The sequence below is a fragment of the Budorcas taxicolor genome, chromosome 13 (genome assembly GCF_023091745.1).
Source record: "Budorcas taxicolor isolate Tak-1 chromosome 13, Takin1.1, whole genome shotgun sequence".
In the NCBI taxonomy this organism is placed as follows: Eukaryota; Metazoa; Chordata; class Mammalia; order Artiodactyla; family Bovidae; genus Budorcas; species Budorcas taxicolor.
The window spans coordinates 59,733,735-59,805,823 of record NC_068922.1 but is presented as its reverse complement, the minus strand read 5'-3'; the positions used below and the strand labels follow the sequence as shown (position 1 = coordinate 59,805,823).

General features: G+C 43.9%; 1 protein-coding gene across 1 annotated transcript; it reads left to right on the top strand.

Moving 5' to 3' along the window:
- Nucleotides 1-21,633: 21,633 nt before the first annotated feature.
- PSMF1 (proteasome inhibitor subunit 1) lies at nucleotides 21,634-61,253 on the top strand. The gene is made up of 7 exons (XM_052650542.1): nucleotides 21,634-21,916; nucleotides 26,974-27,126; nucleotides 28,659-28,741; nucleotides 31,322-31,504; nucleotides 58,860-58,913; nucleotides 60,135-60,293; nucleotides 60,822-61,253. The coding sequence occupies exons 1-7, from the start codon at nucleotides 21,788-21,790 to the stop codon at nucleotides 60,871-60,873; spliced, it is 813 nt and encodes a 270-aa protein (XP_052506502.1). The 5' UTR covers nucleotides 21,634-21,787; the 3' UTR covers nucleotides 60,874-61,253.
- Nucleotides 61,254-72,089: the final 10,836 nt, after the last annotated feature.

The following is a 72,089-nucleotide window of genomic DNA, read 5'->3' as shown; positions in this document are numbered from 1 at the left end:
AGTTACTAGTCTATGGCAAAATCAGAAAAACAGAGACAACAACAAGATGTTCATTAAACTTTTTTTGTGTGTGTAACATTATCTCCGTTCTACTTCTTTGGCTTAATGATGAGAAGGGATATTAACTTTTTTCTTTCTAAGCTGCACATAACAAAAAAATCCAATTAACGGAGGCGTAAACATGTAGGGGCGTTTTTTTTCAATGTGAAAAAAAAATCTAAAAGTAGCAACCACTGGGGAAGTGCTTACCAACGCTGGGCAAGTAGGGATCTCTGATTTTCTTACCCTTTCCCTCATGATTCCAAGAAGGCTGCCACTACTCTTGGCAAGGTATTCATGTTCAAAGGTAGGAAGAGTTGGGTATGAGACGGTGTCGTGACATTTTCCCTTCTACACGAAAGCAAAAATTTCCTAGAAGTCTCCAGCATTCGTATGTGTTCTAAGTTGCTTTAGTCATGTCCAGTTCTTTGAGACCCTATGGACTATAGCCCACAAGGCTCCTCTGTCCATGGGATTCTCCAGGCAAGAATACTGGAGTGGGTTGCCATGCCCTCCTCCAAGGGAATCTTCCCAACCCAGGGATTGAACCCATATCTCCTAGATCTTCTGCATTGGCAGGTGGGTTCTTTACCACTAGCACCACCTGGGAAGCCCCAGCAGACTTCCTCTTATGTTTCATTGGCTAAATTAGGTCCCAGGGTCACCCTTAGGTGCCAGAGGGTCTAGGAAATCAAGAATCTGGCAAAAGGAAATGGAATTCCATGTTGGATTTACTAATGATGATTAACTGCCAGGACAGGATACACAGCTTCCTTAAAGAAAACCAAGAAACAAGGCGGGGTGGGTGGTAGGAAATGACTGCTGAGAGCTAGCCATGCCTGCTGCACTTGATGGAAAGAAAGTTGGCAACCTGAGATCAGGCTTCCCTAATTTTTCAAAGGTGAGATTTCCTAGTTCACTAAATACTGAAGACTAGGAACCACGGGAATAGTTTTCAAATCATATTCCGGTGTTGCCCGGAATTATTTAGGGGCTTCTGTTAGGGTGAGAAGGTGGGGAGAAGGGTGGAATTGCTAGTCCTTCAGCCCAATCATTTCCACTTTTGTCTGAATATTACCGTGAGTATCCACATGAAATTCTACTAGATGTACGTGGAGGTATGTGTGTTTCTTGTGCATAGGGGTGTATGTGTATATATTGTATATCTTCATATATCTACATATTTATTCATAAGAGGAGGTGAGCCCCACATCCTAAAACTCTGCCACCTTGACCCTTTCCTCCTATCTACATATTTATATATACATACATACATATATATATATATATATATATATATATATATTTGAGAGAGAGGAAGGTCTAGAAAGATACACAGCAGGAGTTTTAAACTGGTGACTCCTGAAGCCTCAGTCAGTATTTAAAAATTTCTTTGACTTTTGAATGTCCTCAGACTGGCCGCATACTCTCAACTACTCCATAGATTCAAACATTGCTGATATTCTTAACATCACAATTCACATATTGATGTGAATTTTCTGTTTTGTTTTTAGGCCACCAGTGCAGTATGTGGGATCTTAGTTCCCTGACCAGGGATTGAACCCGTGTGCACTGCATTGGGAGCATAGAATCTTAACCACTGGACCACCAGGGAAATCCTTATATTAATTCCCATATAAATTGATTTCACCCTCATATCTTTATACTGATTTCAATACCACTTGATTCAAACATCTCTATTCATTTTAATACCATATGATTCACATTTACATTAACTGCCTGGCCCCCTGTGCATTTATTTTGTGACCCCTGAATACACCAGGGCATGAACAATGGCTTTCTCTAGGTCATAGGTTGTTTTTCATTTTTTTTCTCCTTTCCTGGTCTGGCCTGTCTAATTTTGCTAAAGTAAACAAACACGGCTTTTGTAATAAGGGGGAAAGACGCCATTTTAATTAAAAAGTAATAACAATGTGGCCTGTGATCCTGTGGGCTGTTGGGCCATGCTCCATCAGCCCCTGCGGAGCCTGGCTCCTCTCTGCTGCCCCTGCCTCCCAGCCTGCTTCAAATGTGCTGCCAAGTGAGTGACTGGGGTCCCAGCCTTGCCCTCTGAGTGAGGCTCTCCTCAGAGGTGTGATGGGAGATGGGGGCTGGACAGCCTCTGAAGAACAGGCTCTTCCTGGAACAGTTCAGACAACCCATTTGGGGTCTGAGGTTCTTCCAAACACGGAACTCAAGTGCGGGGGACACGGTCCTTGCAAATGCCAATGGCTTTGCTCTGACTGGGGCTGTTGATAGATATGTGGCTTCAAGCTAATGTGGTATTATCACAGCACAGCTCCATTCTCGGCTACTGCGAGTCACCAGGACAACATCTGGTTTGAATCTTTGCTCGTTATGACCTAAAAAAATAAAAGCTGAAATCTAAGCCACCCCTTTAACACTCTGTATCTCGTCCTCTTTCATTCCTCTGTTTTTCTCCCCCATCCCTTCTCTTTTTTTTGCACTCCAGAAACTTCAAGCCAGGTGTCAGAATTTTGAAATTATCCAATCTGAGTGCCTTTCTCTCCTTTCTTTAGAGATGGAGACATTGAGGCCCAGGAAGGAGCAGTGACAACATCGCAAACATTTTCACTGACCTGCTAAGTAGCCTGTGACAAACCATTTGAGTCCCTCAGTTTCCTTTTCTTCAAGGCAGGACAGTAGTGACACCTCCCAACCCATCCTTTCCAAAGAAGCCCCTGCAAGGAGCAGACAGGATAGCAGGCAGGAAACGCTGGGCTATCAGCAATATAGTTGTCCCTTCACTCAAGGGCTTATAGTTAGCTAGTGGTTGAATTTTGCTTTTCTAGACCTCAAGTCTCCTGATTTCTAATTGCAGCAGCCTCTGTAATTCACTTGGGAAGAAGGACTGGGAAGATAGTAACAATACCTTTTAACATATTAGTTATTGCCTTCAGTGCTGTAGGAATAGCGCAGCATCACAGCAAAGAACAACATTCTGCAGTCAGGTTATGGCCTTGAGCAAGCACATCACTTTTTCTATCTCAGTTTCCACATGTGATCAATGGGGTGATAATAGTGCCTACCTAATCAGTTTGATTGGAGAAGGCAATGGCACCCCAATCCAGTACTCTTGCCTGGAAAATCCCATGGACAGAGGAGCCTGGTAGGCTGCAGTCCATGGGGTCGCTAAGAGTCGGATACGACTGAGCGACTTCACTTTCACTTTTCACTTTCATGCATTGGAGAAGGAAATGGCAACCCACTCCAGCGTTCTTGCCTGGAGAATCCCAGGGATGGCGGAGCCTGGTGGGCTGCCGTCTATGGGGTCGCACAGAGTCGGACACAACTGAAGCAACTTAGCAGCAGCAGCAGCAGCAGCAGCAATCAGTTTGATATGAGGATGAAACAAGAGCATGTGTGCAGGTTGTTAGACTACCACAGGGAGCATATACACACAAACAATGGAGTCTTTGCTTTCTCTAACTGATTTCTTTGCCACTCTGGACATTTGACAGCAGCCCACCTTGCAGCAGCCCATCGTGTGTGTGTGTGTGTGTTGTGTGTGCGTGCGTGTGTGTGTGTTTGTGTGTGTGTGGTGTGAATAAAAGAAGCTCCCAGGAATCTTGCTTCCTCTCTCTACTTCTTTCTCCCTGACTTCTCTCTCTTCCCTGATCTTCCCTCTTAGGCAGAAGGGTCATCCCTAAACAACTTATCTAAGATGGTCAAGATCCATCTTCCTACCCATCAGGTCAAGGTTAGGCTTTTCACATACTGATGAAACCTAGGAATTGAGAACAACTTGTTTCTCCTTAAATAACTCGGGCTTTCAAGACTCCCCTTTCTTAAGAGGGAATCTATTCCTGTTTTGAGGGAGAGAATTCCTGTTTTGAGAGTCCAAGGCTGAACATCAACTTTTCCCCTTGAGCTTCTGCCGTTACAATTCTGACCCCTGAAGGCAAATGAATGCCTCTGGCTGCCTGTGGGGAAGTTTAGGTACAACAAAAGGGAAAGGGGAAAAGTACTTGGAAATGTTTCAACATTTTAATCCTTAAGACACTTTGGCCAGGCATTTCCTCAGTGCCTGGCTGAAATAGAGTTCAATAGTGTTGGCCAGTTTATTGTTATTGTTATAATTTATTCCCCATAATATCAGGTACTATCATTTACCCACTTTTGAAAATAAGCCCTTTTATTCAAGTATAACTTACATACAGTATGACACATACAAAGTGAATGTAACGTGTAATCAACTGTCATCCCCATGGTCCCTCCCAGTCATTCTCCCTTCCCTGCTCCAAACAGTATCCTTCATCATAACTTCAAACAACATGGATTTGCTTTGCCTGGTTTATATTTATACACAGGATCATGCAGTATGTATCTATTGTGTCTGTCTTCTTTCACTAAAAATTATGTTGTGAGACTCATCCATCTTGTCACATAAAGTAAAAACTATTCATTTTTATAGCCCTTTAGCTTTCTACTTAAAAACATACCACAAGTTATATATTCATTCCACTGGCAACGGACGTTGAATTGTTCCCAGTTTGGGGCTATTACAGGTAATTATACAAACCCTTTTTGTATATTTTCTGGTGCTCATTTGGACTAATTTCTATAGAGTATAAACTTGAGAGTGAAATTGCTGGCCATAAGGTGGGCATATATCTGGCTTACTAGACACTGTCAGTTTTCAAAAGCGGATGTACTGATTTTAAACCAATATGTGTAAAAGATTCAGTCGTTCCACACCCTTGTCTGTACTTGGCAGTGTCAGATCTTTCCTTTTTAACCATCTTGGTGAGCGTGTAGAGGTATCTCATTGAGGCTGAAAATTTTGCTTCCCTGATGACCAGTGAGCTTGAACATCTTTTCATGTGCCGTATTTACCACTTGAATATTCTCTTGTGAAATGTTCGTTTGTGTGTGTTGTCCTTTTTAAAGCTGATTTTTTTCCTGTGCATTTGCACAGCTCTGGGCATACACACAGTCTACACATTCACATGACCGTCTAGATTCCCTGGAATATATCAGAGCTTTTCATAGCCCCTATGGACATTTCATTCTCCAGCTTTTCCTTTAAGGGCTTTTGGTTAGCTGATTGTTTTCCCCAAATGCTATCCATAACCTCAGGCAGCCCCAGAGTTAAACAATTGACTCTAAATATTTTTGAGAAATGCCTCCAAGGAAAAGACTTTTTGTGTTGGGTGAGCTCCTAGTCAATTCAAATAAAAACAGTCTTGCAAGTGCAGTCTTCCAGGGAAACACCAGACAGGCCAACTAATGAAACAGCCTGGAATGAGGCTTTGAAAAGAAGTTCCCTCTACTCTCTTCCCTCTGGTGGCTGCTAGGCTGCTGGATTTCAAGTCAACCACAGAGTTGGGGGTGGAAAAATGGGAATAGGGCAGGTTAAAATGCCACAAATATCAGTGTTTTTGATAAGATTTTGCCCTATTTTGAATCAATTATTTCTTGATTGCTGCAGGTATTTAGTTTCAAGAATTCTGGAAAACATTGATTTTGACAATTTTTTCGCCTTCTTTTATAGAAGAATTTTTGGAAGCCCTACTCCATCATTTTCACTTCTCTAAACCTTTGGCGGATACCGCCTTATCTTTTGCCCCAAATCCTAAGAGGCAGGTATTGTTATTATCATTACCTCCATTTTACAAATGAGAAATCTGAGGCACAGAGAGGTAAAGCCACTAGCCCCAGGCCACACAGACAACTGGCGGAGCCAGGATCCGAATGCAGAGGTTAACTCTAGGGCTGGCAAGCCCACAAAGCTATTTCGTACCCCCCAGGATTGTACCCCCCAGGATTGAGACGTTAGGAGTTAGAATTGAGATATGGAGTTAGGAAGGCTGATTTCAAGTCCCAGTTTTGCTTCTGTTCCATTGTGTGACCCTGGGTGCACCAGTTGCTTTCTGTGTGTCTCAGTTTCCCCGTATATAAAATGAAGTGGTTGGCTGATTGTCTTCTATATTCTCTCTCAAGATTTGAGGTTTTCCCCAAGCCTGGGGTGCCCGCTAGACACTCAGCTGAAGCTATGAGCCCTAGTTGGGAGGCAGGACTGGGTGCTCCTGCTATAGACAGTGTGCGCAGCTGTCACAAGACTTCTCTGGCCCAGCCTAGTTGCCAAGGGGCTTTAGGTGACTGCAGAAAAAGCTTTCTCTGCCAGGGAAGACTTCTGTTAGGCCATGGAATAAAGAACTCTCTTTTTAATAAATTTTCGAAGTCTCTTCCTAATATTTGGCTTTAGGCAATGCCTCTGACCTCACCTCCCATCTCTCCCTTCTGTCCCTGGGCTCTGAACACACATGTTAGGCACATTCCTACCTCAGGGCCTTTGCACTTGCTGTTCCATCTGTCTGATCTATCCCCCTGGCCTACTCTCTCACCTCCTTCAGGTCTGTGCTCAAATATCCCTTGTCAGTGAGACCTCTCCCTGTCCTCTGTAGTCAAAATAAGCCAGCCTCACTCTTATCCAAATTTCCCCCTCCCCATTTCATTCCCTCCCCCCCGCCCCCCGGGACAGATGATTTTGTTACATAAGCCAAGAAATTGTTTTGTTTGGGTTTTTTTTTGTCTCAACTAATTTGAGTTTTCCTTCCTTTGCAAATTAAGCATTCCTAAGCATTACAGCCTTTGATGAAGACGTGACAGCTGAACTCTTCAAAGGTAAGGGCCCCTCCCTTAGCCCCACGGAAGCACTTGCTATAGAGTCCAATGAACTGGAGCCATGACCCAAAGCAGGACAACCTGCCTTGTGGCTGCAGTTGACACAAAGATGCTCTAAGATCTTTGCACACACAAAGATGCTCTAAGATCTTTGCACACACAAAGATGCTGTGGGCAGGATGGCCGCGGGGCCATGGATAAGGCAGAGGGAACACCCTCATTCAGAAGGAAATGGCCTATGCCCCATCTTTCCCATCCTTGCCATCTGGGGTTTAACCCAGCCATTGGGAAATATCTTTTCTTTTTTCCTTGTTAAGCTGGGCCAGCCCTTTCCAGCAGGCCTTGAGAGCAAGGTGGAAACTATGGTGCTTCCGGACAGGCTGAGGTTTGTGGCTGGAAGCTGGACCTCATCCGTGCCATGTTCCTGATAGCCAGTCTCTCTGACCTGCCACACCCATGCCACCTGCCCACCAGGCCATTCCCAGATTTGCTCTGGCCTGGCCAGCTCAGCAGCTGTGGAGTGCTCCAGACAGTAGAGGGAATGTGAGATGTCATTCAGAGGTCAGCTGATGCAACTGTCCTGGAAAGATGGGCAGACTGAGGCCAGCAAGGGGAGGAGACCCACCCAGAGTCACATAGACATTCAACAAAACCCCAGGGCTTGCAAGACCAGAGTAACTGGGTTTTAACCCAGGCTTCACTTAATTTCAGGGTGATTTTGGCCAAGTACCAACACCTTTGTGGTTCCTTAATCAAAGGTTAGAATGGTTTCTCTTGTACTGGGTCGTCAGTAGGATGAAATGAGGAGCACAACAAATAGCAGGCGCTTGACCCAAACAGTCCCTGGGCAGGTGGTAACTCCCCCAAAGAACAGCTCTGGAGCCCTTGTTGTTCAGTCGCTGAGTCGTGTCTGACTCTTTGCAACCCCATGAACTGCAACACGCCAGGCTTCCCTGTCCTTCACTATCTCCCCAAGTTTGCTCAAACTCATGCCCATTGAGTCAGTGATGCCATCCTACCATCTCATCCTCTGTTGCCCCATTCTCCTCCTGCCTTCAGTCTTTCCCAGCATCAGTCTTTTCCAGTGAGTTGGTTCTTCACACCAGGTGGACAAAGTATTGGAGCTTCAGCTTTAGCACTAGTCCTTCCAATGAATATTCAGGGTTGATTTCTGTTATGATTGACTGGTTTGATCTCCTTGCTGTCCAAGGAACTCTCAAGAGTCTTCTCCAACACCACAGTTCAAGTGTATTTTCAAGATAATCAAGTGTATTTTCTAGATAATCGTCATACAGGATGCTACTTGTCACTCTGCAGTTTATGAATGAGGAAATTAGGGCTCAGACAGGCAAAGCAGCTTAGCCAAGGTTACACAGTCAGGGGCTTCCCTGGTGGCTGAGAGGGTAGAGAATTTACCTGTAATGCAGGAGACCCAGGTTTGATCCCTGGGTTGGAAAAATCCCCTGGAGAAGGGAATGGCAATCCACTCCAGTATTCTTGCCTGGAGAATCTTATGCACAGAGGAGCCTGGCAGGCTATAGTCCATGGGGTCACAAAGAGTCGGACACGCCTGAGCGACTAACACTTTCACTTTTCACTTCACATGGCTAAGGCCAACAATTTCTCCTTCTAGAGCTGTTTGTGTGTCCTGCCTCCTTGACTTGACTGTGAATCCAGCTCCAGGTAGAGTTCAAGAGATATATTTGGAAATGTTCTGGCGCACGTGACAGGGGCCAGGCGGTGCTGTGGAAACAGGGCAGCTCTCAGAGCCTGCGGCAGGTCACTCTAGGGAATGAGGCTGCAGCACTACAGCTGGCTGTGCCTTTGGCCCCTCCAGATCCTGAAGAACAGTCCAGGCCTATGTGGTGGCCCACTCTGTCCCTTCCTAATCTCCCCTGAGAAGACCACCCATGGTCAAACAGTTTGCAAGTGCTTGAGCCTGGACTGGAACCCAGGAAGTCCAACTTTGCATGCTGCAGGCTTCATACTAGGTCTCCAAGACCTAGACTCAAGCCCAAGGTTTTCTTCTCAACCAGTGTGTGACCTGGGCAAGTTATTTAACCTCTCTCTCAGCTAGTTAACCTCTCATGAAGTAGTTAAGATAATTAGAGAATGTAAGCCAAGTGCCAGACACATGGTAAGTCCTCAATAAACAGTGCTATTTCCCAAGGCCTCATTATCTCAAATAATGAGCCATCACTTAGGAGCCCCTGCCACGTGCCACTGTGGGAGGCACTTTGCTGACATCATCTCCAGGAATCCTCCCAACAACCCTTGGGGAGAGACCACTGTAGCCACTATCTGACAATTTGAGAAGTCATTTGCCCAAAATTGCAGAGTGAGCAGTGAGGTTGAGATATAAACCAAGTTGCCTGACTCCAAGACCTGGACACTTTCCCCTACTCTATGCATTCATTAATTCATTCAATTCAACAAGTAGGACATCTACTATGTATGCAAGGTAATGTTCTAAGAGGTAGAGATACAGCAGTGAATCAAACAGATACAAATCCCTGTGCTCCAAAAACTGATGTTCTAGCTACAGAAATATCAAGAAAAGCTTTGGCCTTTCAGGGTGAGGCTGGTCACCCATTCCCACCTGCCTGACCAAGGTGGGGCAAGTACCTGATGGGACTTTGGGGATGGAGCTGGACACGGTTGGGTAGTGAGTAGGGGGAAGGATCAGGACCAAATCTATGAAAAGATGAATGTGAAGATGTCTGCTAAGAGAAGTGGGGAATGGCTTCAGAAACAGCAGAGCAGACTCTCTGTGCCCCCGGGACTTGGGTCCCTGAGGACTATGTCTCTCTGAGGTCAGCAATGCCTACAGCTAAAAGCAGGTATTTCCATACAAGAAAACTCTGACTACACTGTAGACAAAGCCTGCTTTGGTGTCTCCGATCTAGGGCTCCTCTGAACCTCCAAGTACAAAGAATCAGGATGAAGATGTATACCTTACTCTGCATGGCTGTCTTTGGTGGACTTTTGGGTAGGCCCAGGCGCCCCCTTGTGGCTTCCCTTGTCTGTGCATGGACCCTCCATTTGTCCCTTGGTTGGAGGGCCTAGGCCATTTCTCTGCTCCCAGTTTGAACCCCTTTCCCCTATTCTCAGCCTTTCCTGCCTTCAGCTGAGGCCTGAAAAACTTACTCACAGTTTTCTCACACTTTACTGTGCAGACTTTGGAACACAAACTTGCTTGCAAGCCCTTGTGATGCTATCCGCAGGCACAGCCATGTGCTGGTGTACCATGCAGACATACCTTTGGTGCAAATCCTGACTGTGTCCACACTTAGAAGCAACTGTACAAACTTGCTGTGCCTTGTGCGTGTGTGTTCAATTGCTTCAGTCGTGTCTGACTCTTTGCAACTCTATGGACTGCAGCCCACCAGGCTCCTCTGTCCATGGGATTCTCCAGGCAAGAATACTGGAGTGGGTTGCCATGCCCTCCTCCAGGGGATCTTCCCAACCTGGGGATAGAATGTGTGTGCCTCCTGCATCTACTGCATTGCAGGTGGATTCTTTACCCACTGAACCACCAGAGAAGCGCTGCTTAGCCTTATTTTTCTTTTAAAAAATGAAGATCATAATAGTTTCTACCTTAAAGAGCTATGAGAATTAAATGAGATAATACTCATTGGACAATTTATCTGTTAAAGCCTCAGTACCATTCCTGTTCTACACACACTCACACACACACACATGCATACACAAAAATTCTGTGCTGACTTGCCATCAGAGTTCTAGGTTAGCTTCAGACAATGAGAGGCAGCAAAGGCACGTTACTGCTTCTCCAACAGCAGCAGCAGAATCAAGAGTTTTAGGATTCGATTTTGCAGACACCTCTGCAGGCTTTTCTCTGAACACAGCCTCAGGACAGGAGGCAGCTGCCACTTCCAGACTCTTCGAAAGCTACCTCCAGCCTGATCTTTACATTTCAACTCACCCAATGGCTTTGTAAGCCCCCAATTTTTCATATCAGATCCATTCCAGCTGGATGTGGTGTAACTAGGGCTCTCATTCATGGTCCTTGGAGTCAACTATAGCACAGCTACCTTGGCAGTTTCTTATAACATACACTACTACCATATGACCCAGCAATCCCACTCTAGCAATGTACCCAAGACAAATGAAAACATATGTCCAACCAAGACCTGCATTGTTATTGCTGTTCAGTCACTAAGTTGTGTCTGACTCTTTCTGACCCCATGGACTGCAGGGCACCAGGCCTCCCTGTCCCTTACTGTCTCCCGGAGTTGCCCCAAGTACATGAACGTTAATAGCAGCGTTATTCACAATTACCCCGAACTGGAAATAACCCAAATGTCCATCAGTAAGATAAACTTTGATACAGCCATAGATCAGAATATTATTCAGAAATAAAAAGGAAGGAACTGACACACACAGATGAACCTTAGACACTAGGATGACAGATTAAAAACCAGGCAAAAAAGAGTGTATGTTTTATGCGTCAGCCATGGAAGGGTGCCAGTCTCTCTTCAAGAAAGAAATTGCCAATCACCTGTGAAGTTCTCCGACAGCCCATAGCTGTAGCTCCCTTGGGATAATGCTGAGGCCACGCTCTTCATGGCAGTTCTCCCAGTGACAGGTCGCTGAGGGAGTGCAAAGGGGTGCTTGACTGCTTCTGCCCCATGTGGGACTCTACGGGAATCTGTGTTCTGAGCCGGCTGAGATTTACTCAGAACTGCACCAAAACCTGAGGCTCCTCCTGCACAATTTTCATTTCTTCCCCCTCTTCTTTTACAGGTGTCAGACCTGCATCATGGAATGAAAATCCTTCTCAGCTACTCCTGCTTTTGCTCCCCTTTCTCTTTCATAAGCCTTCTCCGCAATAAATCTCTAGCACTGCTAACTCCATCCTGAGAGCTGCTTCCCAGGATCCCTAACTGACATTCTTTTTGATGAAATTTTAAGAGGGGCCAAATTAATCTGTAGAGATAGAAAACAGATCAGTAGTCAAATGAGCAAGAGGTTGGAGACATCAATTGCAGAGGGGCATGAGCAAACTTTTTGGAGTAACACGAATGCGCTATATCCTGACTATCATGGTGGTTACACTGGTTTATACATTTTTCAAAACCTATTGAAGTGTACAATTGAATCGGTAATTTTATTGTATGCAAATTATACTTCCATAAAGATTTTTTTTTAATCTCTGCTTTCTGGAAATATCTAGACCATGTGGTGGTTACAGGATTGTATACATTTGTCAAAACATAGAACTATACACTAAAAAGAAGGATTTGTACTATGGTAAGTTTTGTTGTTGTTGTTTAGTTGCTAAGTTGTGTCCCACTGTTTTGCAACCCCGTTGACTGTAGCCACAAGGTTCCTCTGTCCATGGCATTTTCCAGGCAAGAATACTGGAGTGGGAGGCCATTTCCTTCTCCAGGGGATCTTCCCAACCCAGGGATTAAACCCACATGTCTTGCATTGCAGGTAGATTCTTTCCCACTGAGCTATCAGAGAAGACCTGTTAGATACAAGTTATACTTTCATGAAAAAAAGAACGAATCAGGAAAGTAATTTTTACTGGTCATCTCAAGTGATTATTACTTTAATGCTTCACTGCAGAACTCACACTTCTGTTTCGAAAATTACTACAAAGCTACCACAGTAATCAAAAGAGTGTAGTACTGGTATAAAGGACAGACACATAGACCAATGGAACAGAAATAAGAGCCCAGAAATTAACCCTTGCATATATAGTTAAATGATTTTTGACAAGGGTGCCAAGACCATTCACAGGGAAAGGACACTCTTTACAACAAATGATGGTGCCAAGAAAATTGGATACCCATATGCAGAAGAATGAAGATGAATCCCTATCTCACACCAAACACCAAACTTAACTCAAAATGGACCAAAGCCCTAAATGTGAGATCTAAAACTATAAAACTCTTAGAATAAAACAGGGTAAAAGCTATATGATATTAAATTTGGCAGTGATTTCCTGGATCTGATACCAAAAGCACAGGCAATGACAAAAAATAAATAAACAAATTGGGCTTGATGAAAATTTAAAACTTTTGTACATCCTAAAACTCGATCAACAGAGTAAAAAGCAACCCACAGAATGAGAGAAAAATATTTGCAAATTATATATCTGATAAGGGATTAATACCCAGAATACATAAAGAACTTTTAAAACACTATTAGACACACACACACACACACACACACACACACCACAGACACAAAATCTCAATTCAAGATCTATGTGAGGGAAACTAGAAACAACTCTGATGAAAGAAATCAAAGAACTAAATAGCGAGATATTCCATATTCACAGATTAGGAAGACTCAATAGTATTAAGATGTCAGGTCTTTCAAACTTGATCTATGGATTCAGTGCAGTCCCAATCAAAACCACAACAAGTTATTTTATGGATATCAACTTATTCCAAAGTTTATGTAGAGAGGCAAAAAATCCAGAATAGTGAACATGATATTGATGGAGATCAATTACCTGACTTCAAGACTTACTATAAAGCTATAGTAATCAGGACAGTGTGGTACTGGTGAAAGAACTGACAAAGAGACCAATGGAACATAGCAGAGAGCCTAGAAATGAATCCAAATAGATACAGTCAGCTGATCTTTCACAAAGAAGTAAAGGTGATATAATGGAAGAATGATAGTCTTTTTAACAAACAGTGCTGGAACACTTAGATACGCACATGCAAACAAACAAAAGGATCTGGACGCAGGCCTTACATCTTTCACAAAAATTAACTCAAAAGGAATCACAGACCTAAACATAAAACGCAAAACTATAAAACTTCTAGAAGACAATGTAGGAGATGTTATGTAGACAACGTGGGGTCTGGTGATGACTTTTTAGATACAACACCAAAGGCACAATTCATGAAAGAAAGAACCAATAAGCTGAACTTCATTAAAATTTTAGAAGTCTGCTCTGCTAAACACAGTCAAGAGAATAAAATGACAAGCCATAAACTGGGAAAAAATTTGCAAAAGTCCTATCTGATAAAGGACTTTAATCCAAAATAAACAGAATTCTTAACAATGAGTTGTTCAACAATAAGGAAACAACCAACATAATTAAAAATTGGGCCAAAGACCTGAACAGATACCTCATCATAGAAGATATACAAATGGCAAATTAGCATATGGAAAGACACTACACATCATACGTGATCAGAGAAATGCAAATGAAAACAATGAGCTATTACTACACACCTATTAGAATGGCCAAAAGTCCAAACACTGACAACATAAATGCTGGTGAGAATATGAAGCAACATGAACTCATTGCTGGTGGGGATGCAAAATGGTACAGTTATTTTGGAAGACAGTTTGGCAGCTTCTTACAAAACTGAACATACTCTTATCATGCAAATCCAGGAATTATGGTCCATGGTATTTACCCAAAGAAGTTGAAAACTTACGGTCACACAAATGCCTGCACATGTATGTTGATAGCAGCTTTACTTACATTTGCTTAAACTCGGAAACAACCAAGATGTCCTTCAGTAAGTGAATGGGTAAACAGGCGCATCCGGATAGTGGAATGTTATGTGTGTGCTCAGTTGCTCAGTCACATCTGACTCTTTGCAACCCTACAGACTTTGCCCACCAGGCTCCTCTGTCCATAGGATTTTCCTGGCAAGAATACTGGAGTGGGTTGCCATTTAACCCTCTAGGAGTAGGATGTAATGCAATGCTAAGAACAAAAACAGACAAACAAAAAAATGAACCAAAAAAAAAAAAAAAAACCACCAAGCTCTCACCCATGAAAATACATGGAAGAACTGTAAATGTGTATTACTAAGTGAAAGAAGCCAGTCTGAAAAGACTACATACTGTATGTGTAACAGTTTGGAAAAGGCAAACTATGAAGAAGTAAAAAGAATGGTGGTTACCAAGGATTAAGAAGGAGGGAGGGATAAATAGGTGGAGGGAAAAGGATTTTTAAGGCAGTGAAATTACTCTGTATGAATCCATGATGGCAGAAACATGTCATTATTCGTTTGTTCAAACCTACAGAATGTACAACACCAAGAACGAACCCTGGTGTAAACTAAGAACTGTGGTGATAATGATGTGTCAATGTAAGTTCACCAACTGTAAAAAATGTACCATTCTTTGGGGGATATTGATAAAGGGAGGGGCTGTGCATGTGTTGAGGGAGAGAGTATATAGGAAATTTCTATAACATCCTTTCAATTTCTGATGTGAATCTGAAACTGCTCTAAACAATAAAGTCTATCCCAAAACAATCTAATCCAAAAATGGGCAAAGGACTTGCACAGACAGTTCTTCAAAGGAGATATACAAATGGCCTATAAGCACATGAATTGATGCTCAACATCGCTAATCATTCAGTTCAGTTCAGTTGCTCAGTCGTGTCCAACTCTTTGTGACCCCATGAATCGCAGCACGCCAGGCCTCCCTGTCCATCACCAACTCCCGGAGTTCACTCAGACTCACGTCCATTGAGTCAGTGATGCCATCCAGCCATCTCATCCTCTGTTGTCCCCTTCTCCTCCTGCCCCCAATCCCTCCCAGCATCAGAGTCTTTTTCAATGAGTCAACTCTTCGCATGAGATGGCCAAAGTACTGGAGTTTCAGCCCTAGCATCATTCCTTCCAAAGAAATCCCAGGGCTGATCTCCTTCAGAATGGACTGGTTGGATCTCCTTGCAGTCCAAGGGACTCCCAAGAGTCTTCTCCAACATCACAGTTCAAAATCATCAATTCCTCGGCGCTCAGCCTTCTTCACAGTCCAACTCTCACATCCAGGGAAAGGCAAATCAAAACCATAAAGGGATATCAGTTCATACCCATTAGCATGGCCACTATCAACAACAAAACAGAAAATAACAAATGTTGGCGAAAATGTGGAGAAATGTAAACCGTTGTGTACTGTTGGTGGGCATGTGAAATGTTACAACCCTGATGGAAAACAGTATGGTGATTCTTCATAAAATGAGAAATAAAATTACCATTGGTTCAAGAATTCTACTTCTGGGTATATATTCAAAACAACTGAAATCAAGGTCTTGAAGAAATAATTGTACACACATATTCATAGAAACATGGTTCATAATAGCCAAAAGGTGGAAGCAACCCAATTGTCCACCAACAGAGGAGTAGATAAGCAACATGTAATATAGACATTCCATTGTATAGCTAGAGAGATATGTAAATAGATATATAGATATATATCTGTCATTTGTTGTTGTTTAGTTGCTAAGCTGTGTCTGACTCTTTGCAAACTCACAGACTGTAGGCTGCCAGGCTCCTCTGTACACGGGATTTTCCAGGCAAGAATACTAGAGCAGGTTGCCATTTATTTCTCCAGGGGATTTTCCCAATCCAGTGATTAAATTAGCATCTCCTACTTGGCAGGCAGATTCTTTACCACTAAGTAACCTGGAATCCCATATATGTGACATATTAATAGATATATACATATATATATATATATATATATACATATGGAATTTTATTCAGCCTTTAAAAGGAAGGAAATTCTGACACATGCTATAATATGGATCAGTCTTGAAGATATTTAGCTGTGAAATAAGCCAGTTACAAAAAGACAATACTATATGATTCCACTTAAATGAGGTATCTAGAGTAGTCAAATCCTTTGAGACAGAAAGTAGAATGGTGATTGCCAGGGACTGGCAAGAGGGGAAGATAGGGAGTTCATGTTTAATGGGTGCAAAGTTTTAAGTTTTGCAAAATGAAATGAGTTCTGAAGATGAATGTTGGTGATTGCACAACCGTATGTATATATTTAATACCACTGAACCATATAGTTCTAAATCATTAAGATAACTAAATTTTGTTATATGTATTTTACCACAATAAAAAACTTTCAAAAAACTAACAGAGTTATATTAAAATTATATAATACATATATTCTTAAAAAATTATCGCCTCTGGGTGTCAAATATGCTGGGCACCCCGTTGACAAGGCAAATGGGAAGTTCAGATACTACTGAATAGTATCAATCATGGAGGGCTTCCTGGAGGAGGGGTAGTGGTTGGACTGATGTTAGGCTAAAGGGGCAGGATTCCAGTGGTGAATGATTCCACCTCACTGTTCATCTGGATGCTGCTTCTCAGCTCACTTTTTCACAGTTTCCAGGGAGATAGTTTCCAAGGAACTTGGAATGTGCACATTGCTGTCACTTGGCAACTAAGAACTGGTGGGTGCATCAACTTGCCATGTTCTTCCATCATCCTGGGTCCTGATCTCTGGCATGGACTCTGAACAGCCCAGGCAGCGGGGGGCCAGCCAGGGAGGCACCTTCTACCAGCCTTCCTCCTCAGCCACTCACAAGCCTCACAGAGACAACTGAGACTCTTGTTGATGGTGGTAAGTCCACAGAACGCTAGATGGACTGGGGGCATGGCACAGACAACCTTCAGCCCCAGAGGATTCCCCCATTTGCTCCCATTCATGGAGGACCCTGGAGGACCCCAGGATCTAGTGTGAATGGAAGACAATTCTGGTCTCAAGGGATTCCGAGCCTAGTGCAAGAGACAGAGCTCACTTCATTCTTTCGATATCCAGTGCCTACTCCATGCTGGCTGCTGGCCCACAGACCTTGAACTGTGGCAGACCGGAGTGAGTGAACAAAACACCTCGGTTGCCTCGCCTTCAACTGAAACAACTCTGAGACATGTCCTACACTGCTTCCCAGAGGTGCCTGGCAGGACTGAGCTTCAGGTGCCCACAGGTAGCATTCTGGCATGAGCACATAACATACATTGGCTCCCTTCCATTCCCTGTCTCACTTCTCTACTCCCTAACTGCTATTTCCTGGAATCAGCTCCCCAATAAACCACTCAAATCCTCATCTCAGGCTGGCTTCTGCGGGAACCCAAGCTAACAGGGATGATGTATCACAAGGAAACAAACTTCTGTGAGCTGTAACCAATTGTATGCAAAGCAATGGCCAAACCAAGGGGAGCCACCTGCCCAGGTTCAGGCAATGGTGGAGGTGGTGGGGACTTTGCCTTTAAAACACTTGAAAGCAGTAATATAATGGACCAACAAGCAGTCTACTTTTCTTATCACCATGAACCAGTCACTCTAACCAACTTCAGTGATAAAATTCTCTTCCCCACTGAACATAATAGACCTCACTGTCCATGCCCACCCTTTGGCACCCCACTGAGGCTACCTGCACTAACTGACTGTGAGCAGAGGAGATGGGGGAAGGTCTTACTCATGCAACAGTGACCCGCCAATCACACAGTACCAGCTCCCTGGTACAGTCCTCCAAGTGTCCCTCTCATGGTAGTTTTCACACTGGGTTATCTCTGTCATTTTTTTAACCACTAGCCAGTGAGCTCCATAAAGGCAGGAATTAAAGCTTGGTTATCTGGGCCTGACTCATAGTAGACACTTAGGAATGGGGCTGCTACTTTTGTGCAGTGCACAGCTTGCATCACTATTCATGGTGATCCGGCCTATGGAGGTTTTGTGAATCAGTGAATGAATGAATAGGTGAGAATTTTCAATAATGGGGAAAGACACTGCAGAAGGGATACAGTAAGCAAAAGTAGGAAGCTTGCAAGTGCAAAATTTCTGAGTGCAGAGGGCAAGTAGCTTACGTCACTGGCAGCACCGCCAATACACGTCAGGAGTTCCGTGGTCATCAGCTTTCAGTTCAGCTCAGCTCAGTCACTCAGTCATGTCCGACTCTTCACGACCCCATGAACTGCAGCGCGCCAGGCCTCCCTGTCCATCACCAACTCCCAGAGTTCACTCAGACTCACATCCATCGAGTCGGTGATGCCATCCAGCCGTCTCATCCTCTGTTGTCCCCTTCTCCTCCTGCCCCCAATCCCTCCCAGCATCAGTCTTTTCCAATGAGTCAACTCTTTGAATGAAGTGGCCAAAGTACTGAAGTTTCAGCTTTAGCATCATTCCTTCCAAAGAAATCCCAGGGCTGATCTCCTTTAGAATGGACTGGTTGGATCTCCTTGCAGTCCAAGGGACTCTCAAGAGTCATCTCCAACACCACAGTTCAAAAGCATCAATTCCTCAGTGCTCAGCTTTCTTCACAGTCCAACTCTCACATCCATACATGACTACTGGAAAAACCATACCCTTGACTAGATGGACCTTTGTTGGCAAAGTAATGTCTCTGCTTTTCAACATGCAATCTAGGTTGGTCATAACTTTCCTTCCAAGGAGTAAGCGTCTTTTAATTTCATGGCTGCAATCACCATCTGCAGTGATTTTAGCACCACCCAATGTGTGTGTGACCTACCTGCCCTCTGCCTCAGACATGCTCAACCAGAGTCTCTGCAAATGGGATTCAAGAACCTGGGCATCCCAGGGGAACCCCAAGAACACAAAATTTGGAGAAGTACTGGGCCAGCTAACAAAATGGGTAGTGGATTTCAAAAGGGTGAAATTGGCCCCACTGGGCTGAGCCCAGGCCAATATTTCATTCATTCACCATTCATTCATTCATTCATTAAAATAAGTATATATTGAACCAGGGAAGCATTAAAGTACACCTGTGCACTAGACAGACGTGGTCCCTTCTCCCTTGTCACAGTTTAGTGGTAAGCCAGTAGTCAAATTATTAAGGAAATAAATATTTAGCATAGTGTCAGGTTATGATTAATGCTTTGCAGAAAAGACAGCAAGGTAAGGGATTAAGATAAAGCTATGACAAAACTAGACAGCATATTAAAAAGCAGAGACATTACTTTGCTGACAAAGGTCTGTATAGTCTAAGCTATGGTTTTTCCAGTAGTCATGAATGGATGTGAGAGCTGGACCATAAAGATGGCTGAATGCCAAACAATCGATGCTTTCCAACTGTGGTATTGAAGAAGACTTAAGTGTCCCTTGGACTGTAAGGAGATCAAACCAGTCAATCCTAAAGGAAATCAACCCTGAATATTCATTGGAAGAACTGATGCTGAAGCTAAAGCTCCAGTATTTTGGCCACCTGATATGAAGAGCTGACTCATTGGAAAAGACTTTGATGCTGGAAAAGATAGAAGGCAGGAGGAGAAGGGGACAACAGAGGACGAGATGGTTGGGTGGCATCACCAACTTAATGGACATGAGTTTCAGCAAGCTCCAAGAGATGGTGATGGACAGGGAAGCCTGGCATGTTGCAGTCCATGGGGTGGCAAAGAGTCAGATATGACTGAGTGACTGAACAATAAAGGGGTTAAGATAGGATGTTATTTAGCTGGGATATCAGGGAAGCCCTCTGCTGAGGCTGAGAGGAGGTGAGGGAGGGAGTCACCTAAAATGCAGGCATAAACCATGTAGCTGTTTGGGGAAAGAGCAGTCCAGGGGGAGGCAGTGGAGGTGGGAGGAAGGGATTAGATTCAGAATACATTCTGAGGGTAAAGTCGGACCAGATGTGGGTGTGAAAGGTGAGGGAAGTCAAGGTTACTACAGTCAGGAGTGCAGAGGATGAGAGGGGAGTTGAAGGAGTTAATGCCTGAGAGAGAGGTGAGGGTGGGGAACGCAGACCAGATGATGGTTCCTGCAGACCAAGGGGAAGCATTTACTTTTCTTTTGAGTGTGATGGGAATCCCAGGAGGTTTCAAGCAGAGGAGAGATGTGATCTGGTGTGTATTCTAACAGGATCTCTAGTTGCAGAGTGCAGAACAGACTTTCAGGAGTCAGAGATGGAGTAAGGCAATTTAGTGGTTGGTGCAGACGTTCAAGTGGGGGATGATGGTCTCTTGCAGGAGGGTGGTGACTGGGACCAGAAAACTAAATTTATCTGAGTAAAAACAGTAAGTGGTACAAATCAGGAAGAAGACAGTCAAATAAATGACTGACATTTGGAAGTAGATCAGCTCTGCAGTCAGCTGTTGCGTCTTCTTGGGGGAAGCAGCTTCCATTCTCCGAGTGAAAAGTGAAAGTGTTAGTCTCTCAGTTGTGTCCAACTCTTTGAGACCCCCCTGGACTGTGGCTCACCAGGCTCCTCTGTCCATGGGATTTTTCAGGCAGGAACACTGGAGTGGGTTGCCATTCCTTTCTCCAGGGGACATTCCCAACCCAGGGATGGAACCCAGGCCTCCCGCATTGCAGGCAGATTCTTTTCCATCTGAGCTAAATTTGCAAAATGGGAATGATAATGGAACATATTTCATAAAACATTTGATAGAGTGATATGAAGTTTTTCACCCAGGATCCAGCACACAATAAATAATTAATATCCAACGAGCCAGACTGCTAGATTGCAGTACCATCTCTACTGTTCACTCATCTTGGTCAAAACACTCTTCTGTGTGTGTTTGTTGCTGTTGTGTAGTCCCTAAATCGTGTTCTACTCTTTTGCAAACCCATGGACTGTAGCCTACCAGACACCTGTGTCCATGGGATTTCCCAGGCAAGAATACTGGAGTGGGTTACCATTTCCTTCTCCAGGGAATATTCCGGACCGAGGGATAGAACCTGCCTCTCCTGCTTGGTAGGCAGATTCTTCACCACTGAGCCACCTGAGAAGCCCCATGTGTCTGTTTACCCATTTGCCAAATGGAGCTATCAAATACCAACTTTATAGGGTTGAGTCTTGAGGATTAAATAAATTAATACAAGTAAAACATTTACAATAACGTTCCATGGAGCAAGCACTGCATTAAGTGCCGACTATTTCTACGAATATGTTTTAATCTTATTTCGTAATCTCTTCTCCTACCAGCATACGCCCACCCTATTTTGCAGAAGTCTGTGACTCAAAACAAAGGTAGCCTCTCTTCAACGATGCCACAACCTACGTACAGCACACCTACCACCTACAGAGAAGATGGAGATCCCAGCTTTGAAAGACCTCGCTCCCAGGGGTCCTGCCCTGCCCATGTTCTGCCTGGCGGAACCTTTAAGAGTCTTCCTTCTGTTTCCAGCCGGGCGCTCTCGTAAGGGAGCGCGGGAGTTGGAAGTTACTTCCGGTGGCCACACCTCCGCCCCTGGGTGTCTCCATTTTGGTCGCGCAGGTTGACATTAGACCACAACCTGCGGAGTAGCGGAGAAGAGTCAGGAGTATTGTGAGGGCCCTGTCGGCTCACCGCACTTTCTTCCTCCCTTCCTCCGCCCGCAGAAGCCAGGGTCGCCCATGGCTGGCTTGGAGGTACTGTTCGCGTCGGCTGCGCCGGCCATCACCTGCGCGCAGGACGCGCTTGTCTGCTTCCTGCACTGGGAGGTGGTCACGCACGGCTACTACGGCTTGGGTGCCGGCGACCAGGTACGCCACGGAGCCAGGGTGGCATGGGACCATTGTGGAGGCGGGAGGCGTCTTCTGCCCGAATCCGGAGACCAGAGGCCTGGTACAGAGTGCCCGACCTTCCCCTTTCGCAGGTCCGGGCCCTGACGCTCCTGACACCTTTGGTACCTGTAGTCTGCGGCTCAGGGAGGTGCTCTACTGTTGCATTCTAGCTGGCACAACATGATTTGAAAACCCTTGGTCAGAAACGCCCTCCAGCACCGGCTGGCGTTCTCCCAGGCTGAGATTGTGCCCTCTGGCACCGAGACGGGGATAATGAGCTCCCTTGAGCACTCCTCACCTACCCGAACCCCACCGAACTCCTTAAGAAGCCGCTGGGTGGGGAGAAGCTGTATTCAGTACCACCCTCCTACTGTACTGGAGCGTTCACCTGGATCCAAGCACCATATAGAGGGACACCAGTATAGGGGAGCGCTTGGACTCAGCTCCAGTCAAGAGCAGAGGGCTCGACACCCTTCACTCTATACGGCAGGGCCCCGTGCTGCCCACTCACCGTTGTCGTCTTGAACTCAGACTCCAGGCCAACAACCGCCTCCCCAACATGCACACACATGCATCCTGGGTGTGAAGGCCAAGTAAACTTCCCTTCACCATAGCTGTCCCTACAGTAGCAGCCTCTCCTGCTCATTCTCAGACTCTGCCTTTTACAGCTGGGGGCCTTGTTGCAGGCCCCACAGAGCCCCAGGACTGCCGGGGCCAGCCTGCCTCACTTGATTCTTTGCTGTAGCATTCTCCCATCTTCCCTGCCCCTTCCCTGCGACTCTCCCTCGCACTGTCATAGTACACATCCGCTTCCTGTGAGCACTGACTTGGACCCCTTCCTGCACAGATCCTGTCATCGGAGACACTTTGACAGCTTAGAGACCTCAGTCCGTGTGGATCATTGCCTGCTCTTAACCGCCACGTTTCCCCTGTCGTGTACTCCAGGCTTCCAGGTTTTAAGAAAGAACATGATTTGGTCTAAAAAAAAAGATCCCTGACTGAATCTCAGAGGTGCACACTGTTTACCTTGCCACATGTTGAGTTTATGCAAAACAGAAAAAGTTGCTGGCTCCAGACCTCTTGGGGGAGGCCCCAGGAGAGTGCAGATGGGGCTCTGGAAAGCATTGCCCACTGTCCATCTGTCCACCCCAGTGTTAGGTCAAGCATGTGCCCCTGGGGGATGGGTGTTTGTGTTGCACACTAGAGCATGGTGTATTTCTGCTTCTCTCTGCCCTTAAATGCTTCTGGGGCTCAGGTGGTGCTTGTCCTCCTCTCACTTCTGTGTTTACTTTCATTCGGAGTAGAAGCCTTTTGGAGGAGTATCTTTCCTATTAGTTTATTCAAGAGAGGTTTTAGTTTTCCAGCATGGGGCCAGCAGACTCAGCTGACACCAGCAGTGTTTGCAGAGTTCAGAGACTGTTTGTCTGAAGCAGCAGCCTCCTGCTTCCCACCCTTCTAGGGGTGATAAGAGAGAGAGGAAGGTCCTAAAATTGTGTACTTGATCATTTACTATGTTGACAGTTAAATAGAAAGCTAAATTGTCTCCTTTTGTCTTTGGTTCTATATTCTCTGGTTCAGGAAAATTGTGTACATAAAACTTGATTAGAAGAACAATGCATTTTCAATCAAAAATTCAGTATTGAGTTTGGATTTCTCTCTTGAAGTCAGCACCACACCTCGTAAGAACTTTACAGCTCTGTCAGGTGGTTTAGGTGACCAGGGAATAGAGATGGCCATAGGCTTGAGTTCGAGGATTTAGTGTTTTGTTGTAGGAATCTAAAGATTATGACAAAAGAGGAAAATGCCTGAAATGATCTTTTTGAGACACATTTTAGCCCAGGGATACTGGGATGGACTCACCTCCATTAAAGAATACTTCCAGCCCTAGGATTTTGCCTAAGGGGACAGCTGTTTTTACTTTGTGAGGTGGGCATCTTTAGCCATAACACAGGCAACCAGGAGCTCTGAATGTCAAACCCAGCTCTGCACCTGACTTACCATGACCTTGGGCAAGTCTCAGCTCCCTCTTGTTTAGTTGTTAAGTCATGTCCGACTCAGCTACCCCATGGACTGTAGCCTGCTGGGCCCCTCTGTCCATGGGATACCCCAGGCAAGAATACTGGAGTGGGTTGCCATAGCCCCCTCTTAGCTCTTAGATTGTTTTCATCCAAGCCAGTTAAACTACACAACTATGTACTTTGGCTACTTTCCAGTTGCAGCTCTTCGGGAGGTCTGATATTGATGTCCTGGTCTAGAAGGCAGTTGAATGCCATGTTTGATTTGATATCACCAAGGCCAGTCTCCTTTCAGTCCCACCTTTTTTCCCGTATCAGGGCAGGCACTGAGCTGGGGAACACTGGTTCTGCTGCAGTGAGAGGTATCAGCCGCGCCAGACCCCAGTAGTGTCTCTTGCTCTGAAAGCCAGATGTTACGGGGCAGTGAGCAGGCCCAGTTATATATATTCCAAGAAGAAATTCTGGTGGGTTGAATGCTGTACGTGGAGAGTATAAATATAAATTCAGAGGCCCTTGATACAACAAAGACAAGTCATATTATCAAATTCTTGGCTTCCAAAGTAAACCATAAATCCAGGACACTACACATGTTACAGGAACTTTACCCAGCTAGGGGTGAGGGGATAATTTCTCTTTCTTAAGCGGAGTTGGCTGATAAGTTTCACTTTTGTTTTCTGTCACTTTCATTTCCCTGCTTCAGGCCTGTGAGTTTCCTTGTCATTCAGCCAGTTTTGAAACCAGGCCAGTTGCAACATCTTGAATTTTACTGGCACTGCTTTCCTCGTTTGATTTCTGAGGCCTAGAGGTTACCAAAGAGGAGAGGCCCACAGTCTCTATTCTTGGCTTTCTGTTGTCCTTGATACCTGTGAGGTTTGTGTTCCTAGACATTTGTGTTTTGTTGTTGTTTTTCAGCTCTGGTCCCACTCCTTCCCACTATAGTCTCATGAATACAGATCTTCCCAGTCCACTTGCTCTGTGTTTAGCTATAGACATATGCATCCATGAAAATAATATAGAGGGTTTTTTTTTTCATGTGTTTTAATTATTCTTTTTACAGAAGTGGTACCCAGCTGTAAATCTCATTTTTTAAAAAAGTTTCTTTGTCATGTTGTTTATTTTTACCTATAATACTGCAATTAGATCTAGTTGTTTCTTCTCACTGCTGTACTGTGGGCATATTGTGCAATTTGCCTCCGCTTTGGTGACCCCAACAAGCCCTTGTCATATTCCCTGTGCCTCTGTGTACAGAATTTCTTTTAGGAGTGGAGGTTTTGGGTCATGGGGTAATTGGCTTATCTGATGGCACTAAATATTACCAAATTGCTCTCCAAAGGGGGTTGTATGAATGTCAACAGTCTCCAGCAGGACTTAGAGGTTGCCATTCTCCTTACACCCCCACAGACGCCTGGCAAAAAATAGAAAAATGGATAACAGCAGTCGGATGGGTGGATCCCAGTATCTCTGAATGCTAGTCAAGTTGAACAGCCCTTTATACAGAGTTAGCTGCTCTGACCTTTTGCCAGTTTTTCAAGTGAATTGCCAATTTTTATTGTTCATTTTTCAGGCATTCCCTTTTTGTACTAGTTATTCATTCCTTTTCATTTGCAGCCACGGCACGTAGCTCATCCTAGCCTGTGGCTGCCTGTTCACTTCGTTAGTAGTAGCGGTTATTGATCGGAAGCTTTAAATTATGAGCGGTGTCAAAGATAGCATTTTTTTCTTTTGTGGACCTTGTTTAAGAAATCTTTTCCCACCTGGAAATCAGGTTTTGGGTTTTTCTATAGAAATAGTTTGAGAACTGTGTCACAAACGTTAGTGTGTAAAAGGAAAGTCCTCGGGTTTGTTTGTTTTCCTTTTAAGAAAGGAGGACATCACAACTCCCAGTGATGCATTTTTACATCCATTTGGTTGGCAAAAATATTTTAACTTGGACAGTAGCAATGTTGCTGAGCACTTGAAACAAGAACTTTGATACATTGCTCATGAGAGTGTAAATCCATACTTTGGGAAACAATTTGACTTTATCTTATAAATTAAAAGTTCTTCCCCTAGATATATTTTATAGAAGTTCATTTCTATGTTACTGGATGTGTGAGCTACTCTGTGTACAAGAATGTTCATAGCAGCGTTATTTTTAATAGCATAACAAATAAGTTGGAAACACCCCACATATCCATCAAGTGAGTGTAACTTGCAGCGTATTCATGCAGTGATGCATTATGTGGCTGTGAACTATGCAGCAGTGGAATGCACTGTGCATCAACTATAGTTATGGATAACTCTCAAAACAATATTGAATGAAAATGACAAAAATGATGCCATTTAGATAAAATTCAAAAACATTTGAAACAACTTATTTTTCGGATTTGTATATAGTAATGTAACTATAAGGAAAAGTAAGGAAATTTTTAAAAATACAGACTAGTGACTACCCACAAGGGAAGAGGAGGGAGATTCATTAGGGGTACACTACTCAAGCCATGTTCTTTGTCTTCAGCTGGTTGTAGATACCTAGTTGTCCATTTTATAATTCTTTTTTTATCTTGTACATATGCTAGATTTTGTGTTTGTATGAACGTTGTTCATAATTTTTGTTAAACGACTACAGTAGTCTGGAGAGGTGTCATTAGAATCTATTTTTAGTCACTACTTTCATGATGCCTTTGCAGTTGGCCGAAATTCCAAACTTTGAGAGACACTGTCTTTAGAATTTCACAGTATTCCTTGAGATGACTGGCTTTATTCTTGGCAGGGAGATGGAGAGAAAATTATTCAACCAAGACTGTAGCTTCTTAACAGGTTCCAGTGCTGTGTCACAAAGGCAGTCAGCAGTAAGGGAGAAACACTGGAGCTGGAGTCCAGAGACCACAGATCTCTCACTTGCTGTTGGACCTTGGACGTTTTACTTCTCCCAACCTCCATGTCCTCATCTGTAAAGTGAGGGAACAGGATTAGATTATCTGTAATTTCCTTTTTTCAGATCTGAAGTCATGATCTTTCTCCTCTCTGGTGTCTTCTCAGCCGGGTCCCAATGATAAGAAATCAGAACTGCTGCCAGTGGAATGGAACAGTAATAAAGACCTGTATGTCCTCCGGTATGAATCCAAGGATGGGTCCAGAAAGCTCCTCGTGAAGGCTGTCACCGTGGAGAACAGCATGATCATCAATGTGCTGGTGAGACTGTAGTCACAAAGAGTCTGATGTTGGGAATGGACCTTGGGATCGCCTTTTTGAAACCCATTTAAGAGCCCTTGGTGTATGTGAAGGCTTTACCTACTGATCCTACTTCTGGAACTTTATTCTGAGGCCAGGACCCTAAATGTAGAAATGCTTTGTGTTCAAAGATGTCTATTCCTACTCCTTATTATTGTAAAAGGAAGTGCTTGCCATCACAAAGGAACAGTGAAGTAAATTAAGGTAGATTCATTCAGGGACAACTTGGGAGAAAACAGAAAAAGCTTATTGTAGCCCTGGGGGACTGCTTTTAGTTCTTTAGACTTTTATGGCTCATAGCTTTCTGCTGCCTCGAAGCCTTTATCCTTCTCGTTTTCCCTCCTGGAAAGCTCTTCCTCTCCACCTTTGCTGCCTCACACAGGTACAGCCCTTTAGCCTGACTGACTCCCTCTTGTTTTCTTTTCACTTACTCAGAAAGTTCAGTCAGTCCTGACTGCTTCCTCTTGTCTGTCAGAAAGATCTAAATTATGCCTCTGCTTGGTCATTTTATTTTCCTGCCTGGTACTTGACACGGTTTGCAGTTAGTTAATCACATTTATGCTTTGGTGTAATATTTTGTATTCTGCCACTATAGCAGAATGTTCTGTAGTCTATATAACACGCGCTGTAAGCACCCTGAGGGCAGTGCCTCTCTAAATTTGGCCTGGTTGTCTGGATTCACATAAAGATATCAGGCAGTCTGTAGTGTTCTGCACTTTGCATTTTTACCTTGATATGTTTTGAAGGTCTTTACATGGCAGTGCAAATGACTATGCCTTATTCATTTTAACCACGATGTAGTATTCCATAATGCAATAATTTATTTACCCCCTTCCTTTTGATGATCACTTATATCGTATATCACTCAAGGTTGTTAGTTTGAAACAACGAAATCCCTTTAGGTTCATTTGAATAGTCGGGTTTATTAAAAGAACTGGGATAACTGAGTTGTCAGAAGGGCTGGAGAGGCAGTTCGAAGGCTGAGCTTCCAGGGCATTGCTCCAAACCATGCTGTGGAAACCAGTGCTGCTGCCGTCAGCCCAGGGCATTAGGTACTGGCTGGCTGCCAACCCAGGGGCCCCCTTCTCATGAGCCACTGATGTTGTAGCCCCTGTGTCTCTGCTGCTGCCCATAATGGCAAGATGTCTGCTCCTTACTCAGCCTGTTTATCCATGTTACTCACCACCAAGTTGAAGTTGTGCATCTGTTTGGGACTGCATTCACATGTTTGATTTTAAGCTGCAAAAGAGCTTGGGAAGGAGGTATTTCTGGGCTCTGCCTCAGAAAGGCATTATTCCTAAATCAAGAGTTGTCCCCAAATGCTCAACGTGTATTTCATCTGTTACAAACGGTCCCTGCATATGTCTCTTGGTGCCCATGTGTGTTTCTTTAGGTTGGATATAAAATTGTTCTTCTCCCCCCTAGTCGCCCACTTAGTCACTCATTAGACCAGAAATACCCCAGTCTCTCATTTTCTGTTTTCATTTTTCTAGGAACATGGCTCACAGCAAGTGTCAGATTTGACCCTGAACTTGAATGATTATATCGATTCAGAACATCTGGTTGACTTCCACAGGTATTTCTAAGCGATGGCTTTTGCCTGGGAAAAAAGAAGAGAGAACCAATGGCCAAACATAAGGAATGGACTTGAGGTGTTAGAGAATGGAGGAAGGTTAACGGAAGGATCCTTCTCTCCTGGGCACTCTGTTCTTTCTGTTTTTAATTTATTTTAAGAGAAGATTCATGTGGAAAATGCCCCATGAAATAAAATGATGCACTCAATAGACCACAAGTCTGCAGGGTAGAGATGGGGCCAGGCCTGTGACCTCTTAGGATAAAGTATACCTACTCTGGTACACTCCATTCCCCAGTTTTTTGTTTTAATGGACTTTATTTTTTACAGCAGTTTTAGGTTCACAGCAAAATTGAGCAGTAAGTGTAGTGAGTTCCCTGGGACCTCCCTCTTGCCCTGCACTCTCAGCATCCTGCAACAGAGTGGTACGTTTGTTACAGTTGAGAACCTGTGCTGACACACGTTATCACCCAGATTCTCTTCTTGGTGGTGTTGGGGTATGTTTACTTTTGTAAGAAACTGCTGCACTATCTTCCTTAGTAGCTATACTATTCTGCTTTCCCACCAGCAGTAAACGAGAGTTCCTCTTGGTCTGCACCCTTGTCAGTGTTTGAGCTTTTGGCTGTTCTAACAGCTGTGTGGTGGTATCTCATTTTTCTTTTCATTTGCAGTTCCCTGATGACATATCATGTTGAATATCTTTTTATATGCTTTTCTGTTGTCTTTGCATTTTCTTTGGTGAGGTATCTGTTCAGGTCTTTGATCCATTTTTTAATTGAGTTGCTTTCTTAAGGTTGAGTTTTAGGAGTTCTTTGTATACTTTGGATAACAGTCATTAATCATATATGTGTTTTGCAAATATTTTCTTGGAGTCTAACTTGTCTTTTCATTATCTTGACTCTTGCTTTTGAAATTTGCAACCCCTTAGAAAAGAGGGTTTGCAAAAAAATACAGTGAACACCCATATACCCACCACCTAAGTTGACCAGTTTTTAATGTTTTGCTGCATTTACTTACTTTTTCTGTATGCTTTTTTGTTCTTGAGCCATCTGATAATTATTTCCAGACTTTATGAACCTTAAGCCCTAAATATTTCAGTATGTATCTCCTTGTTCTTACGTAGACATCCTCCTGGATAACCTTAAGGCGGTTATCACACTCGGGAAACTTAGTTTTGATAGATGAATGTCATTTTGTACAAAGTCAGTGTCCAGGTTTCTGCGGTCATCCAAGTAGTGTCCTTTCTGGGTAGTCTTTTAGTTTTCAAGTTGAGGTTTTTGTTTTTTTTTAACCCAGCCAAATATCACACATTGTGTTTATCTTCATGTTTTTTCAATTTCCTCTAATCTAGAAGTTTCCTAGACTTCTATTTTTCTTAGCATTGCTATTTTTGAAGACTTGAGGTCAGTTGTTGTATAGAACATTCAGATTGTTTCCTTATCATTTGATTCAGGTTGGACATTTTCAACAAGAATTCTATGTAAGTGAGGCTATGTTCTTCTAAGTGTTTCATCTCAGGCTCATGACATCTGTCTTGTAGATTTTGTTCAATTTGGTCACTTGATTATGACAGTATTTGCCACCTTTCTCTCCAGTAAAGACATCTGATTTCCTTCAGATTTTGATTTACATTTATAAAGTTTGCTTTTTTAAATTTATTTTTTATTGAAATATAGTTGATACACAGTATTGTGTTGATTATTGCTGTAGAGCAGAGTGACTCAGTTATACAGCGTAGACATTCTGTATCATATTCTTTTCCGTTACGGTTTATCACAAGGCATTGAATGTAGTTCCCTGTGCTACACAGTAGGACCTTCTTGTTTATTCATTCTGTATATTCCAGTTTGCATCTGCTAATCCCAAACTCCCAGTTTGGTCCTCTTCCACCCTCCCGTTGGCAACCACCAGTCTATTTTCTGCGTCCCTGGTTTATAAGATTTGTTTTTTGACTCAGGATATGACTCATTTAAAAATGACAGATTTTTAGGAACTCCATAGAGTCCTGCTCGCTCCCTGCTACCTCAGTCTGCCTTAACGCTTCAGTGATAGCTCACATTGCTTTTCTCTCACAGACAGAGAAAAAGAGGCCTAGAACAGCCTTCCAAGGCCCCTGAGTTAGTGACAGGATTGGACATTAAGCCCCAGAGCCCTGCCTACTTGGACCAGGAACTTGGTTATCCTTCCCATTGGAGCCTTTGCCTTCCATGACTCTTCCCATGACATGTGATGAACACACAATGAGGCTGAGGGCAGGGTGGGGTGGGGTGGGCCCAGAGGAGTCAAGGCCCTGTGCCCCTACACCCTCACCTCTTTCTAATGGGGTGGTAAACGAAAAGGGGCAACTCAGATGCCTAAGAAGCTTAGGCCCAAATCGCGGAGACAACGCCGGGCCATTGCCCCCCTTACCCAGGTCCGCCGGGCGGCCTGTTCCCACCCTTGCGAACAGTCCAAACGCTATCAGGGCCGTCGCCGCCATTGTCGCAGCTGCCGCCACCACCGCCACCACCACCACCACCAAAATACTGTGCGCAGGGTTGCCAACCAGCAGAAAGCAGCTGACACTTCGTCTCCTTTCTTCAGGGTCTACAAGAACAGCGAGGAACTTCGGTCTCGTATTGTGTCTGGGATTATTACACCTATTCACGAGCAGTGGGAAAAAGCCAATCTAAGTCCCCACCGGGAGTTTCCCCCTGCCACTGCCAGAGAGGTGGACCCACTCCGGATTCACCCACAACACCCACATACCAGCCGGCAGCCTACCTGGTGAGTGCACGGCCCACAGAGGGCAGCCCCAGCTTCTCTAGAAGGATTCTATCCATGACCATCCTGCTGCTTGACCCCTCTCTGGACCCCCCAAATCTCTTCAACAGAATTGTCAAGAGTCTTGGTATTTGGAGATAGGAAGTGGAGATCTGAGTGGAGCAGTGAGTTCTTGTACTGCTGCTAGTCACCCCAGTATCTTAAGGCTGCCTGCATCTTTATTTTAGAGGCTGCACAGAGCCTCTGACTCCCCAAAGGGTCAGTGCCTCTGAGGCGTGTGTGTAGTACTCCAGAGTTGCTGCCCAGCTGGTTCAGTTATTCATTCCAGAGCTGTTTGTACAGGACTCTGAATCAGGCTTTTGGGAAAAATGCAAAGATGCAGAATTACTGGAGGTTCCTGGAGGGGATGTTGTCTCAGTGTTCCCTTTCTTTGCATTTTACTTCATTGTAGCCCCCCCGATCTCTTTGACAAAACTTTTCCAAAACAGCATGAGGTCTGAACAAGTCACATCTAAGATCTTTGCAGATTAGGATGGCAGTATTTAAGACTGGAGACTTCTGCTCTGAGAGAAGACAAGGAGCAGGGATGCCGTAGTCTCTAGCTGAGATGGCATTTCCCAATTTGGAGTCCATAGTGCGGTAGTAGTGGTGGGCTTGGCAGGGTTGAAAGGGAGGGCTCACTGTGCAGCCATAATAAGCACTCAATAAGTATTAACTGCCATTGTTAATACTACTGTGTTACAGTTGTATACCTTTGATTAATTAAATGGGAACTCTATTACTATAATAAGTAGTAATTGGCAAGTCTCTTTGACAGTTTTTGGAAATACTGGTTTCTGTGGGCAAAGTGGAAATTGATAAAAAGTCTTGAAAGGTTGGGAACAGCTTGTCTGATCTAAACCCCTTATTTAAGATGACTTGCCTAAGGTCACCAGCCAGTAATAAAGAGCCAGAGCCGGAGCTGGGGGTTCAGGTGTCCTCACTCTAGCCCAGTGCTCTGCTGTGATGTAACCAGAATATGTTGACAAGGTTGAAGGATAAGCCCTAGACAGCAGTCAAATTGGGGAAGACTTTTAGATCTTATTAAGTGGATAGTAATTCTCAGTTCTCTCAGATTTACTTCCCATATCAAAACAAATATTCTCTGAAATCTCCTTTACTCTCTGAAAATGGAGTTCATAGATAATCTAACTTACCAAATGGACAATTTCAAAGGGGGTAGTATTAAATATAAATGAGAAATAAATAGTAAATAATGATAAGATAATGTTTGTTTCATTGTGTAGATGCCTGAGCATAATTACACCAAAAAGATATGCACTTGTATGTGGTGTTATCTTGAATTTGACAGCATTTACAAATCATATATCTGACAAGAGACTTGTATCTAGAGACACATAGATACGTAGAGAACTTTACATTTCAGTAATAAAAAGGCAACCCAATTTCAAAAATGTTAAAGGATTTGAATAGACATTTCCCCAAGAAAGGTGTACAGGTGGCCCATAAACATGTGAAAAAAAACGGAAATCAAAACTACAATGATAAACTACTGGTTTGTGCACGTCTTCATGTACAACTTTTGTACAAGAATGTTCATAGCAGCATTACTCATAATAGCCTAGAAGTGGAAACAACCTAAATGTCCATCAGCTGATGAATGGATAAATGTGATAAATGCATACAGGGAAATATTTCAGCAATAGAAAATGAAGTACTGATACTGATACACATCACATCATATATGAACCTTGAAAACATTGTGCTAAGTGCAAAAAGCCATTTATGTGAAATGTCAACAATAGGCAGATCCACAGAAACAGAAAGTAGATTATTTGGTTGCCAGGAGGTGAGATGGAAGGATTAAAGAGCATGAATGGGGAATGACTGCTGATGAGTACAGGGTGTTTTTTTAGGGTGCAGAAAATATTCAAAAATTAGAGTAGTTGCACTTTCTGTAAAATCTAAAAACCACTATGTTAACTGGCCAAATTTTGTGGTACATGAAATATCTCAGTAAAGCTGCAAAAAAATTTTAAAAGGTCCTAGCTTTGTCTTATTTGGAAGCATGAATATATAACAATTGAAATAAGGCTCCTAGGATCAGACTATAAGAGAACTGATAGTAATAGCCCATGATTGAGATTTTGTATTTTCCCTTCAACTGGAGAGTGGTTTGATAATACCTTAAACAATATTTTTTGAGACCAACATTATACTAGCAAAAGGAATTTATTTAAAATTAGTAACTGAAGTCTTTCCCCCTAAGAAACAAGGCAAGGATATCCTCTCTCACAAGTCTTACTTAGCATAGTACTGAAAGTGTTGCCACCACATTAAGACAAGAAAAAGAAAAGGCATACAGATAAGAAAGGAAGAAATAAAAGTTTACATTCATAGTTGACATAATGGTCTACATGGAAAATCTCAAGGAATCTACCAGAAAAAGAATACTATGAGCCTAGTGAGGTTGTAGGATACCAGCTCAACATCCAAAAGTCAACTATGTTTCACTGTATTAGCAATGAACACATGGAAATAGACGTTTAAGATACAATATAATAGCTTTTAGCTCAGCTGGTAAAGAATCCACCTACAGTGTAGGAGACCTGGGCTTGATCCCTGGGTTCAGAAGATTCCCTGGAGGAGGGCATGGCAACCCACTCCAGTACTCTTGCCTGGAGAATCCCTATGGACAGAGGAGCCTGGCGGGGCTGCAGTCCATGGGGTCGCAGAGTCGGACACAGCTGAAGCACAGCACAGGCCACCATTTAGAACTACTGAAAAAATACTTAGGTGTAAATCTAACAAAACATTTCAGACTTTCATGCTGAAAACTGTAATCAAAGAAGACCTAAATAAATGGAGAAACATCACATGTTCCTGAATGGAAGACTCAACACAGTAAAAGTGTCAAATGCTCCACAAATTGATATACTCTGTGTGTTAGTGGCTCAGTTGTGTCTGACTCTTTGCCACCCCATGGATTGTAGCCCTCCAGGCTCTTCCATCTATGGAATTTTCCAGGCAAGAATTCTGGAGTGGATTGCCATTTTCTACTCCAGAGGATCTTCTCAACCTGGGGATTGAAACCACATCTCTTGTGTCTCCTACATTGGCAGGTGGATTCTTTCCCACTGCACCAAAGATGTCAAATACTCCACAAATTGATACAGTAGTTTAATGCAATTCCTATCAAAATCCCAACAAGAACTTCTGAAGATAGAGCAAGATTATTCCATCATTTATATGGAAAGGCGAAGGAGTTTGGAGTAGTTAAAAATAATTTTGAAAATAAATAAAGATGAAAAAATCACTATACCCAGTATTCAGGCTTATTATATAGCTACGTTAGATGGACAGACTCATAGGTCAATAGAACAATGTTGTTGTTGTTCAGTCATTTGAGTTGTCTCTGACTCTTTGCGACCCCATGGACTACACCATGCCAGGCTTCTTTGTTCTCCACCATCTCCTGGGGTTTGCTCAAATTCATGTCCATTGAGTCGGTGATGCTGTCTAACCATCACATCCTCTGCCATCACCTCCTTTTTTTGCCTTCAGTCTTGGCCAGTATCAAGGTCTTTTCTAGTGAGTTGACTCTTCGTATCAGGTGGTCAAAGTATTGGAGCTTCAGCAACAGTCCTTCCAGTGAATAATCAGGGTTGATTTCCTTTAGGATTGACTGTTTTGATGTCCTTGCAATCAAGGGACCCTCAAGAGTCTTTTCTCTGGCACTATGATTTAAAAATATCAGTTCTTTGGTACTCAGCTTTCTTTATGGTCCAGCTCTCAGGTCTGTACATGACTACTGGAAAAACCATAGCTTTGACTGTAAAGACCTTTGTCAGCAGTGATGTCTCTGCATTTTAAGTCTTTGGGCTGCGAAAGGCATTTGGAAATATGTAGGCATTGTTCTACGCCCAGAATGTGGAGATAGAGGCTGGGAATAGTGCCAGCCAAGCACAGGCCTGCTGCAGACAGAGCCAGCCCTGCCCCATCCTGCTCTTCATGTTCTTTTTGGTTGGCTAAAACTCCTGGCCCGCTAGCACTGGCATTCACCCCATCCTTGAAAATACTACCATGCAGTTCAGTTCAGTTCAGTCGCTCAGTCGTGTCTGACTCTTCGCGACTCCATGGACTGAAGCACACCAGGCCTCCCTGTCCATCACCAACTCCCAGAGTTTACCCAAACTCATGTCCATTGAGTTGGTGATGCCATCCAACCATCTCATGCTCTGTCGTCCCCTTCTCCTGTGTTCAATCTTTCCCAGCATCAGGGTCTTTTCCAATGGGTCAGCTCTTTACACCAGGTGGCCAAAGTATTGGAATTTCAGCTTCAGCATCAGTCCTTCCAATGAACATTCAGGACTGATTTCCTTTAGGATGGACTGGTTGGATCTCCTTGCAATCCAAGGGGCTCTCAAGAGTCTTCTCCAACACCGAAGTTCAAAAGCATCAATTCTTTGGTGTTCAGCTTTCATTATAGTCCAACTCTCACATCCATCCATAACTGCTGGAAAAACCATAGCTTTGACTAGATGGACAAAGTAATGTCTCTGCTTTTTAATAAACAGTCTAGGTTGGTCATAACTTTTCTTCCAAGGAGCAAGTGTCTTTTAATTTCATGGCTGAGATCACCATCTGCAGTGATTTTGGAGCCCAAAAAACTAAAGTCTGTCCCTGTTTCCACTGTTTCCCCATCTATTTGCCATGAAGTGATAGGACCAGATGCCATGATCTTAGTTTTCTGAATGTTGAGTTTTAAGCCAACTTTTCACTCTCCTCTTTCACTTTCATCAAGAGGCTCTTTAGTTCTTCTTTGCTTTCTGCCATAAGGGTGGTGTCATCTGCATATCTGAGGTTATTGATGTTTCTCCCAGCAATCTTGATTCCAGCTTGTGCTTTTTCCAGCCCAGCCTTTCTCATGATGTACTCTGCATAGAAGGTAAATAAGCAGAGTAACAATATACAGCCTTCTCCTTTTCCTAATTGGAACCAGTCTGTTGTTCCATGTCCAGTTCTAACCGTTGCTTCTTGACCTGCATACAGATTTATCAAGACGCAGGTCAGGTGGTCTGGTATTCCCATCTCTTGAAGAATTTTTCAGTTTGTTGTGATCCACACAGTCAAAGGCTTTCGCGTAGTCAATAAAGCAGAAATAGATGTTTTTCTGGAACTCTCTTGCTTTTTTGATGATCCAGTGGATATTGGCAATTTGATCTCTGGTTCCTTTGCCTTTTCTAAAACCAGCTTGAACCCGTGGACGTTCTTGGTTCATGTACTGTTGAAGCCTGGCTTGGAGAATTTTGAGCATTACTTTGCTGACATGTGAGATGAGTGCAATTGTGTGGTAGTTTGAGCATTCTTCAGCATTGCCTTTCTTTGGGATTGGAATGAAAACTGACCTTTGCCAGTCCTGTGACCACTGCTGAGTTTTCCAACTTTGCTGGCATATTGAGTGCAGCACTTTCACGGCATCATCTTTTAGGATTTGAAGCAGGTCCACTGGAATTCCGTCACCTCCACTAGCTTTGTTTGTAGTGATGCTTCCTAAGGCCCACTTGACTTCACATTCCAGGATGTCTGGCTCTAGTGAGTGATCACACCATCGTGATTATCTAGGTCGTGAAGATCTCTTTTGTACAGTTCTTCTGTGTATTCTTGCTACCTCTTCTTAACATCTTCTGCTTCTGTTAGGTCCATACCATGTGGTTTTATTTCTCTAATTCCAAGATTATTGGTGTTTTTTAAGTGCATATCCCCTTTACCCTCCTTTTTCAACCGTTTGTGTCTCTATCACCTGGACCTATGTCTTGCACATTTTTGATGAGTTCTCTATCCAGCAAATGTTTCCCTCTGGGTTCAGAGATCCCTGGGCCTGGGCCCGTACTTTTGAGGTGTGTGCTATCCCTCTGGTATGGGAGACAGGTGAATAAGAGTTTATATAACTGCCAGGTTATCAGGGATTAGCACAGAGATCCTCCATTGGTGGCCTAGGAAAGGCTTCTTGGGGGTTGCTGCCTGAGCTGTGTGTTCATGGGGAAGAGAAGTTTTCCTCAGGCTCCTTTTCATGTGTCTGGATTATTTCCTCAGATTCCTTTCTGGGGAGGTTGTTCCAGGCTGTGAGACCAGCAGTCCAGTGGCATCAAGATCTGAAAGCATGGGGTTGTCTCTGAATTTTGGTTTGAGAAAGAGTTCATGTCAGAAACCTGGGATATAACAGCTCTGAAGGGTAAGACTAGGTTTTGCAAGGACCCTGATGCCAGGCGTACCTGATGTACCTGACCCCAGTGGACAGTTGGAAATCACTGGAAGAATACTGATAGAGGGCGGTGGTGTCCTTGCTAAGAATCGTGGTGGATTGGAAGGGATGAGGCGGAGGGCCAAGGCTTGTCACTCCTGTGTACCACTTTTAGCAGGCGGGACTTCTTTCCCTTCTTTCTGCCACCTCACCCACCTCCCCTGTCAAGGAGAGAGTATCATACGGCAGTTAGGAGTACAGGCTTTGCAGGTTGATCAGCTGGCTTCAAACCCTGGCCTTGTAGCTTTGCCTGTCTCAGTGAGGACAGTTAGCCTTGGTTTTCTCGTGAGCAACTTGGGAATTATTGTACTTGTCTCAGGAATATGATGATAGATGTCATATTGAGCTCATTGCTCAGAATATGGTAGATGTTCAAGAAATACTCCATGGATCTTATTCAGGTAGCAAGCAGAGATGAGAACAATACTGAAGGTGTAATGACTAGATGGTCCCTTAGAAGAGAGAACCTTCTTTTATTGTTTTTAAAATAACATAGCCTACTCCTCTGAGAAAAGGATTTGATGCTTGTAGAGCCACTTAGGTGTGAGAATATTGACGCAGAGGGTGTGCTGGGCAACTGGATTTAAGCCCAGGACCTCTATGGACATTGTTTCCATCTTGAGGACACGTTCCTTATGGTGGCCACCGCTTAACCTAGGGTAGGAAAAACTGCTATTTCTTGGCTGTCCACCATGTGTTGACTGCCATCCCAAGTGTTTTCGTTTATGGTTGCTCACCTTCCAGACAGTCCTACGTAGAAATCAGCGGCATCCCTGCTTTTACAGAGAGGGAGACAATGGATGAGGAGAGGCAGCATAACTTGCCAGAATATTCTAACCGAGATGGTGAGGACTGGGCTTTGCCCCTAGGTGGGACTCAGAAGCTTATGCTTTCCACATTGCATGCTTCAATTTTAGTTCATGTAATCGGTTTGTGTACAAGTTCAGTGTAGTGACTGCACACTGATTATGGAGAAAAATGTATCCCCTACCTTTCCCGCCAGTGAGATCTTTCTCAAGCAAGCTACTCTTCCAGGACCAGGACACTGAACTGGAAGGGGAGGCGGATGTTTAGGAGGCTTTCTGTCAGCCACTAGGGAATTGACAGATCTTGGCTCTGTAGTCCCCTTCTGCCTCCACGCCCACCCATTGCAAGCCACCTTCCGCTGACAGCGCAGATGGCTATAAAGACGACTTCTTTGTGAGAGCCCCATCACTGCCATGTGTTGGGCAGCTAGGCACTCACACTGTCACCTTTTTGTTTTTTTTCCCACGAATGCCCGATTTAAGGGTAGGGCCTGAGGGCAGAAAGAAGGGAAAGAATGGGTCAGCAGAGGACTGCTGCAGGATGTTAATTAACCCTATCACTGAACAGCCTTGTGTTATGTTCTGAGCAGGAAACAACAGCCTCTGCCCCTTTGTATAGCATACAGTTTTGTGTCTCACCCTGAACATCCGTACCATGTTGCCTATCCCACACCTGGAAACCTCCAAATCCAAACTGAAGTTGAGATGTCTTGCTTCAGTAAGTGTGTGGTGACACGTGTGTCCAGAGCTTGTCCGAGGATACTGGTTTGCTGGTGTGATGCTGGCATAGCGGGAGACGACATTCCATTACAGTGGAGAATTGAGGATGCAAAGTAGGTCTGTTCTGCTGAGATCTCTTGGGAAGAATTACTGAAAACAGCCCATCTGTGAGGGAAATTTTTTTTTACTCTAAGCCTAACTTTTTTTGTTGTCATTATGATTCTAACCCATTTCCCTTTGCTCCATCTGTCCTCAGTCAGGAAACTGTATGCCCCAAATCTTGTTCTCTGTTTTGAAAAATCAGTTTTTCCTGTGTTTAACTAGCTTTACTAAAACTAAACCCTTGCATATAAAGCTCTTATGTCATTCAAAATTCATTTTTTAATCCCAGTCAGTCTGTATCTTTACATATTTTTAAAATATTCCCTATATTTGTGTTCCACATTTTTTAAAATTTTGTTTTATTTACTAAAGTAATAAACGTATTGTTTTTAGTATCTGATATTTTGTTCTGCTGATACATGCTATAATATGCCTCATCTCCATTGGGTATTTGAAGAATGTCCAATTTTTTGTTTTAAATACTAAACTATGAACATCTGTATAATAAAATTTTATTTCCTGAAGTTACATTTCCTATGCTGGCAGATCTCAAATTTTTTTGTCTCAGGAACTCACTTGCATGCCCGCAAATTACTTAGGAACCCAAAAGATCTGTTTGTTGAGTTATATCTGTCAGTATATACTATATTATAAATTATAGCCAAACTATTTTAATTATAAATTAAAATTTAAATATACATTTATTCATTAAAAATAATAAACCTCTTGTGTGTTAACTTAAATAACAAATTTTATGAAAATACTTTCCAAATCAAAAACTTAGTGAGAAGAGTGACATTGTTTTCATTGTTGCAGATCTTCTTAATATCTGGCATAGAAGTCAGCTAGTTCCTCATTTCTGCTTCTGCATTTAGTCTGTAGCTGATTATGTTTAAGCCTTAACATAGACAAGTTGTTGGAAAAGAGAGGAGTAGTTTAGTAATTTTCAAATAATTGTGCGTCTTCTATTTTGTATTACACCAATACTTGGTAAGTGATAGTTTCTTTAAGGTGTTAACCTAAAACAGTAAGTGAAAGTGTTAATTGCTCAGTTGTGTCCGACTTTTTGTGACCCCATGAACCATAGCCTGCCAGGCTTTGCTGTCCATGGAATTCTCCAGGCAAGAATACTGGAGTGGGTAGCCATTCCCTTCTTCAGGGGATCTTCCTGACCCAGGGATCGAACCCAGGTCTCCTGCTTTGAAGGCAAATTCTTTACCGCTGAGCCACCTGGCAGACCCATTTATAGAGAATCAGGGGAAGTTGGTAGTTCAGTTCAGTCGTTCAGTTGTGTTGAACTCTTTGAGATCCCATGGACTGCAGCACGCCAGGCCTCCCTGTCCATCCCTAACTCCTGGAGTTTACCCAAACTCATGTCCATTGAGTCAGTGATGCCATCCAACCATCTCATGTTCTGTTGTCTCCTTCTCCCGCCTTCAATCTTTCCCAGCATCAGGGTCTTTTCCAGTGAGTTAGCTCTTCCTATCAGGTAGCCAAAGTATTGGAGTTTCAGCTTCAACATCAGTCCTTCGATTGAACACTCAGGACTGATGTCCTTTAGGATGGACTGGTTGGATCTCCTTGCAGTCCAAGGGACTCTCAAGAGTCGTCTCCAACACCACAGTTCAAAAGAATCAATTCTTCAGTGCTCAGCTTTCTTTACAGTCAAACTCTCACATCCATACATGACTACTGGAAGAACCATAGCCTTGATTAGATGGACCTTTTTTGGCAAAGTGATATCTCTGCTTTTTAATGTGCTCTCTAGGTTGGTCATAGCTTTTCTTCCAAGGAGTAAGCGTCTTTTAATTTCATGGCTGCAGTCACCATCTTCAGTGATTTTGGAGCCCCCAAAAATAAAGTCTGCCACTGTTTACACTGTTTCCCCATCTACTTGCCATGAAGTGATAGGACCGGATGCCACGATCTTAGTTTTCCGAATGTTGAGCTTTAAGCCAACTTTTTCACTCTCCTCTTTTCACTTTCATCAAGAGGCTCTTTAGTTCTTCTTTGCTTTCTGCCATAAGGGTGGTGTCATCTACATATCTGAGGTTACTGATATTTCTCCCAGCAATCTTGATTCCAGCTTGTGCTTCATCCAGCCCAGCATTTTTCATGATGTACTCTGCATAGAAGTTAAATAAGCAGAGTAACAATATACAGCCTTCTCCTTTTCCTATTTGGAACCAGTCTGTTATTCCATGTCCAGTTCTAACTGTTACTTCTTGACCTGCATACAGATTTCTCAAGAGGCAGGTCAGGTGGTCTGATATTCCCATCTCTTGAAGAATTTTCCACAGTTTGTTGTGATCTGCACAGTCAAAGGCTTTGGCATAGTCAATTAAGCAGAAATAGATGTTTTTCTTGAATTCTGTTGCTCTTTTGATGATCGGGCGGATGTTGGCAGTTTTATCTCTGGTTCCTCTGCCTTTTCTAAAACCAGCTTGAATATCTGGAAGTTCATGGTTCACATAGTGTTGAATCCTGGCTTGGAGAAAATTTTGAGCATTACTTTACTAGCGTGTGCAATGAGTGCAGTTGTGTGGTAGTTTGAACATTCTTTGGCATTGCCTTTCTTTGGGATTAGAATGAAAACTGACCTTTTCAGTCCTGTGGCCACTACTGAGTTTTCCAGATTTTCTGGCATGTTGAGTGCAGCACTTTCACAGCATCATCTTTTAGGATTTAAAGTAGGTCCACTGGAATTCCATCACTTCCACTAGCTTTGCTCATAGTGATGCTTCCTAAGGCCCTCTTGACTTCACATTCCAGGATGTCTGGCTCTAGGTGAGTGAGCACACCATTGTGATTATCTGGGTCACGAAGATCTTTTTTGTACAATTCTTCTGTGTATTCTTGCCACTTCTTAATATCTTCGGCTTCTGTTAGGTCCATACCATTTCTGTCCTTTATCGAGCCCATCTTTGCATGAAATGTTCCCTTGGTATCTCTTATTTTCTTGAAGAGATCTCTAGTCTTTCCCATTCTTTTCTTTTCCTCCATTTCTTTGCACTGATCACTGGAAGGCTTTCTTATCTCTCCTTGCTATTTTTTGGAACTCTGCACTCAAATGGGTATATCTTTCTTTTTCTCCTTTGCTTTTGGCTTCTCTTCTTTTCACAGCTATTTGTAAAGCCTCCTCAGACAGCCATTTTGCTTTTTTGCATTTCTTTTTCTTAGGGATGGTCTTGATCCCTGTCTCCTGTACAATGTCATGAACCTCCGTCCAAAGTTCATCAGGCACTCTGTCTATCAGATCTAGTCCCTTAAATCTAATTGTCACTTCCACGGGGCTATTATAAATCAGAAGTCTGTTGGAAGAAACTGGAAGTTTACAGTGTAATGGCTTTCCATTGGCTGAGTTGTGCCACTCTCTCATTAGCTGAGCTATTACCAGCACTGAGGAAATCTTTCTTCCTCCACTGAAAGTAGTAAGATAGTGTTACTTCCTGCAGGAAATGGAAGATACTGTCTTCTTGTGGAGTCTTTGTTGATGTCCAGCAATACCTACTTGAAAGCTCTCCCTTGTGGCCTCCTCATTCTATTTTAGTTAGGTTTCTCTTCATTAATTTTCACAAAGGGTTAGTTCCAGTGTAAAATTTGAATTCATATCAGTGAACTTTTTGTATGTTATTACATTAAAATCCACTGGTCTATCATGCCCTTTTAATGGATCTTTTACCGGTGCATGCTGTTGGAAGATCATGTATTGGTTGTTTGGAAAATGCTGGTTCACTGGTATGTGCTGATCCACTAAACATTGACACATTTTATTACACAATATCTAAAAAATCATATTCATGAGTATTACTAATCTCATCAGCATCTGTATGGGGAACCCATCAAGTTAGTGATGAATGGTTGTGGTGGTTTAGTCGCTAAGTCATATCCAACTCTTGCGACCCCACGAACTGTAGCCTGCCAGACTCCTCTGTCCATGGGATTCTCCAGGCAAGAACACTGGAGTAGGTTGCAATTTCCTTCTCCTAGTGGTAAAAACAAATTTCCAAATTGCAAATTTTCTTGAAAGCTTGAATTTTATCATTGGCAACATATACTATCAGTTATTTTCCTTGAAGTAACAGGTTCCATGGTTTTCAGGAAAGTGTCTACTGTGTAGCTCAATCTGAATAACTTTGGTTTGCCATTTTATGTAAAAATAGTTTTCCATGAAAAAATGGCTACTTTAACTAGCAGCTTAGCTGCACAAGTTTCGCTTTGAGACAGCCATTGTATTTCTACATGCAACAAAAGTGCTTTATGAATATTTCCTGTTTCATCACACAGAATATTAAAAAGAAGTGTACTCAAAGATTGAGACTTTAGAACCCTTGGTAATTTTTTACCACTTCTTTAAGGACATTTTGATGGGAAAATGGATGGGGTGGGTGTAGTTGGAGTGGCTGGTGAGTCAGATTACCATGACTCCTACTCACTGATGCTTTTGATTTTGTGTTTTTGTTTATTTTTGGCTGCACTGGGTTTTAGTTGCTGCGAGTGGGCTTTCTCTAGTTGTGGCGAGGTCTGCTCTTCCTTGCTATGCACAGGCTTCTCATTGCAGTGGCATCTCTTGTTGCAGAGTACGGGCTCTAGAGTGTGCAGGCTTCAATGGTTGTGGCATACAGGCTCAGGAGTTGAAGCATATGGGTTTAGTTGCCCTGAGGGATGTGGAATCTTCCTAGATGAGGGATCGAACCCCTGTCCCCTGCACAGACATGTGGGTTCTCAACCACTGGACCACCAGGGAAGTCCTCATCGTTGCTTTTGTACCATTAGTAAAAATATCAACACAGTGAAGAAAGCAGATAGTTTTTAAGATTAAATAGTTTTGACCTCATGGACCCTCTGCAGTGTCTCAGGAACCCACCAGGGGTCCATGGACCACATTTTTAATATCTTTTTTTTTTAATGTTTACAAGCCCATTTGAATTTGCTCTTTTGTGAAGAGTCTATTCAAATCTTTTGCTTGTTTTTCTGTTGGATTGTCTTGTTGTCTTACGATTTGTAGACATTGCTTATATAGTCTGGATTTAGTCCTTTGTCAGACATACGTACTACAAGTGCCTTCCCTCTGTAGCTTGCCTTTTCACTCTTGTTAAGGGTGTTTGCTTTGATTAAAACATTCTTAATATTTTATGTAATTCGATTTATCAATACCTTCCCTTTATATGTGGTGCTTTTTTGACCTGTTTGAGAAAATTTTGCCCTATCTATGGTCATGTAGAATTTCTCATATACTCTAGAAGCTTTGTTGTTTTACCTTTTATATTAAGATAATCCATTTGAAATTACTTTTATGTGTATTGTGAGATAGATACATGTTTTACCATATTGATATCCAGTTGATCTAGCACCATATTTGGAAAAGAATTATCCCCTACCTGTGCCACCTTAATAATTTTCATTTTTCATTACTTGTGATACAATAATAGTTGCCCTCATTCTTTTCATTGTAATGGAAGTAATCTTGATCCTTTTGGTTTTTTCCCCCCATGGATGGCAAAGCTGGTTCAGTAATATTTATATGACTGCTATATAGAGAGCCAACTATTACAGAAATTGCTAGGCATTTCATCCATATTCTCTTATTTAATTCTCTCAACCCCATGAGATTAGTAAGGGCTACCCCCCTTTTACAGTTTACGTGAAACTGATGTTCATGTGTAAGTAACTTAACCACAGTCATTCATGAACAGAAGTTGTGTTATAATAATAGAATATTGGATAGGGACTCAACCTTCAAGGAGTTCACAGTTGATTAGGGCTGATTGCTCTTTTTATTCCAGACCGTAAGTGTTTCTAAAACAATTAAAGAAGTATGTCTCAGGTCTGTTGAAGCTCACAGAAGGGTGATTATTCTGAAGGGTTGAGTTGGGACAGGATATAGAAGGAAGGGCTTCACTGAGATAATGCATGATGAACTAAATTTTAAGGGACTAATAAAAGTTCTGTAGTACTGGGAGTAGTTGGTATTTGTGGCCACGAGAAAAATGGATACAAATGGGGCTATGAAATCATCTCGTCATTGTGTGTGTGTGTAGGCAGGGGAGTGACCAAGAGGTTATATATTACTTGTGTTGGTGTGTGAAGGGAGAATAGGTGAATGTGGGAACCACATCACAAGGGATCTTACGTGCTAAGGAGCTGGTTTTGATCCTGGGGTAATGGGAGCCATCAAAATGTTTTGGATAGAAAGTGATTCATTTGGGACCTTTATAACCAATTCCCCGCCCCCCCCCCCCCCCCCCCCACCGCCGGGAATCCCACTTAGAATGTCAACTTACATCGAAGTGAAGTTGTTCAGTCGTGTCCATCTCTTTGCGACCCCATGGGCTGTAGCCTACCAGGCTCCTCTGTCCATGGGATTTTCCAGGCAGTAGTCCTGGAGTGGATTGCCATTTCCTTCTGCAGGGGATCTTCCCAACCCAGGGATTGAACCTGGGTCTCCCGCATTGTAGACAGACACTTTACCGTCTGAGCCACCAGGGAAATCAACTTATATAGTTAATATTTATTAAGCCTTTACTGTGTGCCAAGCTATTATTACACTAAGTATAGAATATAGTCTCTATTAATCTTCATTAGCAAGAGAATGAGAGGTACCTGCTCTTGTTATCCCATTGTGTGGAAAAAAAAATAAAACAGACACAGGTTAATCAACTTGCCCAAAGAAACAGCTCATAAATATTGGTGTGGGATTCAGCTCTTAGTATTTTCTCCTTTTGACACTTATATCAGCCATTGCTTCAGAAGAAACTATCTTGGCTTGAATTATTCCAAGAACAAAGAGAAAGCTGGTATGGTTGGAACATGGTGAGATATGGGGATAGGAGATGACTCTGTAGAGATAAGCACAGGACAGTTTGTGTAGAACCTTGGGGTCAAAGTCAGGAGCAGTGGGAAGCCACTAGGTGTGTTTAGCAAGAGAGAGACTTGATATCATTTCCTTTTTTTTTTTTTTTCTTAATTCCTCTGGCTCCTTTGTAGAGAATGGATTAGAGAGGGACAAGAATAGAAAAAATAAGATCAGGTAAGGAGCTGACACAGTCACTCTGGCAAGAAATAATGGTGGTAGATGGTGGCAGATACAAGGATAATCTGGGATATATTTGGAAGTACACTTCACAGGACTTGCTTATGGGTTGCTTAATGATGGGAAGAAAAAACCAGGATGATGCAAGGAGGTTTATTTTTAGCCTAAGTCATTTCTAATTTGAGGCTACCATAGCTTTATGGAACATGCTTTTCATGCAACTTAGAACACAGCTCTGAATTTTCTTAGCATGCATTCCCAGCAGTAGAATTAACTACATTAAGGACTAACCTGTAAAGAGCAATATTGCATAGGAACCTGGAATGTTAGGTCCATGAATCAAGGCAAATTGGAAGTGGTCAAACAGGAGATGGCAAGAATGAACATTGACATTTTCGGAATCAGAGAATTAAAATGGACTGGAATGGGAGAACTTAATTCAGATGATGGTTATATCTACTACTGTGGTCAAGAATCCCTTAGAAGAAATGGAGTATCCCTCATTATCAACAAAAGAGTCCAGAATGCAGTGCTTGAGTGCAGTCTCAGAAATGACAGAATGATCTCTTGTTCATTTCCAAGGCAAACCATTCAATATCATAGTAATCCAAGTCTATGCCCCAACCAGTAAGGCTGAGGAAGCTGAAGATGAATGGTTCTATGAAGACCTAAAAGACCTTCTGGAACTGATACCAAAAAAAGATGTCCTTTTCATCATAGGGGACTGGAATGCAAAAGTAGGAAGTCAAGAGATGCCTGGAATAACAGGCAAATTTGGCCTTGGAGTACAGAATGAAGCAGGGCAAAGGCTAACAGAGTTTTGCCAAGAGAATGCATTGGTCTTAGCAAACACCCTCTTCCAACAACACAAGAGATGACTCTACACATGGACATCACCAGATGGTCGGTACCGAAATCAGATTGATTATATTCTTTGCAGCCAAAGATAGAGAACTCTATGCAGTCAACAAAAACAAGACCAAGAGCTGGCTATTGCTCAGATCGTGAACTCCTTATTGCCAAATTCAGACTGAAATTGAAGAAAGTAGGGAAGACCACTAGACCATTCAGACATGACCTAAATCACATCCCTTATGATTATATAGTGGAAGTGACAGATAGATTCAAGGGATTAGATCTGATAGACAGACTGCCTGAAGAACTATGGACAGAGATTCATGACATTGTACAGGAGACAGGGATCGATACCATCCCCAAGAAAAAGAAATGCAGAAAGGCAAAATGGTTATTTGAGGAGGCCTTACAAATATCTGAGAAAAGAAGAGAAGCTAAAGGCAAAGGAGAAAAGGAAAGATACACCCATCTGAATGCAGAGTTCCAAAGAATAGCAAGGAGAAATAAGAAAGCCTTCCTCAGTGATCAATGCAAAGAAATAGAGGAAAACAATAGAATGGGAAATACTAGAGATCTCTTCAAGAAAATTAGAGATACCAAGGGAACATTTCATGCAAAGATGGGCACGTTAAAGGATAGAAATGATATGGCTCTAACAGAAGGAGAAGATATTAAGAAGAGGTGGCAAGAATACACAGAAAGTGATAGTGAAGTCGTTCAGTCATGTCCAACTGTTTGTGACCCCATGGACTGTAGCCTCCCAGCTCCTCCGTCCATGGGATTTTCCAGGCAAGAGTACTGGAGTGGGCTGCCATTCCCTTCTCCAAAGGATCTTCCCGACCCAGGGATCAAACTCAGGTCTCCTACATTATAGGCAGATGCTTTACCATCTAAGCCGCCAGTGAAGTCCCAGAATACCCAGAAGAACTATACAAAAAAGATCTTCATGACCAAGATAACCACAATGGTGTGATCACTCACCTAGAGCCAGACATCCTGGAATGTGAAGTTAAGTGGGCCTTAGGAAACATCACTATGAACAAAGCTAGTGTAGGTGATGGAATTCCAGTTGAGCTATTTCAAATCCTGAAAGATGATGCTGTGAAAGTGCTGCAGTCAGTATGCCAGCAAATTTGGAAAACTCAGCAGTGGCCACAGGACTGGAAAAGGTCAGTTTTCATCCCAAAGAAAGGCAGTGCCTAAGAATGTTCAACCTACTGCACAATTGCACTCATTTCACATGCTAGCCAAGTAATGCTCAAAATTCTCCAAGCCAGGTTTCAACAGTGCATGAACCTTGAACTTCCAGAGGTTCAAGATGGATTTAGAAAACCCAGAGGAACCAGAGATCAAATTGCCAACATCCGTTGGATCATCGAAAAAGCAACAGAATTCCAGAAAAACATCTGCTTTATTGACTATGCCAAAGCCTTTGACTGTGTGGATGACAACAAACTGTGGAAAAGTCTTCAAGAGATGGGAATACCAGACCACCTGACCTGCCTCCTGAGAAGTCTGTATGCAGGTCAAGAAGTAACAGTTAAAACTGGACATGGAACAACAGACTGGTTCCAAATCAGAAAAGGAGTACATCAAGGCTGTATATTGTCACCTTGCTTATTTAACTTCTATGCAGAGTACATCATGCGAAATGCTGGGCTAGATGAAGCACAAGCTGGAATGAAGATGGCTGGGAGAAACATCAATAACCTCAGATATGCAGATGATACCACCCTTATGGCAGAAAGTGAAGAAGAACTAAAGAGCCTTTTGATGAAAGTGAAAGACGAGAGTGAAAAAGTTGGCTTAAAACTCAACATTCAAAAAACGAAGATCATGGCATGCAGTCCCATGCCATGGAAACAGTGGAAACAGTGACAGACTTTATATTTTGGAGCTCCAAAATCACTGCAGATTGTGACTGCAGCTATGAAATTAAAAGACACTTGCTCCTTGGAAGAAAAACTGTGACCCAACCTAGACAGCATATTAAAAAGCAGAGACATCACTTTGCCAACAAAGGTCCATCTAGTCAAAGCTATGGTTTTTCCAGTAGTCACGTATGGATGTGAGAGTTGGACTATAATGAAACCTGAGTGCCAAAGAATCGATGCTTTTGAACTGTGGTGCTGGAGAAGACTCTTGAGAGTCCCTTGGACTGCAAGGAGATCCAACCAGTCCATCCTAAAGGAAATCAGTCCTGAGTGTTCATTGGAAGGACTGATGTTGAAGCTGAAACTCCCAATACTTTAGCCACCTGATGGGAAGAGCTGACTCACTGGAAAAGACCCTGATGCTGGGAAAGATTGAAGGCGGGAGAAGGGGACAACAGAACATGAGATGGTTGGATGGCATCACCAATTAGATGGACATGAGTTTGAGCAAACTCCAGGAGATTGTGATGGCCAGGGAAGCCTGGTATGCTGCAGTCCATGGGGTTGCAAGGAGTCAGACACGACTGAGTCAGAACTCAGCTGAGCTGAAGGACTAAGCCTCTTTTTAAAGATTTTGATACACATTGCCCAGTTGCCTTCCTAAATGGTATTAATTAGCATTCTCCCTCTATTTTGATGTCATTTGCCTATCCTTTTCATTGCTGGAGTTAGTCTCCTTTTTCTTTTAAATTATTTAGAAAGGCATCATCCTTATAACATTTGTAAACTTAACTGAACCCAAATTCAGTTTTTGTTGTTACTTCATTCCTTGCTGGCTGTTGACTGGAGACCTCTCTCTCATGTCCTTAAACTTCTTGCATTTCTCCTCACATGGCTGCCTCCATATTTAAAGCCAAGAGCAGTGTGTCAGATTGTTCTCATGCTTCAAGTCTTCCCTTCCACCTTTTCTTCTGTCACCAGCCAGAGAAAGTTCTCTGCTTTTAAAGGTCCATATGATTAGATTAGCTCACCCAGATAATCCCCCATTTCTGAGGACCTCTGTGCCATAAAACAAATGTAGGGGTGATTTCTTATCACACACACAGATTCTGGGGATTAAGAAGTTATGGAAGATTGGGAAGGGGCCATTTTTACCAAACGCAAAATACAATACCCCTTCCCTAGAGTTCTGAGGACTCTTGTGTCATTACTGTGTCAGCTCAGCCTGATAATATTGTCTAAATCTCTTCTACTTAAAGGACCCAGATCTCACCTTCTAAATCATCTAAATCGGGTATAGTGGAAGCTCCTGGGTACAACTGCTTTCTGTCTCTTGTCCAGAGAAACAAATTGTCTGTTCCCATCATACACTGGTCGGATGGGCGAAGGATAACAGTTAACTTTTTTCTAACATGGAAAAAACATGAACATGAAAGTTACTAATTACAGCATTATTTATAATTACACACACCAGAAGCAATACTAATACCTACATTAGAAGAATTTTAAAGATTTTCTTCACTTCAGTGAATATTGTTTGGTCATTAAAAATTTTAGTAGCAAGGACAAACAACATGAGAAATATAGGATGCAAATGGAGGAAAACAGATATAATTGTACTTACAATTTTCATGTAAGCATATAAAAATATGCTCATAAGAAGACTAGAAAGAAATAGCAAAAATAATCATTGTGTTAGAGTCGGATGATGGGTAACATTTTTCTTACAATTTTTTACTATGAAATATGCATATTTTTCTTTTAAAAATCTTTCTTCAGTTCAGTCACTCAGTCGTGTCCAACTCTTTGCGACCCCATGAATTGCAGCACACCAGGCCTCCCTGTCCATCACCAACTCTGTCGCGCAAACTCACGTCCATCGAGTCAGTGATGCCATCCAGCCATCTTATACTCTGTCGTCCCCTTCTCCTCCTGCCCCCAGTCCCTCCCAGCATCAGAGTCTTTTCCAATGAGTCAACTCTTCACATGAGGTGGCCAAAGTATTGGAGTTTCAGCTTTAGCATCAGTCCTTCCAAAGAACACCCAGGACTGACCTCCTTTAGAATGGACTGGTGGGATCTCCTTGCAGTCCAAGGGACTCTCAAGAGTCATCTCCAACACCACAGTTCAAAAGCATCAATTCTTTGGCGCTCAGCCTTCTTCACAGTCCAACTCTCACATCCGTACATGACCACTGGAAAAACCATAGCCTTGACTAGACGGACCTTTGTTGGCAAAGTAATGTCTCTGGTTTTGAATATGCTGTCTAGGTTGGTCATAACTTTCCTTCCAAGGAGTAAGCGTCTTTTAATTTCATGGCTGCAGTCACCATCTGCAGTGATTTTGGAGCCCATAAAGTCTGACACTGTTTCCACTGTTTCCCCATCTAGTTCACATAGCCTAAATGCAGTATTTTCCCACCATTCTCAATCTCCTATTCACCTTTGAACTCATAGAATATCCTTGGGATTAGGAGAGGGAAAGGTGTGGTGCTCTGCTTGCTCAGAACACATAGCTGGTGCTCTACTTGTACACACGTTCTTGTCTATAGTTATCAGCATCTCCCAGTCCTGAGTTTCCACATTTGGCAGGACAAAGTACATAAACCTCGATCACCATGATTCCCCAGCTGAACTTGTATCCTCACTGGGAGGCAGCCTAGCTATTTGAGGTCCCCAGACCAGCAATGTCAGATCACATGGGAGCTTTTACAAAATGAAGCATCTCAGATCCCATTCCTGATCTTCTGAATTAAAACCTGCATTTTAGCAAGATTCACCCTCCGATTCAGGTGCATATAACAACTTGAACAGAACTGGCCTAGGTGGTTCAAACAGTGCCATGAAAACCGAATCAGGGGTCAGGGGCGAGAAATCTTCAGGTAACTACTGCCAGAAGTACTGTGAAAACACAGCCGGCACTCCCAGAGAAGTGTGATGTGCAAATGGAGAGCTTTGTGTTCACGCCTGGTAGTCACCAATGAGTGCAGACCAGCAGCTGTATTCAAAGCAGATATATTGGTACGGTAAGCAGACAACTGGTATGTACCAGTTAAAAGCCTGGGTTTGGAAACTTGTGGTCCTGGAGTAAGCACACTCCATCCTGACTTTCCCATTGATTGCAGCTATACAGAATGCATGGAGCAGTTATTTGAGGATGCTGAAAAATAGTATCAGGTACATTGGGAGAGAAGATCAAAGGCTGAAATACCAATAAACTGGCCTCTGGTATGAACTCAAGGAAGCCCAAAACGAATTAGATCTTGGCATGGGAAGAGAGCACTCCAGGAGAGTCCTCCATTCTGGCTAAAATACTGAGAATGGGGTCTAGTGCTTAGAGAGGGTGGGAAGAAAATCTCCCATGTATTTTCTTCCTTTTTTCCAAAAATCCCCAACATGTGACAGTCCAGAAACACTTAAAACTGAAGGAAAAGACCCTTCCTTTCCAATAAGACTTGTTTCAAGAGTATGAAGTGAACCACTGCTGCTTTTTATCCTCTCTTTGTTCTTCCTCCACTTGATACAGGTATGTGGACATAGGCACTGTCAGGGGAGGTACATGGCAGAGCAAGGTAAGTAGTGCCCCAGCTTTCTGGCCAGAGGACCAAAAGAAAAGCCCCAAGGACCTAGAAGGTACCAAGGAGATATGTAGTCGCTCAGTCGTGTCCGACTCTTTGTGACCCCATGGACTCCTCTGTCCGTGGAATTCTCCAAGCGAGAATACTGGAGTGGGTTGCCATTTCCTTCTCCACCAAGGTGATAGATCATAGAAAGGGAAGGGTTCAGAAGGCAACTCTGTAAAGTTTGTGGACTCCAGGCCTTATCTGCACAATGTACATAAGTGGATGTGATTCTTAAATAGCACACCAAAAACTTTGGGAACAGAACTGTAGTATTGCCCACTGCCAGGTCTCAGACTGACCACTGGATAGCACATATGTGGTACAGAACTAGATAGCACTACAAAGGCTTTGCAAACAGAACTGACATTGAAACCTGAGCTTGAATCCCAAACCCAGCTCGTTGATTGCCTGCTAAGACAACAATATCAGGATTCTCCTAAAACCTCGTAACAAAATATTAAAAATTTTGGGGACTACAAAGAATCAAGAAAATTTCAGCTCATAAAAAGACAAAACAGACGCCAGTATTCCAAGGTGACACAAATGTCGGAATAATTAGCTGACAGATAAAGCAGCTGTTACAAAATGCTCAGAGAAGTAAGGGCAAATAGTCTTGAAACAAATGGAATGATAGAAGATCTCAGCTTGAAAACAAGATTCAAAGAATAACCAAATGGGAATTTTAGAAATGAAAAATACAATAATCAAAATAACTTCACTGGATGAATCAGTAGCAGAGTAGAGAAAACAGAGGAAATATTAAGTATGGAAATAGATCAATAGAAATTATCCTATCTGGACAACAGAGAGAAAAAATGTTTTAAACAGTTTCAGAAAACTGAAACAATTATAAAAGATCTAACACTGGGACCATGAAAGTCTTAGAAGGAGAAGAGAAAGAGTGTAGTACAGAAAAATTATTTGAAGAAAATAATGGCTAAAAACTTCCAAATTTGGCAAAATACATAAACGTACAGATTTTAAAAGCTCAGCAAATCTTAAACAGGATAAACCCAAAGAAGTCCATGCTCATACATAATCACATTGCTAAAAATGAAAAAAAAAGTCATGAAAGCAACTAGAGAGAAACATGTGTTGCTTATAGTGGAATAAGAATTTGCAAAAGAGACACAGATGTATAGAACAGTCTTTGGGACTCTGTGGGAGAGGGAGAGGGTGGGATGATTTGGGAGAATGGCATTGAAACATGTATAATATCACATATGAAACAAGTCACCAGTCCAGGTTCGATGCATGATACTGGATGCTTGGGGCTGGTGCACTGGGATGACCCAGAGGGATGGTACAGGGAGGGAGGAGGGAGGGGGGTTCAGGATGGGGAACACGTGTATACCTCTGGCGGATTCATGTTGATGTATGGCAAACCCAATAGAATATTGTAAAGTAACCTCCAATTAAAATAAATAAATGTATATTTTTAAAAAAAGAATTTGAATGATTGTGGATTTCTCATCAGAAAACCAGAAATAAGTTGATCATTATTCTTAAAATATGGAGAAAAAAAGAAATGTCAGAACCAGACTTCTATATCCAACAAATACATCATCTTAGTTCTGAAGGATTTTAAGATATTCCTAATATAAAGGATACTAAGAGAATTCATAGTCAACAGATTTTCTCAGAAGAAATTGCTAATGAAAGTTCTTCAGACAAAAAGGAAGGGAAATCAAATAGAAACTTGGAACATCAGGAATAAAGGAAGAGCAATAAAAATAGTAAATATTTAGATAACTGTAATAGGCTGTTCTCTAGTTCAAGAGAATTAGAATATGTTTAATTTGTTGTTGTTCAGTCACTAAGTTGTGTCCGACTCTTTGCAACCCCATGGACTGCACCATGCCAGGCTCCTATGTCCTCGACTATCTCCTGGGGTTTGCTCAAACTCTTGTGCATTGAGTCAGTGATGCCATCCAACCATTTCATCCTCTGTCGTCCTCATCGTCAATTTTTCCTAGCATCAGAGTTTCTTCCAAAGAGTTGGCTCTTCCCATCAGATAGCCAAAGTATTGGAGCTTCAACTTTAGTATCCGTCGTTCCAGTGAATATTCAGGGTTGATTTCCTTTAGGATTGACTGTTCTGATCTCCTTGCAGTCCAAGGAATTCTCAAGAGTCTTCTCCGACACCACAGTTCACAAGCATAAATTCTTTGGTGCTTAGCCTTTATGGTCCAACTCTCACATCTGTTCATGACTAATGGAAAAACCATAATTTTAACTCTGGATCTTTATAAGTAAAGTATTGTCTCTGCTTTTTAATACATTGTCTAGGTTTTCTTAGCTTCCCTTCCAAGGAGCAAGTGTCTTAATTTCATGACGGCAGTCACCATCCGCAGTGATTTTGGAGCCCAAGAAAATAAAATCTGTCACTTTCCACTCTTTACCCCTTCTGTTGAATTATGAAGAGAGAAAACAAGAAAGAAAAAAGGGAACAATTGGAAAAGCAATAGTATAAATGGCAGACCTAAATATAAACATATCACATTAAATGTAAATGGTCTCAACATACCAATTAAAGGAACATGGCTTTTGAAGTTGGGCAAACCTGGTGTAAAATTTACATTCTTGGCTACTTATACCTATGTGGCTTGTGTAAGAACACTTGCTACTTTGAGCCTCAGTTTCCTCATTTGTAAAATAAGTATATGGCCTCAGAGGGCTGTTACAAAGATGAAATAAGGTAATATATATAAAGAACTCTGCACATCCATCTGTTTAAAAAGTAGAGGAGATGCATATTTGCTCATATAGGCAAAGTATCTTTGGAAGGACATACAAGAAGCTGATGTTAGTAGTTGTCTGTGGGAAGACCTGGTAGGCTGGAGGACAGGGCTAAGAGGGAGATATTTTTTTTTTAACTTGTACAGGTCCAGAATCTTTTATCTGCAGCTCTGAAATCAAAAGAGCACTGAAAAAAAGTGTTGCTGTTTTGTTTTGGTTTTTTCATAAGATTGGTGCCAAACCTTTTTTGGTAGCAAAACGTGACCTGAAGTGGCATGAAGTTCCTTATATATTCATTTTATGTGAATTCTTACTCATTTTGCAGAAATTTTAGGGTTTTGTTTACAGGGTGCTACATAGTAATATGTTTGGTATACACATATTTCTAAAATATGAAAAATTCTGAATTCAAAAACACATTCAGCACAAGATTATGGATCTATGTAGCCTTTGAATTTTGAATTCAATCTGTGTATTGTCTTGAATTTTGAAACTGGTGAAGGCATTACCTATTCATAAAATTAAATCTTAAAAACTAAATTTAGCATGGTGCCCGACACAAAGCAAGCTGTCAGTAAATATCAGCAGCTGCTGTTATTCCATTCTTCCAGGCTTTTCCTGTCAACAAATCTGTTCATGTCCAATATGATGTTTCACCGTCACAGCAGACCCTGTGACTGTTACTGCTTAGATTTTACATTTTTAAAGACTGAGGTGCAAAGATTTTGTGACAGATGCCTGCCAACCAGCCAGGCAGCCCCACACCTAGGGCCCCGAGGTTTTTTCTATTAACTAGACCACCTCAACCACAAGAATGGCATCAGCAGGATTTGTGTGCCCAAGAGAGCCAAGTTGTTTTTATCTAAGACCAAAGGAGAGAATGAGGAAATAATGTATGGTCAGGATCACCCCCAAATCCCATTAGACAGTCCCGTGGGCCCAGCCAGGCAGATGTGCCTATAGTATTTAGTGTACCAGCATTCTCCTTCAGGGGTTTCCCAGGTGGCTCAGCTTTAAGAACCTGCCTGCCGGTGCAGAAGACGTAAGAGACGTGGGTTCAGTCCCTGGGTCAGGAAGATCCCCTAGAAGAGGGCATGCAACCCACTCCAGTATTCCTGCCTGGAGAATCCCATGGACAGAGGAGCCTGGCAAGCTGAGAGTCAAATGTGACTGAGGTGACTTAGCATACTCACACTCTCCTTCAGTTGATTACCAGATGAAGTTTTAGGGACTTGATTCTAGAGACTGTACCAAAATTACCTTTTTTTTTTTTTTCTTTAATCCTGAGAGCTTCATTCAGCACATTCAGGACTGAGACTATTTTATAATAGATTCTGGGTGTGTATATGAAAAGCTCACAGAAGGGTGCTTGTGTTGCAGTTAGACTATGTTGGGTATGAGCCTAAGGGATATACCATGACCATTTGAAGTACCCAAATTGTTGGGGTGGGCTTGGCAACTGCCTTTCTTATCTGTTGTTCTTTATTCTCTCCTCACGCTCTGTGGCCTTTCAGAGAGAAAAATAGAGATGGCTCCATGTTTCAGGAGGCATCAAGGCTCATTTCTCCAAGTCATTGTTACAGTTGGTTCTGTTTGCTCTCTGTAAAGGGGCAGCTTGTGGATACAGATAAAATGCTTCCTGCTCTCCGCACCACCTGGTCTCGCCAGTGAGGCAAGTTATTGGGAGGCCACCTGAAAGTTTGACTGCCAGCTCCATGAACCATGGCTTGGAAACAATAACCTCGATCAGGAAAAATTGCTTCCCTTGGAAACCATGTCTGCCTAATCACTATGTCTTTTCCAGCTCATTGGTAGAACTGACTGGAGAAGCACCTACGTTTGGATTTTTTCCCAGATCTTTAATTAATGGCTTCTTACTATAAGCTTCGATTAACTGCTATTTACAAAGCTTTTCTGAGGTCTGCCATGCCCCAGAACTGTCAGGTTTGTATTGCTTGCCAGGGCTCCAAGTAGATTCCAAAGCACACTTTCAAATACCGGATCTTTTTTGTTTCATTATATCCATAGCCAGATCCTTCATAGAAAAAGTAGGAAAGTATAAAGAGGAAATGTCACCCAGGTATAACTGTCACTTTTTATTTTCAGTTATGCTTCTTGTTTTTTTTATACACACACACATTTTTCCTAGGCTATTGATAGTCCCCTTTTCTCTACACTAGAACGCTAGAACATAAACACTTTTCCACATCATTTTTAAACATTCTAAGAACATTTGTTCCCATGGCTCCACGATCTACCTGACTGGTCCCCATTTGTGACCAATCCAGTGCCCTTGGTTAAAGTCTGTATGACGATATTTGAATTTCTTTAAGATGGATTTGTTGTTGAGTCACTAAGCCATGTGTGACTCTTTTGTGACCCCATGGCCTGTAGCCCACCAGACTCCTCTGTCCTGGGATTTCCCAGACGAGAATACTGGAGTGGGTTGCCATTTCCTTCTCTAGGGGATCTTCCCCATCCTCGTACATTGGCCGCAGATTCTTGACCATTGAGCCACATGGAATCCCTTATGATGGATACCTAGGCATAAAATGATCAGACCATGAAATGTAAAGATACAAAAGGCTTTTGAGAGGCAGTTACATTGTGTGTGTGTGTGTATGTGTCTGTGTGTGTGTATTGGTATAAACTTGGTTTCCACAAAGCATGCACTAATTTATGCTTCTGGCTCCTGCAGTCTTATTGTGGGGAAAAATTGGTTCTTGGTGGGGGGTGGAAAAAACCTTAGAAATTTTGTGGCTATCCAGTGGTTTCCAGTGCATAAACTGATATACAGTATCTGCTTTTAACATTTCATGCAGAGGCCATAATGAGAAAAAGGTTGAGAAACAGTTCTAGCTGTATATGAGCACCCATCTCACTCCATCCTTGGAAGCTTTTAAATTTGAGCTTTTGGTTTGGGATTAGAACAGTATTTTTCTGGTCTAAATGTTCTTAATTCTTTGTACAGACTTTAGGAACCTGAGAAAGGTTTGAATAAAATAAAATGTATGTGTTTCCCACTGTTCATATTTTTATCTTTCTACATTATTAGGAATCCTCCGTGTTTCTAGCTTTGTGTCCAGCTCTTTTCACATTACTGTGATATGTAATGTTTTCAGTGTTAGTTTGTGCCAAGGACCACGTTGAAATACCCCTTGTGTTATGGTCTTAGGCAGGGACTCCCCCACTTCCATGCCTGGCAGTACATATGTGTCCCCACAGGCATCAGCTTTGGACCTCTGGGAGCCCAGGCGCCAAGCTGCTCTGCGACTTTCAGTAATTGTCCCTTGTTTGTTTCAGGTGTGATCCCCTGGGCCCGTTTGCTGTCGGGGGAGAGGACCTAGACCCCTTTGGGTGAGTACTGCTGGGGAGGTGGCAGCAACACGACTTGGTCTCGTGGCCTTTCAGCCCCAGCTCATCTTCCAATTTTAGAACTTTCTGTCAGTCTTCCTTTGGGGTGAAGGAGGCATTTGTTGCCGAGTGGCTGAGGAAGCACTGCCACTGTTCTGCTGTGCCATGCCTGGAGCAGTGCAAGAGGGCTCTGAATGTTGGAAGCAACTGAGCAAGCCCAGTGGGCAGTTCCACTGTTGTTTTCTGGCCCCGCTTGCCCTGGTGGAACGATACCCCCGGGGGGGTGTCTATCAGGTGAAGACTGGAAAACACACAAGTAGGTTACAGACCTGAGGTCAGTTGCGGGCTCTTCAGAGGTCATGACCTCACTTGATAAGGGAGGGTCACTGATCCCCACTAGACTCTGGGGTAGTTCTTGTGAAGTCCCCAACAGAGTTATAGCCTCAGCTATGCACTGCACTGTCTTTGCTCAGTGCTTCTAGATTTTAAGCTCTGCTGCAAAGGGTGTCCCCAACTTGAGTGTTTCATTTTTAGACAGTGGGGAAAGTAAGTCTTAAGCTTGAACAATTAAGCTTAACTTAACTTTTTAACTTAATACTTTTGCTTGAGCTGAAGTTAAGCTCAAACTTTGACCTCAAAGTTTGGGGTAACATCACCATCTTATTCATCCTAGTTTGAGCCATAAGGTCAGATCCATAGAACTCCATGAGGGATGGGTACTGTCAAGAGTCAGACTTTGACAATCAAGTCATAGAATGCCCAGAGACCCTTCAAGAAAACCACACACACACACAAAAAGCTAGTATTATAAATTGTCTCGATTCATTAGCCCTTAGACCTAAAGCTGTGCCTGGAAGAGCCTTGTTTTGGTTCTGCATTCGCCTTGACAAGTTCTGGCACGTGTTCTTGATCAAATCGCGCCCCCCTCCTTGGCTGCAGGGCATGGCGGGGGTCTCAGTGTTGTGGGGTCCTGGAGCTTGTAGAGCTGAAAGTGCAGGCCATGATGGCCAGAAAAGGTGTGTTCTTGCTCTTTTTGTGTGTTCTTGCTCTTGCCCACTTCCTGCTGGCACTCAGGCAACCATCCACGCACGTCTGCGTGAGCCATCCAGAGTTGGTATCCAAATCATTTTTACCTACATTCTCATCACCTTCACTTCTTCTCCAACAGCTGCTTGCCACACCTGCTTGCCACACCTGCTTACCCATCATTCCTTCTTGCCTCAGGTGTCGGAGAGGTGGCATGATTGTGGATCCCCTGAGATCTGGCTTCCCAAGAGCACTTATTGACCCGTCATCAGGACTCCCAAACCGGCTTCCTCCAGGCGCTGTGCCCCCAGGAGCACGCTTTGACCCCTTTGGACCCATTGGGACCAGCCCGTCTGGGTAGGTATTCACTCAGGGATGCTGAGAGGTAGGACCCGATAGCAGCTCAGCTCAGCATTGCAGGGATAAAGGCATCTGACACCAAGTGCAGAATTGCCAGTAGTCCCAGGCCTTGCCACCGAGAGAGTGGAGCCTCCTCCAGGCCCCTGCCTGGTGCTCCCTGAAGCCTTCCATGAGCTTCCCATTCCTCAGTGGCTCCCTTGCCCAGCTTCCCTCCAGGAGGACTCAGAGGAGGGGTTGCTACTCACGTTTACTGGACTTCTTGTATGTGCCAGGAACTCGGTGAATTCTTATGTCAGCCCTGTGGATAGATATTTCACAGAGACAGAAATTGAGGCCCGGAGTGATGAAGTAACTTGTCCAACATGGGAAAATCAGAATTCAGACCAGCTCTAGAGCACATGGTCTTTAAACTCCACAAACCACCACATCATTCTGGAGGCAGGCTCCCTCCATTCAGGATCCTGTCTACCTGTGTGCCCCTGACTCTTCATCACCCCAACTCACCAGCCCCTCTTTCCATTCCAGACCTAACCCAGACCATCTGCCCCCGCCGGGCTACGATGACATGTACCTGTGAAGGCCTCAAGAATGTAACGTCCCAGCCTTCCCTCCACTGTCCTGGAGCTGCCATCGCGGGCCCCATCAGCACCCATTTTCTTGCGGGCTGGGGACAAAGGACTCTGTCCATGTGTTTGCAGGCCGGCTGGGATTGCCTCCCCACCCCCTACCAGAGCCAGGGCACCTGCTGCAGTTCTCCACCTGGCTGCATATAGGTCCCAAAGAGAAATCAGTGTGTGTCTCACCACCAGCTCCTCTCCACTTCCCAGGGGAGACTCCGGCAACATATGCCCTTGACCCGATGCAGTTCCAGCTGCATCACTATAAGAACAGAACCCATTTTGGATGTTATTATTAAGAACCAAATGTCAATACAGAAATCATGTTGCCGGTCTCCCACTCTTCTTTACTGCACAAGTCCTTCCATGTATGAGACTTGAGAGTTTGGATCTTTGAGGGGCTAAAGGACTCTCTTAGGCATCTTCCTTTCGTGACTTGCTCTCGCTCCTGATACCACTGAGATGGTCTGGCTGCATGGATGAAAATGAGTGACTGGAACCCCCATAGGCTGCAGGGATGACCTCCACAAGGCCAGGCGCGTTGCAGAACGACTGCATCTCTGAAAAGGGCAAGACGTTCCAGGTCTGCTTGTCTGAGCCTGTCCTCTGGGTCTGTCGTGCCTGGGCAATGGCCGCCTACGAACAGAGGAATAAACAGAGCAGACCTAAAGGCTAATCTCTTTTTTACCGCTAACTTAACTGAGTGACCCTATGCAAGTCCCTTCCCCTCCCAGGGCCATTGTGCCCACCTGCGAAATCCGAGGTGCCCTTCTTGCTCTAAAACATCCTGGTGTCGGCTTCTATGCACGATGATCCCTAGTAACTGGGGCAAAAGGTAAAGAGTGAAGGGTAAAGGCTTTGTGTAGTGCTTACCTACAGAGTCTCCAACTCTGTGCCTCTCGCCCACCGTGAGGCCCCGACATGAGCATAGCAGCGCAGTGCTGGACTTAGGGACAAGCAGGGAGCCTGGCCTCTGGAAGCCAGTGTGTGAGAAGGGTGAATGGAGGAGTTGGTGATACAGGAAACAACCCAGGAAGGCATTCCACCCCCGGGGAGCCGCAGCCTCTGGAAGCCTGTGCCCTGTGTCCAGGCCCACCTGACCTTTGGTGTTCTCCGGATCCTTTTCAGCCCGAGGCCTGACAGACGTGGTCAGTGATGAACCCCTAGAGCACCCTAGAGCACCAGACTCAGAGGCAAGAGATGAAGGCACTAGTCACTTTCACTCCACCGCTACCATTTCAGCCATGGGTGGTGCCTTTCATTTTTCAGCTCCTTGGATTCCTTCCTCTAAATTAGGAGGTAGTATTTATTTGTGGGCAGAGGAGGGACAGGAGCCTGGTGGGCTGCCGTCTATGGGGTCACACAGATTCGGACACGACTGAAGCGACGTAGCAGCAGCAGCAGCAGAGGGCTACCAGAGCCTTCCTAAGGCATCTGCTAACGTGCTGTATAGCCTGGAAGTGCCTGTCTGCTGTGCCCAAGAGTGGGTTACAAGTAAACTAGACAGGCATATATGCGCAGGGTCAATCCAAGATGCCACCTGGGTGTAGCTGGGGAGGCTAAGGCTTCCTGGGCATTTCTGGCAGGCCGCATTTCAAGCACTGATTTAGTAAAAGACCACTGTAAAGCTTTTAGAACAGCTCTGCTCTGGAAAAAGACCCAGAGGTCAGGCAGAGCTGCAAATGCAGTCATCAATGGACATCTTTCCCAAGAGCCAGCAAATGGGTGAGATGTTTTTGTTTGGAAGCTGGATCATACCTTCTGCCAAAAGAACTTGAGGCAATTTGCTCATCCTATAATAAAGCATCCTTTATTATAAAAAGAAGCATTTAAAGGAACATCAGACAAGCAGGGGAAGTGGATAACTTTTAGGACCCTGATTCAGGGGAAGGACAAGATTAAAACAATAAATTCACCACTTAGATTTTCTAATAGTGAAAGTGGAAAGGACAGTCATAAGCATAATACTGTTTTCTGAAAACAGAAACTTCAGTGATTCATCTGCAGAATCAGTCATTTTTTGAGTGGGACTCCTTGCATCAAGGACACTGAGGAACGCAGACTGTGCCTTAGTTATGTGTGGGGAGGTGAATGGGACCTTTAGGAACTCCCAAGTCAGCCTGTCAGTACATGTTGTGTATCTAGGCCACTTCCCTCCTTCCAGCCATGAGTAATCACCAAGCAGCCAGAGGGACTGATTCAGGTGTATGTTTTGTGGAACCTAGAAATCCCAGCGCTTAATAACCTGTTCCTCCTTTTTAAAAATAACAGCTTTATTGAGATACAGTTCACATATGCATAAAGTCCATGTATTTTAAAGTGTACAATTCAGTGTTTTTAGTACATTCACAGTGTTGTGCATCCATCACCATATCTGAGTTCTGCGCATTTCATCATCCAAAAAAGAAACCTCATACCCAGTAACAGTCACTCTCCATTCCCTTCTCCCAGCCCCAAGTAACCACTCGTCTCTTTCTGTCTCTAAAGATAGGCCTATTGTGGACAGTCCTTACACGTGGAATCACACAATATGTGGTCTTTCATGTTTGGTTTCTTTCAGTTAACGTTGGCAGGGTCCATCCATGCTGTAGCGTATATCAGTAATTCACTTTTTTTAATGGCTGAATAATATTCCACATTTTCTTTATCCATTTATCAGTTGGTGGACAGGTTGTTCCAACTTCATGGCTATTATGAATAAGGCTGTTATGAACATTTAGGTACAAGTTTTTGTTTGGTCATATGTTTTCCATTCTCTTGAAGTGGAATTGTGGGATCATACGGTAACTCTGTGTTTAATTTTTGAGGAACTGCCAGACTGTTTCCCAAAGTGACTGTGCCATTGACATTCCCATTAGCAGAGTGTAAGGGGCCTGGTTCCTCCCATCTCCTCACCAGTACTTGTTAGTCTTCTTATGTATAAGTATCCTAGTGGGTGTGAAGTGGTATCTCATTGTGGTGGTGTCCTCTATTTTAAAAAAACAAGGAATTCTGACCTAGGTCAAACAAGACAGAGGCCGCAGACTCTGGCTTTGATGATAGCCATCTGGGGGTGACTGACTGGTGAGACGCAGAGGAGTTGAGTTTTGACTTTTGGGGAAGTTTCAGGGCTGGATGTGATTTAGGAGAAAGGTCCTGTCTGTAGGGACGTTACCATGACCTTTCCAGGTCTGGTGAGATTCATGGTACCACTTTTGCTTGTTTTGAAATAATTTGTATTGACCCAGCGGCTTACAAGTAAAATAAACATCTAGTTCTAAATCTTTGTTTTTGAAGTGACACAGACCACGTGTACCATCTCTGGCAGTCTCCTCATCCCCATCTCTTCCTTGCCTTGTGTCGTTCCTGATTCTTAGAGCTAGCTGTGTTTTTCCCTGCATTGCATTTATCTGCTCGTTGTGAGCTGTCAGCCTCCATGGTGAAGTCACTGGTCTCAAGACCCTGACTCCAAGCAGGTATTCTGTTCAAAACATTTTCTATTCCTGTGCTGGATGGCTAGTACCTGTTGACATGCAGTTAGAAAATGGGTAGCAAGCCCTATAAGAACCTCATTCTTTGAAATCCAGATTCCTTCATAGCTTCCTTTTCTACTCATTAATGACATTCTATTACTGATCCTTGCCTCTTCACAGAAGAAAACTTAGAGCCTGTGGAGCAGTTACTGTCTGTCACCGTGTACTCTTGTCTGCTTTGGGCAGTTCCAATGAGACGGGTCCCACCACCAAGGAGATGAAAGATCCCTCACATAAATACCCTCAGCTTTGTCTGATATAAAACTTATATTCTTAAGGCCCGCTGTTGACTTTTTGCACTAAAAGAGAGATTCAAAGGCAGGCATCCAAGCCCCCAGCCCGTTTGTCCTTGGGCTACCCTAAGTCTCCAGCTGTGCCGAGCCCTGAGCCTCACCCAGAGGGTAGGTCACAAGTAGGAGTGTGGCAGGCAGTGAGGATGGTGGCTATAGAGGAGTGGCAAGACCCAGGCGACCAAGGATACTAGGGTGCAGAGAGCAGCCCTGACGGGTTTGAACATGAGGTTTGCCCCACTAGTGGCAGGGCTAGGTGGCAGGTACGAGGTGGAAGGCCCAGCCTCGGACGTTGGGTGACTGTGGGAAAGGCCAGGTTCCATACTAGCCACATAAGGTGAGTGTTGGGTGACAGGGTTCTGAAAGAGGAGAGACAGGGAGGGCTGCAGGAAACAGAAACTACTTTAGCTTTTTGAAACAAAAAGGTTTGGATGCAGCAGCAGCAAGATCGCATCATTGTCTTGATCTGGGGATCAGGAAACTCCAGAGCCACCCAGCAACTGCCTGGGTCTGTGCCAGAAAGTAAATGCACCTTGTACTGCCACCTTGACCCCCCTCCCCCACTTCCTCTCACCTCAGTTCCAAGTGCAAGGCTCGGTTGCATGCATCTGATAGTCGGAACCTACATCAACTCTTAAACCATAGCTGCAAAAGAGCCTGGGAAATGGTCTTTTTCCCTTTTCCTGCCTGTCCCAGGAAGGCACATTTGGGACAGAGGTCTGACAAGCCAGTCTCCTGTGTATTAACATCCCTATAGCATGGGCCTTGATAGAGATGAGCACCACAGCCAGGCTTCTCCAGCTTGCCCAAACCTCCCAGTCTCTCCTGAAATGCTTGCTTGAAGGACACAGTACATCTTGGGCCCCAACCCAGACCTGGATCCAGATCACTAGGGAAGGGCCCTTAAGTCCATTTTTTGTAAGTTCCTCAGGTGATTCATCTGGCCGACCAGTTTGAGAATTCCTGAGAAGGGAAGGGAAGGCTATACACATCCTTGCTACTCAAACCAGCAGCATCACCTAGAAACTTGTTAGAAATGTGGAATCTTGGGCCCCACCCAGGCCTATTAAATGAGAATCTGCACTTTATCAAGTTGTCCAAGTGGTTTGTGTGCACTTTAAAGTCTGAAACTCTCTAGTGTACAAACCTTATATCTTCTCCTTTTACCTGGATAGCAGGTGAAAATAATTGTCAGTCTTGGTTGATGACATACTATGACTAATACAAGAACCTCCTCGTTTTAACTGTTTTCTGTGTTACCCCCTGTAACCTCTCCATTCCTTTCTCCCATATCACTCAAACTGTTTTTTTTTCATACGTTTTAAAATATGGGTGTACCCTTGTAAAATAGCATACATCATATCTAATATAAGGAAATACTACCCCCATTTTTTCCAGGCCAGAAAAAGAGGGTTTGGGAAGTTTCAGTAATTTGCTCAAGAAGGCAGGCAGGGTTCTTGGAATCAAGCAGGAGTAGTTATGACTCCCAGTCCTCCCTTTGCTGGTGTGTGACTTTATCTGCAAAATGAGCATCACATCTACCTTCAGGATTGTTGCAGGACCCAACCAAATAATGTGTCTTACAAACAGATAGCAGGAGCTCCGTGGGTACCAGCTATCATTACTGAAGCCATATGAGTAGATAAGACTGGGGGTTCATGGACAAGAGAGCTTCCCTGGTGGCTCAGATGGTAAAGAATCCACCTGCAATGCAGGAGACTTGGATTCAGTTCCTGGGTTGGGAAGATCCCCTGGAGAAGGGAGCAGCTACCCACTCCAATATTCTGGCCTGGGTAATTGGAAGGACAGAGGAGCCTGGTAGGCTACAGTCCATGGGGTTACAGAGTCAGACATGACTGAATGACTTTCACTTCATGAACAAGAGGAAGGAAACCTTGGGCTGCTATTCAGTGAAGAGAATAACTATCTGATGGCTTCAGTGTGCCAAACTCCTCCTAGTCTCGTGTAGTACACCTGGCTATTCCCAAGGTAAACACTGGTAGCAGCTTAGTTGAAGTCATGCTGGGTTTGTTCCGTCAGGGATGGCAGAGCCGTGATGAGGACCCGAGACAGCCTAGTTCTAAAACTGGTGCTCTTTTTAGTAAAACTGCTATACCTAGACCCCACATCTTGTCCAGAGGAGGAGCATGGACAAAATCCACTCCTGAAGCCGGAAAACAAGTCAGGACTGATATGAGAAAGGAACAATGCTGCGTAATTCCCAAGATGGCCCAAGACTCAAAAGTCAGACCTATTGCAAAGTGTATCTCATGTCTCTGAGCACTTCCACCTACAGCCACAGCACCCAAGCACCCAGGTTGGGAGTACCTGAAAGCACCCAGCCCAACCCCCATCCCACAGAGGAAGGAACAGGCCCCAAAGCCTGTCAGGGTGACCTCCTGAGAGGCTTCACTGGCCTAGACATGGCCTTGGGCTCCGTGCAGGGCTCTGTCATCTGACCCCAAATGATGCTCACCCCAGCCTTCTGACTTTGGTAGGTTGGGAGCTACTCTCCCCATTGGACAGATGAAAAAGCATATCCAGAGCAGTTGAGTGACCCCCCACTCTGCCACAAAGACCACAAAGAAATCCTAGCCCCAACCTTGCGTATCAAACATTACCCCCAACAGTCATGTTGGTCTCTTTGAGTGACAAAAATATGACCCCCCAAAATTGTCCCTTCCTCTTCGTTTTCTCCCCTCAGCCAGGCTGTAAGAGGAAGGGGCCATTCAGGTTCAGCACCCTGGTCAGCGCCCACCTAGGCGCAGCTGCCAGAGGAAGCCTTTGGGCCAGGGTAGGCCAGTGTCGACTGCTCCCCAGTCCAGGGTGGCCCTCCTCTGGGACAGGCAGGCATCCCAGGAAGGATGATCCTAGGTATTCTGCCTACAAGATGGAGCCCTGCCCTCCCGCCCTCCAGATTAGAACCACAGGAGCACAGCGTCATCCTCTAGGCTTCTTGATGTCTATGAGAAGCCTAAGAAGAAGAGAGGGGGCCTGAGCCATGGGGCCCCTGGGCAAGTCCCACCTCTCCCGTTGGTTTTCCCCAGTAGTAAAATGGGGGTAAAGGTGGACTTGATCTTCCAAGGATCCTCAAAGATCCCGCTGACCTATGAGATTCCATGATTTAAGTAGGACATGGGCCTGTTCAAGTTTGCTGCTGCCCCAACTGTCCCCTCTTACCCCACCCAGAGCTTCCCACTTGGCACCTAAACGACAAGCCTCAGTGGCAGCCTACAGCCCAGATCTGCAAACATGCCCTGGCCGGCCTGCACACTATTATAGTTGAGCCTGCTATTTACTAGTTTTTGACCTTGGGAAAGTCACTTTGCCTGCCTGTGCCTCAGCTTACTCATCTGTAAAAGGGAATTAATGATAGCACCCACTCTCCAAGATGGTTGTGAGGTTTAAATGAACTAGCAGATGCAAAGACTTAGAAGAGTGCCTGGCACAGAAAGAACACTGTATTTCATTTAAAATTTGATCGTCTAATGTGTATAATACATAAAGGGTTCACTGAAATGTAGAAACTTGAAGTGTTTTGTTTTATCCAACTCACCTCTGTCAGATCCCCCTTTCTCATCTCAGCATCTAGTATCCAACCAAAAGCTGAATGGTCACTTTGATTTTAAAACTCAGTCCAGTCCTATTTAAACTTACATCCAGTTTCAAGAGGTCTCTCCTCTGACCTCTTTTGAACACTTGCTGCTCCTCTGTGGTGGGATGGGAGGAGGAAGGGAGAAAAATGAAGAGTCTCTTCACTAGCCATGGTGATGGGGTGGGGGGTGGGGGGGTACTCTTACTCTAATTCACCTTGGGGTTTTGCTTTTTGATGCTGGAGTCTTTGGTAGACAACATGCAAAATTGGGGTGGGGGGTGCCGTTGAGAACTTTACCCAGGACTCTCAGTAGTGAGGGTCTCTCTCAGTCCATAAGAGGTTCTCAGCCCATCTGCTCCTTGAGGTAATATCCTGGGCTGCATAGCCACCTGCACCATCCCACAGCTCCAGCCTCCCCTCACCTGCCTACATCAACTCTTAGAGCCCTGGAACACTAGGGTCCTCCACCTGCCTTCAAGAGCCTCAGAACACTGGGAGGGATTGCAGGACTGCCCTTCTTCCTCCCTGAGTCCCACTACCCTTCAAGCCAGCGTGGGCTGTTCCCATGGGTCTCCCACATCAGAAATTCTCCAGGTCAGAACCAGACCTCATCTCCGCATTCACACTAATTCTGAGCCCCAGAATATACTTGTCAAGCCCACTCAAGAATACTCTCCTTACTTCTTTCATCTGTTTGGTGCTATACCTCAAAACCTAGCACAGAATGGTGTGTAAGTCCTTTGTGAAAGAATGAAGAATCTTAGATGAGAACCACTCAAGTGGTCTGCAGGCACTGTATTTCAGTGCACCTCCAACTGGGAGTCTAGAGTGCTTCTTGAAGGTGCCCCCATCTCTCTGAGTGACTTGGTAAGCCCTGGGCCAAGGAGGGGGTGGATGACTGACCCTAGCAGGTGGCATCTCATTGGACACTCCTTTGTCCTCAGTTCTGGCCTGTCAGAATTCTCAGGCAGTGGGATAATCCTTTTTACCCATGCAAATGTCCAGATGTCCAGCTGCTCTTGAAAAATCAGGAGCTCTGACAACCCTGAGCCCATCCATCAGGGCAACAGCCAATCAGCTGAAACAGACACCCCTTTAATCCTGCCACTGCTGTAGACTGCCACCTGCTTCATTAGTGAATGTCACCTGCCAAACTCTATGGACATTTGCATTTGGGCCCCTGCTTTCATCTTTGATACAGGAGGGAAGACACTCTCAAGAGGAGAGTCAGATGGCTGGCAGGTGAGTCAGCAATAGTAGTAACACACCTGTGGGTGTAACCCCCAGGAGTGGCTTTAGTGAAAGGAGGTGTAAACACAGAAGAATTTAAAAAAAAAAAAAAGAGGAAGATAGGGAGAGATGGGATGAAATGAAGAATCAGGAAGGGGAGAGAGATGGCCTTTCCTGAGTACCCTTTACCCTAAGTCATTATTGTCTCAGATGCCTGCCACCCAGGAAGAGGTTGGCATGGCAGGCACCTTCTTCCCCTGTCCTCCCTGCTCCTCTGGGGCCAGCTTTCCTGCCAGAAGATCGTTCCACTCACTAACCTTCCCCCAGAACCCGGAGATTAAGTTGGCTTGATCTCAACTTAATCGGATCCCTCCTCTGCCAACACTCTCCACCCCTGGCCACACATACACAGCTACCTGTGCACTGTCCTGTTTCTCCAGACAATCTGTGACCAGCTCAAGGGCAGGGTCCACGTGGGGCCATAGGACCTCCCCCAGGGAAGAATACAGATTAGGTGTGAATGAACAAGCAAATGAATAGTTAACATTATTGAGTGAATTACTAAGTGCCGGGCTCTATGTTCAGTGCTTTATGGGTATCTCATTTACTGCTCACTATGCCTTATGGGGTAGGTGCTTTCATTTAACAGATGAGGAAACTGTGGCTCAGGGGTATCAAGGCATCAGCTAAGCATCCAGGCGGGCTTCCCCGGTGGCTCAGCGGTAAAAGAATCCACCTGCAATGCAGGAGACATGGTTCAAGTCCTGGGTCAGGAAGATCTCCTGGAGCAGGAAATGGAAACCCACTCCAGTATTCTTGCCCGGCTACAGGTCATGGGGTCACCAAGAGCGGGACAAGGCTGAACGACTGGGCACACATGCACACAAGCCTCCAGGCAATCAGACTCCAGAGCCAGTGCCCTTATGCTGCAAGTGATGGGTGGTCCTCAGTGACCTCCCTTCCTAAGGGCTGCCCCCCAATTTCTCTAAGACTGGAATAGGGAGAAAGCTCAGAAGGACTTGGTCCCCTGGGAGGAGGAAGGCAGTAATCCTGCTACCCTCTGTACCATACATATCTCTTGGGCCTGCCCATCTGCTCCAGGACCCAACCCAACCTAGGAAGAGGGTTGATCTGGGGGAGAGGGTGTTGGGACCAAAGAAAAGACGATGCAGCAAGACCAACATTACTACTATCTTTAGCCAGGCTCTGGCCACGGGGGCACAGGTTCTCCTCCAAGGAGAGGGGCTTGGAAGCCTCAAGACTAATCCTACCCAAATTCCACTATGTTTCTCCCTGAAGACACCCAACACCCGACCAGTAAATGCTAACATACCTCCACTGACAAGGAGCTCCCTACCATTCCAACCCAGGCAAGATCTCAACAAGCTTCTCCTTCCCTTAGCTGAAACTCACCTCTCAGGGATATCAGGAGGAGCCCAGTCTTTTGGGAGAAACCAACATACCCAACCCGAGGGCATCTCAACTCTGTCAGTGCCAGTGATGCTCCCCTTTCCTCCAAGACAGATCCCTTAGACAGAACCTGCCTCCTGCAGCTTCATAATGCCTCCTTTCCTTTCCCTCCTCTTGCCCCTCCAAAACTCTCTAGACTCAGCACCACTGTCTTAACATTGAAAAGCCCTCTTCTGTGTTTCCTGATCCCCTCAGTCCCCAGAGAAGGTGGAGATTGGTTGGGAATGTTTCCAGTCTCTCTCTCAAGCACCAGAGAGGTGGGATGATTCGCCCAAAGGCCCACAAGGAAGGGTTGCCTTCCAGGCAGAAGGAGCAGCAAGTGCAAAGGCCCTGCGGTGGGCATGTGCCCGCAGGGAGTGAGCCTCGCTGCAGTGGAGTGAGCAGAGGCTAGGATGGGACAGAAGGTCAGAGCAGCACAGGGGCCAGAGTGTGTAGTGCTTTCATAGGCCACCAGGAGGGATAGACCTGAAGCCTATGAAATTTAGGGAGTCATCCTTTTTGGAAAAATCAGAATTATAAATAAGTGTGATTTAGGGCCTTGGAAGGAGCTTGCACAAGTGAGAGGCCTTGTAAATGCATCCTTGACTGGCAAGAATGGTAGATATTGCCTAGAGTAAGAGGGAGCCATAGGACAGTTTGGAGCAGGAGCAACCTGACTTAATTAACTTTTGAATAGGACCTTCAAAGTAGATCAAACCAGTCAATCTGAAAGGAAACCAACCCTGAATATTCACTGGAAGGACTGATGCTGAAGCTGAAGTTCCATTACTCAGGTCACCTGATGCAAAGAGCCAACTCAATGGAAAAGACCCTGATGCTAGGAAAGATTGACGGCAGGAGGAAAGGGGATGACAGCGGATGAGATGGTTGGATGGCATCACCGACTCAACAGATATGAGTCTGAGCAAACTCCAGGAGATGGTGAAGGACAGGGAAGCCTGGAGTTGCTGCAGTCAATGGGGTCACAACAAGTCAGACACAACTGAGAGACTGAACAACAAGGATCCTCCTTGCTGCAGAGTGGAACAAGAGGTGAGGTGGACAGTGGGCAGGAGAGGAATTAGGACTCAAATGAGCAA

Excerpts from the sequence above, each read along its gene's own strand:
- PSMF1 (XM_052650542.1), top strand. The coding sequence starts at position 21,788 with ATGGCTGGCTTGGAGGTACTGTTCGCGTCGGCTGCGCCGGCCATCACC. Across the intron at positions 27,127-28,658 it reads GCATGATCATCAATGTGCTG|GAACATGGCTCACAGCAAGT; the intron begins GTGAGACTGTAG and ends TCATTTTTCTAG. Across the intron at positions 60,294-60,821 it reads ATTGGGACCAGCCCGTCTGG|ACCTAACCCAGACCATCTGC; the intron begins GTAGGTATTCAC and ends TTTCCATTCCAG.